This window comes from Lontra canadensis, unplaced genomic scaffold, assembly GCF_010015895.1.
Source record: "Lontra canadensis isolate GAN:19392208 unplaced genomic scaffold, GSC_riverotter_1.0 scaffold1, whole genome shotgun sequence".
NCBI lineage: Eukaryota > Metazoa > Chordata > Mammalia > Carnivora > Mustelidae > Lontra > Lontra canadensis.
In genome coordinates, this window is record NW_022630995.1 from 11,739,497 (window position 1) to 11,809,327 (window position 69,831).

The window sequence follows — 69,831 nt, forward strand, 5'->3', positions numbered from 1 at the left end:
TGTCATTAACCATTCATAATGATGAAAGTTTAGAATATGTTTCTGTACACAAATTACTCAACATACTTTGCCTCTCTTGCTGCAGAGAAATTTGCTTAAGATGTGTGACAATGGGGCACCTGAGTGGCTCAATTGATGAAGCATCTGTCTTCAGCTCAGGTCATGATCTCAGGGTCCTAAAGACCCAGTCCTGCATCATCTCCCTGCTCAGTGGGGAGCCTGCTTCTCCCTGTCCCTCAGGCTCTCCTCCCGCTGGTGCTCTCTCTTTCTCTCTCTATGGTACTCAACTCTCCCTCTCTCTCTCAAATAAATAAATAAAATCTTTAAAAAAAAAGATGTGTGACTGATCTCTTGTTTTCATTCCATGATAATTCACTTATATTTATTTGTTGCTACTGTTGTTTGAATACTCATTTTCAAGCTGTATAAAGATTATACTATGCTCTTACATTGTTTTTATCTCTAACTTTAGTGCCATATGGTTCCTGGTATAAACATGCAAAATCTTGGTGGGAAAAGAGAAATAATCCACAAGTGCTATTCCTTTTCTATGAAGACATGAAGGAGGTGAGAAATTGAAAACATATGGGATATTGTACACCTGAGACTAATACAACACTTTATGTTATTAAAATAAATACTTTAGAAAAAGAAAACATATGGGCAACTTAGTAATTTCTAAAATATTAGCATTTGACAACAATGTAGTTACAAAAATCTGCCTTTAAATAGATGATGCAGCTACCTCCCAAAATCACAATAATCCAGATACTTTAGCATAGATTTGAAGCTAATAAATAGAACTCTTCTGTGAATATGTCGAAACCCAAATCTCAAAAAATTACCAAATACAAAATTTGAAAGAACTTGAGTTCATAAAATAAAGAAAAACAGACAAGTGAATAAAATTATGAGAATAAAGATTTTTATATGGGAATTTACAGGAGAGAAAATAGGGTCATCTCACTCAAACTGAAGTAGTCAAGGAAATTATGCCAAAGAAGGTGATACTTAAGCGGAAGTTTGATAGGCAAGTTGTAATTTGCAGGACAGAGAATTTGAGAATAACATTCTTTGTAAAGAGAACTATATGACAAAATAAGCATTATAGTATTGTGAATATTTGTATGAGTGGTTTATCTGGATAATAGGGTACACTACAGAAATGACGTGTAGGGCTGGGGATGCTTGAGCTATGGTTCATATACATCTGATGTTCCATGTTGGATATTTGAGTTTTTATACCTTTTCTTAATCTTTTTGGTTACTTTGTTTCTTGGTATGTACATCAATAAATTAGAAGAGAAAAGTAAAACTATGTACATATTTTCAACCCCCAAACTTAATCTTTCACGGAGGACTCTAGTCTTTGAGAGTGTCTATTCATACTCGTAGATAATAGTTATTGAGCATGTACTAAGCATCAAAGTCTACAACAAATATTTTATAAACATCATCTCATTTAGTATTATAACAATCTTTGAAGCAACTTTTATGTCCATTTTATGGATAAGGACAATTATGCTTAGAGAAGTTAAAAAAATACTTCTCCAGGAAGTATTTTTCTTCATTAAAAGTCTAATTCCAATACCAGTGGGGACAAAAGGGAAAGAATTTCTCTCTCTCTCTCTCTCTTAATCTAAATAGTAATGAATTTAACTTTAGTAATTGAGTCCTCAAAATATTTTCTCTTCCTAGGATATCAGAAAGGAGGTGATAAAAGTGATACAATTTCTGGGAAGACAGCCGTCAGAGGAGCTTGTGGACAAGATTGTACAACACACTTCATTCCAGGAGATGAAGAACAATCCATCTACCAATTATACAACACTACCAGATGAAGTCATGAACCAAAAAATTTCTCCCTTCATGAGAAAGGGTGAGAGAATCATGTAATTTGCCTCGATTGCTCTACAAAGTGGCAAGTTGAATGAGTTATAGGCAAATACCTATTGAAGTCTATTCTTGCCTGTGGACCCAGCTTGTTTTCTTCAAAGCTGTTTCACATTTGAGCAATACTTTTTCTGAGTTACCAGTTCTGTAGTGAGATTAAAATAGTAGTGTTACTACTACTACTACTACTACTACTACTGCTGCTGCTGCTAAATTGCTATTATTTGCTGATAACTTAGTATATGGAGCATACTAAGAATTGTCAACAGCCACCCAAGCCTCACTATCAGCACTAACAGCACACACTACTGTCATTTATAAAGCCTGTGTGCCTTGGTGTTATACCATGTATGTTATATATAATTTTAAAATTCGTATTCTCTTCAAATTCAAGTAAGAAACTCAAAAGAAAACTTCTATAATTATCTCACCTTGAGATGAGGATAAAAGTCTAGAACAATTATCTTTTCCTTGACCAAGCAGCAAACAGTTTTCAAAACTAAGTGCCAAATACCCAAACTCACCAAGCTATACAAATATGTACGGTTCTTTGTAGATCAGTTAACCTCATTAAAGCTGTTTGAAAAGATTAAGTTTCAAAGCACTTACTGCCAAATATAGCCTTGTTTGGCAAAATATCAAAATACAATGAGGTGACATTTTATTGGGAAGAGGAATGATCTGAGGAGCTGTGATCATTTTATAAATCCAAAGGCATGTAGAATATGTAGACTATTGGGACATCAGTCTACTAATATGTGAAGCAGAAACAGAATAGAGAAAATCTTGCCCTTTGAACTGAACTTTCAGTGACAGGGCCAGGAATTTTTAAGATGATAAGAATAACAAACCTGCTACTGACACCACCAGAAAGCCCCAAAAAGCGAGTTAATGTATGGATTATATTTTAATTGTCTAGTTCTCAGATGATCTCAGTCTTCTTTTTCATAAGGTCCACATGTATTTTTAAGACTAATGGACTTAAAATAGTTGTCATGCTTATAAAGGGCTGCTTAGTGCTATACCCTTAGACCCTACCTAATTCTGAAGACACAGATTTTCTCTCTTTTGGGGTTACTTCACTGGGAAAGTTTAGAGCTCCTTTAACTAAGGGGGTAAGGAAACTACTAACTTAAGATACTCCTTCTGCTGGGGGAACGTTGGATGTGTTGGAATTCAAAAGAAAAGGACCTGCTAGTCTTGCAGTAACATAAGGTAGGAGATGCTGAGAAGCTTACCTGTCAGTGGCAGCAAAAATGGAATGGAAGAAATGGATATGAAGAGAGTCTGAATATGAGTATAAAATCAAATATTGTGGTTGAGGGAGAACTTCCAAATTTATGCTTTGGATACCTGGTGCTGCTATAAATCAGGTTATGGGAAAGTACACACGAAAAACCCACAATTTGGTGGAGAAGAAAATGGATTTAATTTTGAACTAGTTGAATCTGAGATACTCTTATGGAATCCAGGAGGCAACGGGCTATGGATACATAAGCCTGGATTTGAGTGTTAGTATGAAGATATTTAATATCTTGGAAGTGTGGCAAAAATGGATCTCATCTTAAGAACTCCAACATTTCAGGGGGAATTGGGGAAGAAAAATTAAATAAAGTAGCAAAAGAGGAAAGGGTCAGAGAAAGAAATTTGCCGGGTTTTGTTTATTTGTTAATAATCAGGACACATCTTTCTTTATAAGCTCAAATATATATATGTGTGTATACACACAAACACTCACACACTATTTATAGTATATATTTTATTTTTATAATTGAAAATTATAAGAATAAAATTTGATTAGGTGTTAATGAAAGTATGAATATTAGAAAACATCATGATTCTGGCTGAAAAACGTAATATTTACTGTTTTCCCTTTTGTTATAGGGATTGCAGGAGACTGGAAGAATCACTTTACGGTAGCTCTGAATGAGAAATTTGATATACATTATGAGCAGCAAATGAAGGGGTCTACACTGAAGTTAAGAACTGAAATCTAAGAAGAGTTTCTTAATATATATGAGATTAAAGCTTTCTTTTCATCATTCTTCACTTTTTTCAAAGTTTAGGTTGGTAGAGGGGTGCCTGGGTGGCTCAGTTGGTTAAGTGTCTGACTTGATTTTGGCTCAAGTTGTCATCTCAGGGTTGTCAGATCAAGCCCAACATCAAGGTCTGTGATGAGTGTGGGACTTGCTTAAGAGTCTCTCTCATTCTTCCTCTGAGCCTCCCCCAACTCGTGCTGGCTCTCTCTCTTAAAAAAAAAAAAAAAAAATTAGATTGGTAAAGAAGTCATATGAAAGGGGCACCTGGATGGCTCAGTGGGTTAAAGCCTCTGCCTTCGGCTCAGGTCATGATCTCAGGGTCCTGGGATCGAGCCCCACATAGGGCTCTCTGCTCAGCAGGGAGTCTGCTTCCTCCTCTCTCTCTCTGCCTGCCTCTCTGCTTCCTGTGATCTCTGTCTGTCAAATAAATAAATAAAATCTTAAAAAAAAAAAAAGAAGTCATATGAAGGATCATGATCCGATTCACACGATTATTGAGATATTCATATAAAAAGAAGATTTTTTTCCCCATTACAATCTTTTTTCTTTCTTCTTCTCTTTTACAAATATTACACAAATCTATAATCTATAAATTATTACAAATCTATGATCTATGTGTATGATGTAGGAACACACATACAGTTTGAATTGTCAGAGTCTCATTTAAAACAGCAAAGCATTCCAAATTATTTTTGTGATTACTTTTTTCCATTTAGTAGTACCTTTAGTATATGAATATATTTATATACACATATATGCATAAATATGTATATTAATAACTCTGCAGGGACTTTGAAGACCATGGGAGAAAAACTAAAGAATAAATACATTTGGAGGCATAATTATAATATTATTTCCTTCTTGATTTTCTTTCATCTTCTGCAAAATCACTTAGGAATTTACCTTAGTCTAATATAAATTTTGGGCAGAACAGAACTGATTTCCAGTTGTATAAATAATCCTAATGAGTACTATTTATGCTTGAATGTCTTCAGCTAATCTGAAACATGCTGTAGAGGTCCTTCTGTCCAATATGCAATGTATGGAATGTAAGCTCTGTAAACTAAAGTATTAAAGAATGTGATATTTGCCAGTAAAACAAAACAAAAACAAAAGTAAGAGAAGAATAATTATTATTTTCTATTTAAGCAATGTTGTTTTGGCTTATGTCTCCTATTTTTCTATATCTTATTGGTGATTTTCTTTTCTATACTATGCTTATCATAACACTAAATGCTTCCTTTCTCTAAATCAGAAGACACACAAGGTCATGAAAAATTCACTATGTGCCTTTCGTAGAATATTGTATCTTTAATTAGTAAGCTAAAAAGCCAAATCCAGGGATAAATTGATATGATTTGTATTCTTACACCTTGGAGAAAAGTCTTGGGATTTTTCAGCACTCTGTTCAGTAATTATGATTTTTCAGAATCAGAGTTATTTTTAAAAAATGTGTAACATAGTTATACATCATGTAAAAATTGGAAAGTCTCAAAAACAGTTAAGATTTGTTTGGGGTGGGATGAGAAGTAGAATTTCAATCTCTGAAGGGAATAATTTTTAATTTAAAAAAATACCCATTTTCTGATTATTTTTTCATTTAACATTATAGTTTATAATAACAGAAGCTTTTTAATTTTGTAGTTTGTAGAACTGACAGTGGCTGTTGCCTAATGTATAACTAAACAAGAATAAACTCATGTATCTCTCTGACTTTAGTTTTTTAGTGAACCAGTGTATCCCAAGTTGGCCTGACTGAAATTTAGATCAATCACATTTCCCGATAGCTTGTCCAGAAATCTTTGTAACTTTTTTGGAGAAAGAAAGAGACTAGGATCTAGTTTGAAATTCAGATAGGAACTTCAAACCCTCTGAGATTTTTTGTCATCTTCCCTGAGCCGGGCTTCATGTCTGTGTGAGCTGGAGACAACTGAGCCTTGGATAGCATCATGTAGCGGGGCCGCAGGTGTAACCACTGCAGCTTTGGTTCTGTGCATCCTGGAAAGTTAGAAATTTCTGGTTACCTTAGTGTTTAAGGTTTCCCAATAATTAAATCTCTAGAATGATGACTTCAGGACAAGTGCTAGATGTTTAAAAGCACTAATGCTTGTTGACTGACTAACTGATTGATACCATGTTAAGACCAGAAAGTTCTTAGTAAGCATTTATTTATGACAGTTGTAACTGCACATAACTTGAACCATGGCAGAGAGTTCCTTTATATGGCTAAAACACCTGAGAATTCAATCTGGGCAACAAAATAAATAAAATAGTACTAGATTAAAACCCACTGATAAAATAAATATCCACAAATTCATGCTGATATAAATTAATTGAATAAATAGTTATGTGTGGGAACATATATAAATATCCAATACAGAAGAATTCTAGCTATGTATAACTCCCATTCCATCCCTTAAGTATAGGATTCAATAATGACTTCAAAAGAGTATGGAAAGGGTCAAGGCTAGAGTGGGAAGGGGAGAGTGACTTTACAGTGGAGAAACCTGGCAAATACTAGCTCAACTAGTTGATCAGGGTTAACATCTTCAATGATAAGACACATTCATAGAAAATACCTCTGGCACATGATGAAAATAAACTTGCTGATCTTTTCCCCCCAAATGTATAACCATTGTATAACCACAGAAAAACCATCAGATAGGGATGCCTGGATGGCTCAGTTGGTTAATCATCTGCCTTTGACTCAAGTCATGATGCCAGGGTCCTGGGATTGAGTCCTACATCAGGATCCCTGCTCAGTGGGAAACCTGCTTCTCCCTCTACCTGCTGCTCTCCCTGCTTATGCTCTCTCTTTCTCAACCTCTCTCTCTCTCTCTCTATGATGAATAAATAAGTAAAATCTTAAAAAAAATCAGTGATGCCTGGGTGGCTCAGTGGGTTAAGCCTCTGCCTTCGGCTCAGGTCATGGTCTCAGGGTCCTGGGATCGAGCCCCACATTGGGCTCTCTGCTCAGCAGGGAGCCAACTTCCCCCTCTGTCTCTGCCTGCCTCTCTGCCTACTTGTGATCTCTCTCTCTCTGTCATATAAATAAATAAATAAAATCTTTAAAAAATAAAAAAAAATTGTAAAAATCAGATAAAACCAAATTGAAGGAAGAACAATACAAAAATACCTGACCAAGGCTCCAGTTTTATCAAGATCATCAAGAACAGAGAAAATCTGAGAATCTTGTCACAGTTAAGAGGAGTCTAAAGACACATGACTCCTAAGTATAATGTGGTACCCTAGATGTGAATTTGACTAACATCTACAGGATTCTAATAAAGAATAACCACATAACCTACATAACCTTTAGCGAATAATAATTTATCAACTTCAATTCATTTAATATGTAGTGAAAATACCATTGAAGTATAAGAGGTTAATAATAGGGGGAAATGGATGCTGATCGTACAGAAACTCTTTGAAGTTCTTTCTTTCCTGCAACTCTTGTGTTTTGTTTTTTTTCTGTAAAAGTACAGATAGTAAATATTTCCAACTTGCAAGCTATATGGTCATCATTGCAACTATTCAGCTTTGTCACTGTAGCTTGAAGGGAGACAGAGACAACAACACGCAAGTGAATAAGTGTGTCACTTTGTTAAAATAAAACTTATTTACAAAAACAAATAGAAATGCAGATTTGGTCTGAAGGCTGTAATTTGCCAGCCTCTCTAATTTTTTCTTTCTTCCATTTTTGGAAGTGTAGAGACACCTTCCATTTTTAGAAAGCCTAGGAATGCACCAAATGGTATATTTTATCCATAACTTACTTGCTCCTTGTTGACTGTCTTTCAAAATATCTACATAACCACATTGCTAGAATCAAGTGTCTTTTAGCTTATATTAAATATACAAGTATATTAAGACAAGTGTTGGAAGTTAAAATCTTTATCTAGGGTTAATCTGTACCAAAATTAAACAACACATTTTTAAAAAATATGAGTACTGGAATTAGAAAGAGTACTTTAAGGATTTTTGCTATTTCTTTTAATTGCAAATAAAAAAAAATAGCTTCTCCACCATCAACAACAAAAATGTCTCTCCTTAAAATCTGAATTTTCCTTTACTGCAGAGGAACAGTTCTTGGTATCGGAGTAATGCCAGCCTCTCTACTTGTGCACTAAATTCTTCAACTGTCATCTAGTTTAGCAATTGATATTTCTCTCTGTATCCTCATTATTTTCTCTTCTTGCATGATCAGTTCCCATCAGCAAAAATGTTGGAATATCTTACAATTTAAAACACAACAAATATTTGCATCAAACATCCTCCAGATAGTCCTATATTTTTCTGTTCTTCTTTATGTCAGAAGCATTTGAGAATTGTCTATAACTACTGCAACCAGTTTTTCACTTTACCCTTCTCCTGTGTCTTTTTCTGAATGTTTCATTAAATTTCACTACGCATTCACAAATACAAAGAACATAGATATTCATACACACATGTGCATTTTTATAAATACATATACATTTATTTCTAAGTCTGACTATACTAATTATAAAAAAATACAAGTTTATATTAATACCTACAAATCCAAAACCTCAAGGGATTGTCTAGCCTTCTTATTTTCCAAAATTGTAAATTTGTTCCCACTATCTCTAATGTACTTATTTGTTTGCTCAGTTCCCCCAACCCTATGATCATCTTGGCCACCTTCTCTGTCCTTCCCCCTACTTGACCCTTGGCCTCATTGCCACTTTCTCATTCTCCAAGCATGCTTTTGCCTGCCAGACCCCAGTAGCTTCTCAGCCCTTAGCAATGCTTCCACTTGCAAGGGAAAGAAATAAAAAGAGGAATTTGCATACTTTTGTGGCCTAAAGTTTTCAGGACTAATTTAAAACACAGGTTATATAAGCCTTCCTAATAATAATAATAATAATAATAATAATTCTGTCCTAAATATTTGAAAGTTGCTAAGAGAGTACATCTTAAAAATTCTCATCACAAGAAAGAATTTTGTACCTATGTATGGCGACAGATGTTAAGTAGATTTATTGTGGTAATTTTTGCAATATATACAAATATCGATTTATGTTGTATACTTGAAATTAATCTAATATTATATGTCAATTTCATTTCAACTAAAAAAATTATCCCTTTAACATCTGGAAATAAAAAAAAAATAAATAAATCTGTCCTGTCATAAGTACACTTAGCTCTGTAGACAGACCCTCATGGCACATAAATGAGGTCATCTGTCATTGACCAGAATGGAGCTGAGGCTTCTTGCCAACAACGATGCAAGTCAAGCATCCTAAAATTGAATTCTTGAATTCAAATTGAGCCTTTAGATTATTGGAGCACCCACATTTTGACTATAAACTTGTGAGAGCTCTAAGACCAAACCATTCTGCTAAATCATTTCTAGCTTCCTAACCTTCAGAAACTGTGCAAGATAATAAATGTTTGTTGTTTTAAGCCACTGTATTTTAGGGTAATTTGTTACACTACAATATGTAACTAACCCAGTGTGGAACAGGATATTGCACATACTAAGTGTATCTTTCCAGAAAATACTAATCAATTACAAAGAAAGAGAAATGGTAAAATTAAGATGTAATTATGGTAAAATGGTAAAATTAAGACTCCAGTTTGACCAAGGAACCAAGGATAACATTTTTTTTTTTTTTTGTCTCTCTCTAACCCAAATCAAATTAAACTCCGTGGAGACAGGGAGTTTGTGTTATTCACTGATCAAAACAAAGGGCATGGAAAGGAGACTTATTCACTGTAGTAATCATGTGTATTTGATGAATGAATGAATGTCTATCCAGGTACATATGTATATCTGTTATCAAAAGAATTAAAAAAATCCTTACTGATTTACCAATGAAAATGCTATTTTTTTTATTTATGTCAACTCATGAAACTGTTGAACATTAATTTTAATTGAATTATTTAGTAATTTTGTCCAAATCTCCAAATATCAAAACCAAAGTTGTCTCTAAAGGGCCAGATTTATTTATTTTTCTTTTTTTCCCAAGTTTTTATTTAAATTCCAGTTAGTTAATATACAGTATAATATTAGTTGCAGATGTAGAATATAGTGAAACATTACATACATACCATAAACACCCAGTGCTCATCATAAGTGCCCTTCTTAATCCTACTCACCCATTTAACCCATCTCCCCACCTATCTCTCCTCCTGTAACCCTCAGTTCGTTTTCTACAGTTAAGAGTCTGTGTTCTGGTTAGTCCCTTTCTCCTCCACTCCATGTTCACCTGTTTTGTTTCTTAAATTCCACGTATGAGTTAAATCATATGGTATTTGTCTTTCTCTGACTGATTTATTTCACTTAACCTAATACTCACTAGCTCCATCCACATCATTGCAAATGGGAAGATTTCATTCTGTTTAATGGTTGTGTAACCTCCCATCATTCATATAGATGATAGATAGATAGATAGATAGATAGATGATAGATAGACAGATGATAGATAGATAGATGATAGATATAGATACAGATATAGATCACTTCTTCTTCTCCATTTGACTCTCCATAGTTTGGCTATTACTGCTAATGCTGCTAGAAACATTGGGGTGCATGTATCCCTTCAAATCAGTACTTTTGTATCCTTTGGATAAACATGTAGTAGTGCAATTGCTGGGTCATAGAGTAGTTCTATTTTTTCAACTTTTTGAGAAATCTCCATACTGTTTTCCAGAGTGGCTGCACCAGTTTGCATTCTCACCAACAGTGTAAGAACATTCTCCTTTCTCTGCATCCTTGCCAACCACTGTTGATGCCTGTGTTGTTAATTTTAGCCATTCTGACTGGTGTGAGGTGATATCTCATTGTGGTTTTGATTTGTATTTCCCTGATGATGAGTGATGTCGAGCATCTTTTCAGGTGCCTTTTAGCCATCTGTATGTCTTCTTTGGAAAGATGTCTATTCATGTCTTCTGCCTAATTTTTAACTGGATTATTTGTTTTTGGGTGTTCAGTTTTATACGTTCTTTATATATTTTGGTTACTAACCATTTATCAGATATGATTAAATTTCTTTGCTGATTGTGTCTTTTCAATTTTCTATTTCTTCCTGTTTCAGCTTTGGTAGTTCACATGTTTCTAGGAATTTATCAATTTCCTTCAGACTGTCTGATTTGTTGGCGTATAGTTTTTCATATATTCTCTTATAATTGCTTCTGTTTCTCTGTTTTTGGTTGTTATTTCTCCTTTCTCATTTGTGATTTTATTTATTTGGGTCCTTTCTCTCTCTCTCCCTTTATCAGTTTGGCTGTGGTTTTCAATTTTATTAAGTTTTTTCAAAGAATCATCTCCTAGTTTCTTTCTTCTTCTTCTTCTTTTTTTTTTTTTGTATTTCTTTTCAGCGTAACAGAATTCATTGTTTTTGCACCACACCCAGTGCTCCATGCAATACGTGCCCTCCCTAATACCCACCACCTGGCTCCCCCAACCTCCCACCCCCTGCCCCTTCAAAACCCTCAGATTGTTTTTCAGAGTCCATAGTCTCTCATGGTTTACCATCTGGAGTCTTTTTTAGTCTCTATATAATTTATTTCTGCTCTCATCTTTATTACTTCCCTTTTTGGCTGGCTTCATGTTCCTTTCTTAGCTCCTTTATGTGTAAGGGTAGGTGACATGCTTGAGACTTTTCTTGCTTCTTGAGGTAAGCCTATATTGCTATATACCTCCCTCCCTTGACCTCTTTTCCTGCATCTCAAAGATTTTGGATTGGCATATTTTCATTTTCATGTGCTTCTATCTATTTTTGTTATTTATTCTTTAATTTCCAGTTTGAGCCATTCATTCTTTAGTAAACTGTTCTTTAACTTCCACATATTTGTGATCTTTCCAAATTTTTTCTTGTGGTTGACTTCAAGTTCCATAGCATTGTGGTCAGAAAAGATGCATGGTATTTTAATCTTTTGTACTTGTTGAGGCCTGATTTGTTACCCAATATGTGATCTATTCTGGAGAGTGTCCTGTGTGCACTTGGAAAGAATGTGCATTCTGCTGCTTTAGGATGAAATGTTCTGAATATATCTGTTAAGTACATCTGGTCCAGTGTGTTACTCAAAGCCATTATTTCCTTGTTGATTTTCTGCTTAGATGATTTGTCCATTGATGCAAGTGGGGCATTAAAGTCCCTTACTATGATTGTATTATTATCAATGAGTTCCTTTTTATTTGTTAATTGTTTTATATATTTGGATGTTCTCAAGCTGGAGGCATATATGTTTACAATTGTTAGATCTTCTTGTTGGTTAGTTCCTTTATTATGATACAGTGAATGGCCATATTTATTGCAGATATTTTAGAGCAACTGCTCATAGGAAGAATATTAAACTAGTCTCCAACTTAGCAATGATTTAGGGAAGTTCTGTCAAAAGAGATCGTATTAGCTTTACTAAAGAAATGTAATAATCTCAAACTTCTTGTTAACTACAACAAAGGGTTATTCTTGTTGATGTTCCTTTTGGTCGGCCATGGTTCCAGAATTTAGACAGGCTAAGATTCTGACACATGTATTTTCATTTTGTGTCTCAGGGTGAAGGAGCAGCCCTTTTATGAGACATGCTCATTTGCACGGTAGACAAAAAACAAGAGATCCATGGTAAAATGCAATGCTTCTCATAGCATCATTGGCATGTTCTTCCTTCTCACATTTAATTGGTCAAAGAGATCATGGCCTAAATTCAAATTTGCTGGGGAGGATAATATACGTCTTTCAGAGGTAAAGTGGAGAATAATGAATATTTGCCTACATTAATATCAGCTCTCATGGTCTTCTCTCACCTTTTTCAACCTTTTATTACCAAAAATGTTGACATTGATTTTATATCCTACAGAAAGAATTTCATAATGAAGAGTTCAAGCATTTCCCAGTTTTGCTCTTAACCCCCTGCCACACTACAGCTCAGTCAGTTATTCATTTTCTTCTGGTGAAAATGCTGAATTCATCACACAATGCTGGGTTCATCACATAAAGGCTTGTGAAATGCACAATACCATACTTTACTATAACATACCTTACCATATGATAGCTTCTCATACCATAACTTATTATACCATGCCTTGCTCCATACCTTAAAGATCACCCAGACAATGTACTACATACACACTAACATAGGCATAAGAAACCAGAGATTTAAACTTCGAAATATCTTGCCTTAAGTTTCAGTCATGTCCAAGAGGGTAGGGTAGGATGAAATCCACCAATGTGTTACCACCATTCTGGTTACGCGTAGTCAGGTATATATGTATGTATATATATGATATGTATGTATATATGTATATACATATGTGTGTATATGTATATACACATAATGTTCTGCAAATTTGTAACATTTATTCTTAAATAATATTTATTTATGAAATGTAACACTACAGAAAAGAATTTTTAAAATATTGTTTCAGAAATCAAATTGACAATGCTTTTTAGACAAATAATAATCAGAATTTGGGAAAATAGACCCTCTGAAAAGTGGGGCAATTTTACTATGTGGGATATCTTTAGTTTATCCCTCCAGATTTCATCCTGTTTTCTGCCCTATGAGGCTGATGTGTATGGATTACATCAACAAGATGCAGGGGTCTCTGGTTTCTATCTGACAGAAGATCTGAGAGAAGGAGGAGAATGAAGTCAAGTTGATTATTTCCCTGGGTCTTTCCTATGAGATCAAATTAAATGGGCTGCATCCTTCTTATAAAACTAACTTGAAGTTCTTATCACTTAATTCCCTTCTTTTCATTAATGACACATTTTCTTCAGCAGCATCTAGTGACCCTAAATCCTGAATCCCTAAATTGCAATTTTTCTAGAACATAAATCTCCAATCTCTTTTAAGGGACATAACTGGAGACATGATAAGAGCTTGAGGATCATTTTCTAGCTGTAAAGCCTGGGGGAAGGCAAACTAGAAATATTTTCCCCCGTTTTTCAGACTAATCTGTGAAAAGTATCTAATTGTCTCCAGTTGTTTTGCCTTCCTGTAATTCCATAACAGTGTGACATTCAGGTTGTTTCTTAGTTTCTTCCCTGAAGCAGACTACAAGATAAAATTTTAAGATTTTTCCAGTACGGTCAAAGACACTGGGATGTTCACAAAGGATAATGATATATCTTTATACTTTAGATCTTCATACTTAATTACATCTTTATACTTTGTTGATGAGAGGTTTCAACTTCAAATTCCATTTTTGTATAGACTGATAAATTCACAGATTGAAATAATTTTGCCTTTTGTCAGCAGCACATTATAAAGATCTAGAAACAAAAGAAACCACATCATAGATAATATTTTGATCATATGGAAAATGGCAATAGTTTCATTTTTTTTTTCGATTTTGAAACAGAATTTTTACCACACAGTCATCACTATTACCAGCAGCTTAAAAAAGTGATACACAGATCTGCCTCTGGATAGTACAGGCATCATTTAAGGAAAAGAATATATTACAACCTTCCTGGGTTTCCCATCCTTTTCCCCGTTTCTACCCAAGGAACATGTTCTTGCTGGTCTGACTTGCCCATGCAGTTCTAGAGGTACAGATAAAGCACCTTTAAATAAGGGTTACTAATGAGAGCACAGGAGCCATGAAATAGCATGTGGCTGTTTTGTATGGCTTTTACAGTTGGAGTCAGAAGCAAAAGTAAAAATAAAGGCTTCTATTTACTACACATAATTATTGGATAGGAGTTAATTCTGAATGCCAGGCTTAGGAGATTTCCATGGGCTCTTTGTTTCTATCTACTACCACAAGTAATAATAAAGAGCCTTACTTAAGCATTTAATACTTAAACCAGTAATAGATTTTCTACAGTTAATCATTAACCCCATAAAGCTCTACAGACTTTAATGTTTGCTTTCCTAATGCTTAGATGAATTGTCTTGGTTGCCTAAAAAATATACAGAGGGAAATTTCTAGTACTCAATTTCTGTAGAAACAAAATCTGGACTTCCAGTTCCTCAAGACAGGCATCTGGTAAGTAACTTGTCAGCTCTCTCCTAAAGTGCCCATATTTTGTATACGACTAATTTAACAACTGAAAACCTAGAAAGTGAAAAATGGAAAATTCTAGTATGGATGTTTTATTACAAGAAGGGAAATATTTGGAGTTCTTAGGTCCAGATTTTCTGTCAGAAACTTACAGGATTATTTTCCATATTTAAAATTGTGTTGCGTAGTCTACACTACTAACTTTAGCTTTGTAAAGCTAAAAAACAGTTTTAAAGGTTATTAGTCATCCACCTTCTCAGTTTCTGTTTAGTTCAAAGGAATATTCTTGTATGATCCACTGCTAGGCAAAGATACAAGTCAGCTTTTGTATACTTCTTGAGATTCCCAAAGAATTGTATTGTACAGATGTTAGATAAATGCATTTTCCATTGATGACTGCTTTATTTCTTTTTTTTTCAAATATAATTTGACTATATGGCATATTTTTCATTACAATACATGTATGACCTTCTTTTAATTTTTAAATTAGAGAACCACTAGAGCGATGTGTTCTTCAATTTCCATAAATTTTTGATAAGAGTTGAGCTATGTTGTATTTTTTTTTCACATGTACACTTCTATTGTCACTTTAATGAATAGTTACTTCAGAATGGTCTCTTCTATAGCTCTTTGACTTTTCCCCTGGATTTATTATCAAAGTAATAGTCTAAGAACCCCATGTCAGTAGAGAAAGTCTTAATGAAGACTTACTTGATATCATTAAATTCTTATTGTAGTAATGAGAATATAAAGCATTACATTTAAAAAAAAATATTTTATTTATTTATTTGACAGACAGAGATCACAAGTAGGCAGAGAGGCAGGCAGAGAGAGAGGAAGGGAAGCAGGCTCCCCGCTGAGCAGAGAGCTGGACGCAGGGCTCGATCCCAGGACCCTGGGATCATGACCTGAGCAGAAAGGAGACACTTAAGCGACTAAGCCACCCAGGTGAAGAAGGAAATATTTTAAAGGAGAATGATGAAATACTTCTGTTAAGAAAAGTGCTCAAGGTGCGCCTGGGTGGCTCAGTGGGTTAAAGCCTCCGCTTTCGGCTCAGGTCATGGTCCCAGGGTCCTGGGATCCAGCCCCGCATCAGGCTCTCTGCTCAGCAGGGAGCCTGCTTCCTCCTCTCTCTCTCTGCCTGCCTCTCTGTCTATTTGTGATCTCTGTCTGTCAAATAAATAAATAAAATCTTAAAAAGAAAAAAAAAAGAAAAGTGCTCAAGTTGGTTTAAACATTAAAACAGAAAAAACATACATACATACATGTATATGCACATACATACACACACATATCTATACAGCAGTATTTCAGTACTCACACACATATATATCAATTTTTTAAAGGGTGAGTAAAAAACATAACAAATATAGACCAAGAAGACAAAAGTAACAATGCTTTTGTCTCATAAGATAGGAATCAAAAGGATTAAGTGTTAGGTGAATCTATGATAATAAATATTATATTCCATAATAAACACAATCACAATTTTATATTTTAGGAAGCATATGTCCAAAGTAAAAAGAAAAACTCATATACTGCATATGTTAAAAGTTTGAAAGAAATTGATAGAAACATGTAAAGAGGGAAATCTTATACAATATTAATCTTCTAATAGATTAAATTTAAAAAAGATTTTGGAGATTTAAAAATATATTGATACTGAATCCATTTGTACATATGCATATATATATGCACATATTTATGCTTATACTATCAATAGACAACATAACTTGCAGCAAATTGGTCATTTATGGACACAGAATCACAATCAGATATAAAATACAAAAGTTATGGTGTTTACATTCTTTAGACCAGCAGATTAACATAGAGAATCTCATTAAAAATTATTGTAATATGCAACAAATTAAATTAGCAAATCAAATACATTTTCTTTAAAATAATCTATAGGTTAGCAGTCATCATATAATTAAATACAAATTATGTTGTAAATGTATATAAAACCTGGAGATATTAAAGTCTCTGGGATTTGGCCAAAACTAACCAGGGACAAATCCAAAACTTTAAATACTTTCCTATCAAATTAAAGAAGAAAAACCTAATTATTCAACTGAAAAACAAAAAAACAAAAAAGGAACAAGATGGTCTTCAGAATCCATGAAACTGGTTATGATTTTTTTCTGAGTATAGATGACACACAGTGTTATATTAATTTCAGGTGTACATCTCCATGATTTGACAAGTTTATACATTATGTTAGGTTCACCACAAGTGTAGCTATCATCTGTCCTGTTACACCATTATTAAAATATCATTGCCTGTTTCTTATGCTGGGCCTTTAACTCCCCTGATATATTCATTCCATATCTAGAAGCCTGTATTATCCCTCTCCCTTTCAGTATTTTGCCCAAACCCATACCCCTCTCTCTGGCAACTATCAGTTTGTTGTCTCTATTTATAGTTCTGATTCTGCTTTTTGTTTGTTTATTCTTCTCCTTTTCTTTTCTTTTTTTTTTTTTTAGAATCCACTTTTGAGTGGAATAATACAGTATTCTCTGACTTATTTCACTTAGCATAATGCATACTAGCTTTGCCCATGATGCCTCAAATAGCAGAATCCCATCTTTTTTTTATGGCTGATAAGTAGTCCATATCTTCTTTATCCATTTGTCTATTGATAAACACTTAGGTGGCTTTCATATCTAGGGTATTATAAATAATGTTGCAATAAACATAGGATAAGCATATATCTTTTTGAACTGGTGTTTTTTTTCCTTTGGGAAAGTACCCAGTATTAGAATTATTGGATGATATGGTATTTCTATTTTTAAATTTTTGAGGAAACTGAGTATAATATTCCACACTGGTTGTACCAATATATATTCCCACCAACAATGCACAAGGCTTCCTTTTTCTCCACATCTACATCAACACCTGTTTCTTGTCATTTTGATTTTAGCTATTCTAACTGGTGTAAAGTGATAGCTCATTGTGGTTTTGATTTGAATTTGCCTGATGATTAGTGAGGTTGAGCATCTTTTCATGTGTCTGTTAGCTATCTGTATGTTCTCTGGAAAAATGTTTATTCAGGTCCTCTGCCCATTTTTTAATCAGTTGGTTTGTTTTTTGGTATTAAGTTTATCAATTAGTTATATATTTTAGATATTAACCCTTTATTGGATATATCATTTACAAATATCTACTCCCATTTAGTAGGTTGTCTTTCTGTTTTTTTGATGGTTTTCATTGCTGTGCAAGAGCTTTTTGTTTTGATGTAGTCCCAATAGTTTGGTTTTGGTTTTGTTTCCCTTGCCTTAGGAGACATATCTAGAAAAATGTTGCTATAGCTGATGTCAGAGAAATTACTGCCTGTGGTTATGATCCTTTACTTCACTATGTACATGTTGTTTGATATTGGGAATTGCTTATAACGTCTCCAAGCTTCAGTTTCCTTTTCTGAAAGACAAGGATAAATAATATCTATCTCAAATATTGTTATAAATGTAAATTATTATTAAAGTTATTTTTATTGTTAATATTCTATTGATCTTTACTCTGTGTCAAACCTTGTTCCAAATACTTCCTTCCTTCTTTTTTTAAAGATTTTATTTATTTGAGAGAGAGAGAGTATGTGCATGTACACATAAGCGCACATGAGCAGGAACAAGAGGAGAGGCAGCAGAGAGAAGAAGAAATAGGTTCCCCGCTGAGCTGGGGCCACAGGGCTCAATCCCAGGACACTGGAATCATGACCTGGGCCAAAGGCAGATGCTTAATCAACTGAGCCACCCAGGCATCCCTACTTATTTAATTCTTACAGCTATTCAATGTGATATGACATAAAATAATTCCCATTTTACAGATGAGAATAATCTGGCAAAGAAAATTTACATAAATTATTCAAAATCACATTTGAAAGGTCCTTTTGAAAACTGGCTCCAATCCATTGTAGGTGCTGTGAAATGTTTATTTCTCTACCTTCTCCCATCTACCCCTGCCCCTTTTGATCTTATAAAACAGAAACTTTTGTTCAACTTTCTTCCAACTCTGTAGAGTCTATCTCTCTTCAGGAGAAATCCAAATCTCCTACTTTTCAGGTAAAATCATACAGCACTATGGTGACAGAAAAACCAAATGTTAAAGAAAGAAACAAAGACAAAATAGACATAAAGAAAAAAACAACCCATACACAAGCACACATGACACAATTATATTTTTAAGGAAGATACATGTTTGTTACCCTATTCCTAACATTTCATTTAGGCTTACAAACAAGCTGACCCAATTTAAAGCAGAGTTGTTTATGCTTCAGGAACTGAAATGATGACCTCACCATTCTCTTCCATTGCTATGGTACTGGAGAGCTGTTTTCTAGATTTTATTAAGCCCTGGGGATTGCAGATGGAGAAGAGTATAATTAACTCTTCACCATCAAATTCTTATATAAAAGATTTTGGTGATAAAAGAGCAGATGGCATCCAGTACTTCCTGCCTATGTACAAAGAGGGCCTGAGGATATCAAGTAATAGGGTCCATCTAACTTGGGAATGTCTGTATGAGATGGAGAAGACAGGCAGATGCAATTATCTCCACTTAAAGGCTAAAGTTGCCAAGCACTTTTAGGGTTAATTACTTGCTCAAGACTGATTACAAAGCGTAGATTAAGTATAAAAACCTTGACCCATAATCTCTTTTCATGGGACTGAATCAGGCATGGAGAATAGTTCTCCAGGTGGAAGAGAATTTTTTTTTTTCCTGATTTGAGTCAGGGTTGAAATTTAAAAAGAGGATGAATTTTGAGATTATGATGGTATAAATGGCGATAATATGATAACTCTTTTAGAAATATATGTTAGTGTAAAGTTTTTTCCGGCAAGATAAACACGACACCAGGCAAAGTGGTGCAAGGCAAGATTTATTAAAGGCATCTCCGGGGAAGTTTCAGGGCTCAGAAGAAGGGGATCCAGGAAAGTTGTCCCGGGAGGAGGTGGTCACCCTCAGGCGAGGTTCCGCAACTCTGGAAAGCAGAGTGGTGGAAGTCGCGCCCAAGGCAGGGAGAAGGGGGCTTTTAAGGGGCCTCGAGGGGAGTTCAGGGGTCTTTTGGCAAGTTTCCCTTATTCGGATATTTCGCCTGCTTGTCAGGGTCCCATTGGTCCACTGGAGCCCGGGGCGGGGGAGTGTTTTCAGATTCCTGCTTGGGTCTTTGTGCTCCTGTCCTAGCTCAGGTTTTGTGGTGGGAACTTTCGCCATCTTAAGTAGCCCTTTCTTTCTGCCAGCCCAACATTCCAACATTTTGCTTTATATAATGGTGCCAGGGGCGTTGACTCAGTTCTGGCTCCTTCCTGCTGACGGGGGTGGGGGGGGGTCGTCATAGGGGTAGTCGGAAGTGGGCAGTCTAGAGTAGGGATGGAGATGGAGTTGATTGACGGACACTCGGGCAAGTTCTTGTAGGCGACCCTGCAAGCATCGGAAAAGACAGGGAGCAACTGAGACTAGAAGGAGGATTATGCATACAGGTCCCGCCAAAGGGAGCAGCCAGGTTACCCAGGTGTAGGGATCCAGGCCCCAGAAAGACGTGTCTCGCCGCCGTGCTTGAATCCGATCCCTGAGTTCTTTGATCCTGGCGGTAACTATACCTGATTGGTTAACAAAGTAACAACATTCTTCATTTTAGTATAGGCAGGTCCCCCCTTCGAAGCATGGTTGCTTAGGGCTGGGATGACAGTTTTGGCGTGGGCCCTTAAGAGAGCTCGGAGAGTGAGGTAAGGTAGATAGGATAAAAGAGGTGGGGAAATGGCTGGAAGGCTATGATTTATAAGAAAGGGCCGGCCTTATAGTAATTCAAATGGGCTTAAGCCCAAAGGCCCGCGGGGCGTAGTCCAGAGTCTGGTGAGAGCCAGGGGCAGAAGTGTGGGCCAGGAAAGGCAGGTCTCTAGGTAAGTTTGGTGAGTTGGGCTTTGAGCAGCCCGTTGGCCTTTTCTACCTTACCCGATGACTGTGGGTGGTATGGGATGTGAAGTTTCCAGGTTATGTTGAGGCTCTCAGCTACCTGTTGGGTTACACTAGAGATTAAGGCGGGTCAGTTGTCTGATTGTAGGGTTCGAGGGAGTCCAAACCTCGGGATGATGTGCTCAATGAGAACGGCGGCGACCCTGTCTGCTGTTTCCCTAGTGGTGGGGAATGCCTCGATCCAGCCTGTGAAGGTGTCCACAAGAGTTAGCAGGTATCTGAAGGTTTTGTGTCGAGGCATGTGAATGAAGTCAAGTTGCCAGTCCTAGCCTGGCTGATGCCCATGGAGCTGGTGGGTGGGTCCCGGTCTGCGGAGGCCGCCCTGGGCATTGACCGCAAAACAGGTTCTGCAGGCCTGGTGAACCTCCTTAGTGGTCTTTTGGAGGAGGGGGTGGTGAAAGGGAGGTTGGAGAAATTGGTATAGGACCTTTGGACCGATGTGGAGAGACTGGTGGATGTCAGTAATGAGGGTGTGGATTAGGCTGTTCAGGAGGGCAATTTTGTCCTGGACAAAATACCATCCCTTGTCACCCAACCTGCCACCTAATGTTTTGAGGGCCCGAGTCTCCTCATCAGTGTACGAGGGACTGTGAGGAGTGTTGAGAAACAGGAGAGGGGCTAGGGAGGAGTCTAAGGCCATCTGTCAGGCAATAGAGTCGGCCTTGTTGTTCCCCAAAGAGATGGGGTCCTTGGAGGCCTGATGGCCATGGCAGTGGACAATAACCACCTCAGTAGGGCACTTGAGAGCCTCAAGGAGTTTGGCAATAAGAGGCCCATTGACTATGGGAGTTCCCTTGGTTGTGAGAAATCCCCTTTCTCGCCAGGGGACAGAGTGAGTGTGGGTAATAAGGAAGCATATTTGGAGTCAGTATAAATAGTGACCCGTTGGCCTTAAAGATAAGTGAAGGGCCCTGGTGAGAGCCATGAGTTCTGCCTTTTGAGAAGTAGTCCCAATGGGAAGGGGGGCCGCTTCTATGACTGCATCCAGGGTGACCACTGCATAGGCCGTGTGTGGCCATCCATCTGGAGCTATGAGGGAGCTCCCATCCACGAACAGAGTGCGATCGGGGTCAGGCAGTGGCCGGTCCAAAAGTCCTGGATGGGAGGAAAGAGTTCTTCCAGGAGTTGAGAGCAGGAGTGGGAAGGAGTGGGGGTAGACGAAGGTGTCGGCAAGAGTGGCGGGATTTAGGCGAGGAGAGACAGAGAGTGTAACCTGGGGGTTTTCTATGAACAGCAGGTGGTAGAGTTGGAGACTGGAAGGAGTGAGTTGTGCCAAGGATTTGTGGCTGACTAAGTCCATCAGTCAATTGGGGGAGAAGACCCTGATGGGCTGTTCTAAGGTAAGTTTGAGGGCCTCTTTTGTCAGAGAGGCAACTGCCTCTAGGGCCATGAGGCAGGGCTGCCATCCCTAGGCGGTGACATCTAGTTGCTTGGACAGTTAATGGGGATAAGGAGACCCTGCTGTCCAGGCGGTTGCTGATGATCTTAAGTCCTCACTGGTGGGTTGCTACTACAGGTCTGGGAATGTCCCATACCTGCGGGTCTATAGAGGGGAAACAGCTCGGGATAGAGGACGAGTCATAGGGAAGTAGAGGAAGGACGAGGTGAGCGTAAGTCGAGGGAGAGGGAGCAAGATGAATGGTGGCCTGAAGTTTGTGGAGGATGTTCCTGCCTAGTAGGGGAATGGGGCAGGAAGGGATAATGAGGAAGGAGTGTGAGAAGGGGAACCCCTGCAGGCTGCATGTAAGGGGTGGGCTGGCCTTTGGAGTGGAGCAAGTACCATCAATTCCCATAACTGCAACTGGGGAAGGAGGAGTAGGACCCGAGTAGGAAGGCAGGACAGAATGTCCAGTGTCCAGCAGAAAGGAATTGGACTTACCTGCTACCTGGAGCGTGACCCTGGGCTCGGCATGGGTGAGAGGGGTGTCTGAGTCTGGGCTCCATCAGTCATCCTCCAATCCGAGAAGTTGGAAGGCAGGACTTACCGTCTCAGGGTCTCCCCCACGTGGAGGCGCCGGGAATCCCCCGAGGCTGGGGCAGTCCGATTTCCAGTGGCCCATCATGCAGCATTGAGGGCACAGCCTAGTAGGCGCTTTTGGATTGGGGCATTGACGGGCCCAGTGTCCCTCGGCTCCGCACTTGAAACAGGCCCCAGGAGGGACGCAGATAGGTGCTCCCTTCTGTTGACCCCTAGAACCTGCCGGCCTCAGGGCTGCTACCAGGGCTTGGGTCTGTAGTTGGACCTTCTGTTGGAGTCTGGCTTGACACTTAAGTTCTGCTGCCTCCTCTTGGGAGTTAAAGACTTTAAATGCCATTTTCACCAGATCAGAAATGGGAGTTTGAGGGCCCTCCTCCACTTTCTTTAATTTTTCCAAATGTCGGCAGCTGACTGAGAAAGTCGGTAGCTTAAACAGTCGCCCCTGCCGGAGAGGCCTGGTCTAGGCGAGTGTATTGAGTCAGCGCCTCAGTAAGTCGGTTAAGAAACATGGCCGGGTTTTCATTGGGTTCCTGAATGATTTCCCTTCACAAACCTTCTACAGCTTTCCTTTGCATTCAGGTTTTGTCCTAAACAACCATCTCATTTAGGACAAAATTACCTCCTTTTACATTCAACAAAATGTACTCTCATTCCTTAAATCTTTCTTACATATCTTCTACTTTCCTCCATACAGAGTTGCTTCCTTTATTTCCATCTGTCTTACAGTTAGCAGAATTTTGTACTCTTAGAAACACCTTAACCTCTAGTCAGTTATTAATCAATTGTGAACAGTTATAGCGGAATTCTTTAGATGCCAATTTATGAATCAGTTAAGCACAAACCAAGCTTACTAACAGATTTAAATATTCTTATTTTCTTTGCTGTAAGAAGTCAAAAGCACAAACCTATGTTCAGTATTCAATGACTTGGCATTTTATCCTCTTTGGAAAAGACCTAAATGTTTAACAAATTTAATTCCATTTGTCATCCAAGCAAAACTTTAAACTTTCAGTTTACCAAAGACTTTGAAAGCTATCTCAGCAATTACCCATTAAAACTTTGAGACAGACAATTAACCATCAGTTTAGTCATTTCTTTGCTAACAGATTTTAACAAATAACACGAGCTTATTTGACCTTCAGTAAACTTTGGAGTTTCACATTTACTGTGGATAACTTTGTCAGGAGTTTGGATAGGAGTGGGGAGGGGGAGGGGTAGACGAGGGCGCCGGTTCAGGGATCTTGAACATAAGGGACCTTGGCCCATCTGCCTTGGTGTCTGCTGGGGTTATTTAGGTCCATGAGAATCCGATAATTAAACGTGCCTTCCGGAGGCCATTGGGACTGATTTAAATTGGCCAACAGGCCTAAAACACCCCCGGGATGTTTTAGGGTCGAATTTGGATTGGGAGGTCCCCACAATTCGTTGCCAGGCAACCCGAGGGCTGGAGGATAGGCGTCCCCTCGTCCACCACTGGGCTGCGGAAAAACTGTGTCGTAGAGGTTAGGACGACTCCCAGCCTCTCGGAGTCACGGAGGCCACCTGGTGACCGGCGGGGTCTGCCCTGACGCGACTGCGATTAGGGAAGGGCTTTCCAGAAGGAGGCGCGGAATCGGGGGAAACTCAACACGGCTTCAGAAGTGTCGTTCAGAAAGGCAGGTCTGGGTCCGGCTAGGGAAAGGAGAGAGCCTCCCCACTGGCATGGGGGCTCAATCTCCTTCCTGGGTTTTGGCACCAAATGTAAAGTTTTTTTCGGCGAGATAAACACGACACCAGGCAAATTGGGTGCAAGGCAAGATTTATTAAAGGCGTCTCTGGGGAAGTTTCAGGGCTCAGGAGAAGGGGAGCCAGGAAAGTTGTGCCGGGAGGAGGTGGGCACCCTCGGGCGAGGTTCCAGGACTCTGGAAAGCAGAGTGGCGGAAGTCGTGCCCAAGGCAGGGAGGAGGGGGCTCTTAAGGGGTCTCGAGGGGAGCTCAGGGGTCTTTTGGCAAGTTTCCCTTATTTGGATATTTCGCCTGCTCATCGGGGTCCCATTGGTCCACAGGAGCCCGGGGTGGGGGTGGGGGTTTCAGATTCCTGCTTGGGTCTTTGTTCTCCTGTCCGAGCTCAGGTTTTGTGGTGGGAACTTTTGCCATCTTAAGTAGCCCTTTCTTTCTGCCAGCCGAACAGTTAGCATGTGACATTTTCATACACATTAAAATATTTCATTTATGAGATTTTTTTCAAGTTTTATTTAAATTCTAGTTAGTTTCATTCATGAGATTATAACAATGACCATGACACAATGACAATGATTCTATGAAATGGATACTATCTGGTCAGATAAAGTGTTCTATGCTCAAAAAATGTTCACTTGCCCAAAACTGCATATTTGGTAAGTTCTAGATTTTTCTAACAGTGGCCTTTCCAGCAACAAAGTGAGTGATTTCACCATTAGATGTGTTAATATCCAGGATTTGAAATCTGACTTTACCATATTTACATTTTGTGTCATAGGGCAAGTTTCTTACACTCTGAAAATTTCCAGTGATAATACGAATTTCAAAGCTATTAAGTTGAAAAGAAAAAAAAAATGTGGAAATTATAATGACTATAAGTGTTCATAAATCTTAATATTCTTCATTTATTACGCCTTAATGTTAAACCATATTATCTTAGCCATTTAATTTGACAACATAAGCTACAATCATTTATAAGATACAATGTGTGGGAAAAGAACATGGTCTCATTTCTATGTATACAGCAAATAAACAAAAAACAACAATCGAAAGGCAACTAATTGGATAATTTATTACGGAGATAAATTGCCAAGGTCATGTGAGAAATATAGAATATTCTGTATTATTGGAGATTTCATGAGTGGGAAGCTTTTATAAATGTGCACTTTGAATTTTGATAGAAGTGAAGCAGTGTTTTAATTATTGGCTCCTAACAGAATTTTTTAGCAATAGAGTGTTCTGTTAAACATCTTCCTCCTTTCTTGTTTCTATTTTTGTGACTTAAAGCATATATTCATTTTAGTTAGAATTATGTAATGTTAGAGGTGAAATAAATAGGAGTGACAATTTCGTGCATTTCCCACATTTTTTAGACAGGTAAAATATGGCTCAGAAATATGAGGTGAGTAGCTCAGGGCTCTACTGCTGATATAGAGAGGGTCGTGAGAGAGCTGTGTGTGCCCAAATGTCTCTCTTCAGGTTCCTTGTATTGTTGAAACAGTTGAGTTTTTACACATTTAAAAAGGAGTTAATAAAATCTGTCTCATTTAGGCCAAGAATCTGTTGAATATCAAAATATTGTCACTTTCCAGGAGAATAACGTATTGATTATTGTGATCTTAATATTAATATTTTTATGATTAAGGCACATCATATCCTCAGGTTCAAGATTTCATTATTTTAACTCATTAATGGGCATGAAAGCCAATTGTTTTGTTCAATTAACATGGTCTAACATTGACTTTTATCAGTGCAAAGAATATTAAGTAGTTTCCAAGGGCTTATAATGATCTTCCAGAGGAAGTTATATTTCAAGGGACATTTTCAGAGAAGTAAACAAAAGAGACCCAAGGGAAACAATCATCTTCTTTTAACATATCCTGAGCTCTTATCAACTCAATTTCTCTCACATAGTGAGTTCTATGCAACTCAAATATACCATTCTTTTAATGATTTTTTGGCTCTGATTCTTAACTTGAGGATATTCATTTAAAGCTCTCAGGAGTTTAAAGGTAAGTTAAATATGACTGCATGTTTTACACAAATACTTTTGCTTAGAACTTTTTAGGAGTCATGATGCTAATTTAGAATATTAAGCTCATGCAAAATCTGAATCAGATTGAGGAAATATTAAAATACACCCACTTATCACCTTTAATGTATACTTTATAATAACCAAATATTATTAAAAACAGAAATATTCCAAAAGTTACAAAAAACTGTATATAAATTAAAATATTTCATTATACAGTTTTCACACATGAAACAAAGTTAAAAATGTACAGTTTCTCCCTTTAGAAATTGTTCCAAATAAAATTTTAGGTGAAACATATGAATAAATGAGGATAAATATTATTAAAACAAATCATTAGCATGACTGTTTTTCTAAAAATCATTTCATACGCATTTTAGTAGATGATATCTTTATGTAGTTATAAAGTACTTTATTGTGTGTGAGACATTGGGTAAAAAGGAATACTGTTTTTTTCCTCTCTTCTACTGGAATAGTCTTCTGTATCTATTATTAGCCAAACCTCATGGTCAAAATCAAATCACACCTTTTGTTCTATAGATTAGGTGACTACCTCCACATAATTTGGCACTTTTTAAATGTCACCTTGCATTAGGAATTAAGTCTTCAGTGTTTAGACTTAGAAGGTAGTACAAGATAGTGATTAAGATCACTGGCCTTGAAATCAAGACTATCAGGGTTCAAACCCAGTCCTGCTACTTACTGACCTGTGTGATCTGGGCAAATTCCTCTATGTTAATTTCCCCCTTGATAAATGGGTATAATAGGACTAAACTTAGAGCATTTTTATGAGGAATTAAATAACAAAATGCTTCATTAAAGCAGGGCTGTGTATGTGTGTGTCCATGTGTGTGTCTGTGTACATCGGTGTAAATGTGTGTAAATGTGTGTGCATTTTGAATGCAAGCTCCTTCTTAATCGGATGTATGACTTACTGATACTTTTCAGGACATCCCAAAGTGCTGGCTTAATAATTATAATTACAGTGGTAAGATAAAATAATTTAATCCCTGATTATCCCACCTAGAAAATTGCATAAGCTCCATTTCATTTCAATATGCTTATCTGTATAAAGTAAAGGCTTTGGGATTACAAAATCAAATATTTGTTGCAATATTGGGACAATGAATCTAAATTCTAATCAAGGAAACAGACATTGTAAACAGATAATAACAACACACTGAAATATGTGAAGTAGTATCAGTCTATTCAGGATATGAAAATGGAGAAAGGACGGTAATTGATTTTGTCTTTAGGTCACTAGGAACTCTTCTCAGAGGATGTGACATTTGTGTTAGATTTTGAGGAGTGAATAGGAGTTTTCCAGATACACAAGAGAGGAGTATCAGCTCCAAGACAGAAAATGCTGGTGCCATAACTGGATGTGAGGCGTGGAGCTATCTATACAGATGGAGATATAGATAAAGAGATAGAGATGTTTTTTTTCATTGCCTTGTTGCTGGAGGCTAACGTCCAAGTGAGGAAGACATAAACAGGGTGGCAGAGATTAAATGTGAAAACCAGGGAAATGTTCTTTACACTTTATCCTTTTGACTTTGGGGTTGTGATCAGGTTTTAAAGATCATACTGGTAGTTGGCAGGTGGAGGGAGAGGAACTGAGCTTGGAGATAAGAAACTAAAACTAATTTTAAGACCATTGTCACAGTATAAGGTGGATGACTAAAAGGACATAAAGCAAGGCAAATTTAGGGGCACTCATAATAATGATATATATATATATAATGATATATATTATGATAATAATAATGGCTACCTCTTACCAAATATACCCTATGTTTTATCAGTATAATGCATCATCTTGTTTCACCAAGATCGCTCTATAAATTAAATAAATAATTAACTCTGTTTTAAGATTAAGAAATTGAAATTTGTGTTTATGCTATGTCTAGAGTCCCACTGATAGTAGATGAGGGATCCGGCATATGAACTCTAAATCTACAGACCTTACAGTCTAAACCATTAATTTAGTTCATAAAGAAAAGCTGTTTTCCCAGGAATACTTGAAAGATAAAAATAATCAGATTTATGAGCCATCTGGATTAAGGAGATTCGAGAAGGAGGAATCTAAGATGACTCACAGATTTCTGACTTGAGTAGTGGAATGAATGTGGTATCACCAGAATATGAGATACACAAAGAATCCAGGACAAGAACTAGTTCAGTGGTGAGCAAAGCTAATGAGTTAAACTGTGGTTACTGAATTTGAGAAGTTGAGGAACTTCTGGGGAACTAAGAGAGCCAAATATGGGACTCCAAAGAAAAATGACACTTCTGGCCTAAATAGATAGAAATATTCCTTTGGGGAATTGAGAATTAACAAAGAGATAGGAGATCAGTCAGAATGTGATAACATGGAAATCAAGAGAGGAGAAATTCAGAATATATGGATTTAATCACTTACATTGTATTTGATCATTGCAAGGGCAACAGAAAGTTATAAGGAGAATTATATAAATTTCCTTATTTACATTCATCACTTCTTAACTCTTCCTCACATTTCCATATTAGTTCAATTACATGATTCCTCTGTTCAAAATCTTAAGTGGCCCTTTGTCTCTTTATTAATTGAGTACAAACTGGGCAGTCCAACATTCACAGCTGTCCACAATAAGGACAACTTTTCAGTCATGTCTTTCATTATCCACTAGATAGCAAATTTTATAGAAGGAAAAATCTTTACTGTCTTTTTCCTGGCCAATTGTTGGCACATGGATGGCACTTACCGGGTATCATTAAAGGAGTCAATGAATGCATGAGACACCTTCCTAAACCTATAGCAACTTTCAGTCAACATGACCCACTCATCCTTTCCTGAACATATCTTATACTTCTCTTCTCCTTTATCATTGTTCATGCTTGCACACTGTCATGAATAATCCTAATGTCTATGCTCATTAAAATACAATCAACCCCTCATATATTATCTCAAATGTTATTATCCTTTTCCAGGTCTTTCCTAATGTCCCCATTTGCTTTCTTTTTTGAATCTTTATAAAAACTATTTTTTGCTACTTATATTCATTCAGATTTGACATATAAATGTTTTTTTCTTTTTTTCAATGGTTACCCCCATCCCTCCTTCCCTGACTTAGCATTGACCTGGGAGATACAGATGAGGGCATTATTTTTCCAGGGTAATGTCAGAATAAAGGAAAGGAAAAGGAGAAAGAGTTTCATTTTTAAAGTATGAAGTCCTTATGGACATTGGGGAGGGTATGTGCTATGGTGAGTGCTATGAAGTGTGTAAACCTGGCAATTCACAGACCTATACCCCTGGGGCTAATAATACATTATATGTTTATTTAAAAAATTAAAAAAAAAAAAAGTATGGAGTCCCGACTTTTTTTGTCTTGGGTAGAAGCAGTCTATCTCAATGTCAGCTACTTCTCTTCCTCATCAATTTGTTGTAGAGGTCTTCAGCATCTCTACAGGACCAGGTGTCATACGGAACCTTCTTCAGCTATGTGATGTGTACCCAAGGCTTAATACCTTTTAGTTTTATAGCAGTGTCAGTGGTCAGGAGCACTCAGTAAGGTCCTTTTTGATGGGGCTTGAGGGCTGTTTTCCTCTGATGATGTTCTACAACACCCAGTCATTGAGATCCAAACTATGACCAGCAGGACCCCATGAATTTAGATCCAAAAGCCTTCTTTAACCTGCTGGTAACAGGCTTGAGCGTAAGATATTAGAGATTTACAGTCATTGGTCATACTAGCATAAGATGAAAAGGGACCAGCAGAAGGTTTTATACTGAAAGAATTTTAAGAACTTTGTAAGTTTTTTGTTAAGGCTCTTAACATTTATCTAGTGAAATGGGCGCCTCCATCACTGGAGATCATGCACAGTATACTCCAAGTGGGGAACACACTTTCCAACAGTTTCTTTGCTAGGGTGGGGCCATTAGCCTTGCAGCAGGGGAAAATTTCAGCCCATCTGGGAAACACTCATCCAATAACTAGAGCATATTGATAACCCACACTAAGAGGTAGTTGAATGAAGTCCAGCTGTGGGTGTTCAAAGGGTCCAGAGGGAGGAGTCTGAGGCCTCTGAAGACAAAAATTATTTTTCCAAAATTAAGGACCTGAAAAGTCAGACATTGCTAATAGACTGCTTTTACAAGTTTTGCAGAAGACTCTCCACCAATGTCTGTTCATAATTTCATAATTTGAGTCATCTTAAATGCATTATGGAAAAAACTGCAAAAACTGAAAAATGGGGTTTGTCAGGGAGCTGGGAAGAACCAAACAAGTGTCTTGGTTTTCCCAGAGTCCTAACATTCTTTAATTTAAAACCATTATTTATTCATTTTACTTTCTGATTTTGAAACAGACCATTGCCATGTTTCAAGGCCATCAGGATGGCAAAAGTCAGAAAACGAGGGGTCAGTTTTTGCAGAACCAGAATGAGCTTTATCTACATGTGCCACAATCTTACAAATACAGTATAAAGAAGGCTTAGTTTTACTTATTTGACAATGCTTCTCATGTAAATTACATATCAAATAAGCTTGATTAATTTAAAAACCCTTTGAAACATTCCAGTGAAAAAGACTTCATTTAGAATTTGATTTGAAGAAGTTTGTCAAAAATATTATAAACAACCTTATAGCACTTCACTAAATGAGATCACAAATTATTATGATCATGACCTGAGCCAAAGAAAGATGCTTAACTGACTGACTCAACTAGGTGCCCCCTAGACATTAATTAAACTTAACTCATCATTTAATTTAGCATAACTTTAAGGTTTTAGCTTACCAAAAGGATCTAGGAAAACTAAGCAGACATAAATACTGCTGAAAAGAATAGCCTGTAGAACTGACTTTTGTTTTATAAGAGGGTATGTAAGATAAGGATAGTTTTTTCTCAAGTCCTCAAAGAATTGGGTGGTAACTTAATTGACATTATAGGTTGGTCTACCTATCCAACTACGTTATCCTTAATTTGCTTCTTTCACTCTGCATACATATTTTTAATTTTAAATATTTCTGGCAATATTAAATAACCCCACTCAGGTGTAAGATGGGTTCCCAAAAATGGTTAAAAATATTACCTTCTCAAAAGCCAGAGTCACTTACAAAAATAGCAAACAAAACAAAACCCACCAAAAATAAAACACCAAAAACCAAAAACAAAACAAACAAACAAGCAAAAAACAAAAACAAAAACAAAAAACCCCCCAACAGCCTACATGTTCTAGGCAGGCAGAAAGCCAAGCACAATTATAAAAATGAGACAAGCAAGAAGGCCATTGCTATCTCTGGGAGAGAAAAATTCAATTAACAATGGGCTTTGAATTTGGAAAGGAAAGGTCAATTTGACATTTTATTTTATAATCTCTACTGAGCACTACAAACAGAGATTAGGAAAAATTGATTCTAAGAGAAATAAGAGTCAGAGAAAGACAAATGCCATATGATTTTACTCACATGTGGAATTTAAGAAACAAAACAGAAGAACATAGGATAAGGGGGACAAAGAGAGGGAGGCAAACCATAAGGAACTCTTAACTGTAGAGAACAAACTGAGGGTTGATGGAGGGGAGGTAGGCAGGGGGATTGGCTAAATGGGTGATGGGTATTAAGAAGGGCACTTGTTACAATGAGCACTGGGTATTATATATAAGTAATGAATCACTAAATTCTACTCCTCTGAAACCATTATTGCACTATATGTTAACTATTTATTTAAATAAAAACCTGAAACCAAAACCAACCAACCAACCAAATAAATAAATAAATAATAAATTACAGGGATTGCAATATTAATATTAGCTTATTTTATGACATGCTGACTTTTGAGTAAGATTATTATACTACTGCCAAGTAGAAGATATTTGAATTTAGGGTATTTAATAGTAATGTATAAAAATACCATATATGCAATTCATTATGATAAATTATGCACATTTCTCCTTTGTCTTTCTTATTTTTGTATTCAATGTATTGTCATAGAAATTTGGAATCCATTTTTAGTAAATTTATATGCAAATATAAAAAAAGGAAAAGGAAGAACTCATTCTAATAAGAATATTTATCTTTTGCCAAATGCAGAAGAATGAAAATGGACCATTTCCTTATACCATACACAAAAAATAGACTCAAAATGGATGAAAGACCTAAATGTGAGACAGGAATCCATCAAAATCCTTGAAGGGAACACAGGCAGCAACCTTTTTGACCTTGGCTGCAGCAACTTCTTGCTACACATGTCTCCAAGGACAAGGGAAACAAAGGCAGAAATGAACATTTGGGACTTCATCAAGTTAAAAAGCTTTTGCACAGCAAAAGAAATAATCAACAAAACCAAAAGACAACCAAGAGATATATGCAAATGTCTTATTAGATAAAGGGCTAGTATCCAAAATCTATAAAGAACTTGTCAAACTCAACACCAAAAGAACAAATAAACCAGTCAAGAAATGGGCAGAAAACATGAACAGAAATTTTTCCAAAGAAGACATCCAAATGGCCAACAAACATATGAAAAATGCTCAACATCACTTGGCATCGGGGAAATACAAATCAAAACCACAATGAGATACCACCTCACACTAATTAGAATGGCTAAAATTAACAAGTCAGGAAGTGGATGTTGACAAGAATGTGGAAAAAGGAGAACCCTCTTACACTTGGTGGGAATGCAAGCTAGTGCAGTCACTCTGGAAAACAGATGGAGATTCCTCAAAAAGTTGAAAACAGAGCTACTCCACCATCCAACAATTGCACTACTGGGTATTTACCCCAAAGATACAAATGTAGTGATCTGAAGAGGCACCTGCAACTCAATGTTTATAGCAGCAATGCTCACAATAACCAAACTGTGTAAAGAGCCAAGATATCTGTTGACAGATGAAAGGATAAAGAAGATGGGGTATGTATATGTAATAGAATATTATTCAGCCATTACAAAGGATGAATACTTACAATTTACATCAACGTGGATGGAACTAGAGGGTATTATGCTAAGCAAATTAAGTCAATCAGAGAAAGACAATTATATGGTCTTACTCCTATGTAGAATTTAAGAAACAAAACAGAGGATCATAGGGGAAGGGAGGGAAGAATAATTTCTAAGATGAAGTTAGAGAGGGAGGTAAACCATAAGAGACTCTTACTCATGGGAAATAAACTGAGGATTGCTGGAAGGCCAGGAGAATGGGGAATGGGGTAACTGGTGATGGGCCTTAAGGAAGGCACATGATGTAAGGAGCACTGGTATTATAAAAGACTGATGAATCACTAAACTCTACCTCTGAAACTAATAATACACTATATGTTAATTAGTTAATTTTATTTAAATTTTTAAAAATGAGAAAAAAAAGAATTTTTACCTTTTGCTGACTTCTACTTTAACCTGTGCCCACTAAGTTTTGCAGATTTTGGCCTCCAAGATTCCTTTAGCAATAGCCTTTATTTATATAAAGTAAGACAAACTAGCATGTGCACCTTAACACACCTGCAGTAATCAAAACATGTCACTATGGACTGGCCAAGAGAAGTCCCTATGCACGCCACCAGCAATCCCCAATGTGGACTAAACCAGCAGACTCCATTCAGGGAGACTTTGGACAAGAAATGGGGAACGAGTTTCCAACATGGAATTGTGGACTAAAACAAGGGCTAAGGAGGTGCTCCATTAGAGCCTCCTGTGAGTCTAGACTGATTCGCTAACCTGGACTGAAAAGCCAATTAGATCAGTAGCTTGAATGCAACAGAGCTGAAACCAAGGGGACTTACCAATAGCCTTCCAAAAGGGCAAGAAAAACAATGGACTCAAAAGGGCTTGAGAGTGCCACACCCATGTTTCTTGTTGTCCCTGAATATCATTTACTTTGGATCTCAAATGTGGTAACAAAATTCAACTGAGCAAGTCTTAAGATCTAATTTATTAAATGATTCATAATTTGGGTAGCCTCCCATCTGGCAAGTAAAGAGGAGCTCCCTTCTGTTGTTACTGGTGAGTTTCTAAAGAGATTTACAGTTAAGGTAGGGCCTAGATAACATAGTAAGAAAAACATATTTGGGAGGAAAGAAATGACCTCGGATTTAAATGTTTTAAATTTGTGGAACAGTTGCGACGCTCATGGAAATGTTTAGATATGTAAGTCTTTGTCAGGCTGGTGATATATATGTGTAGATCAGCATGTGGAGTGTGTTTACAGAGTAGATGAGAAGGCAGAAGCTACATTTGAGGCTTGTCACCTTAAAGGTGTGGACACTCACTTATCTGTCCTTTCTGCATGTATTCTAGTTATTATTCTTCTCTTACTACTTAGCTCTTCATTCTTTATCACTTCACCATGTTCTATTTTTCTTCATTGTACTTATCCCCATATATTGTCTATTCTTCATTTATCTAACTGCACATTGACTGTAAGCTCCATAAAAGTAGATATTTCATCTGTAAATTTTCCTGTAGGTTCCACAGTATGTTGGATAATACAGTATGGACTGTATACTACAGGTAAAAAAAAAAAAAGGAAAACACCAAAATACCGATGGCTTAACATAATGAAGAATTTATTTTCACTGTCGCAGTCTGAAGCAGGGTGGGAATATCACCTCAGTCTTGAATCTGGGCATCTGAACACACAGACTAGAAGGGCTCTGTGACCATGGAAGAGAGGACTGGAGGTCAAGGAAAGGATTTACATCACCCACAGCTCAGGGACCAGAACTTAGTCACATGCTCCCAATCCAGCTGTAAGGGAGACTGAAAAATATACTTTCTGTACTTAGAAAAAAATTTAAAAAAAGGTGTTGTAAATGCATGGCATTTCCTCTATTCCAGTCCTTGCCTGCATACAGCATTTGGTACCTAGTACTTCCCAGCAAATAGTATTAAAAAAAAAATCAGAATTTGTTATTTACGAACTGAGGGGAAGAAGGGGGAGATAATATCTATGAGCTTTTAAAACTTTGTTTCTTATATTTTTTATGCTTTCTTTTCACAGACAGATATCCATGAAAATTAGCAAGTATTAATAGGAAATATGGTAGTAGCAATACCATTAAATCATAACCCAATGCTGCCATAAATTTACTTTAGAAGTATAGCAAACCCAAGAAACAACTTAATATTTATTACCTATTGTATTGGAATGCTATGGCATTTATAAATCCCAAGACTTTTGGTAAAAGCAAAATAGTAATATTTAAATATATGCACCTCCCCAGTGATGCTCTTGAACATCCAGAAGTACAGTGTGTCACTACCCTTCCATATCAGGACAGAACTATTGCTGGAACGGTGCGTCATGGTGGGTCAGTGGACTTCCTTGTTTGGGTGCAGAATGCCTGAGACCCCAGTGTATTTCGGACACACTTAATTACACAGAAAAAATCCTGAAGTCTCTAGTTCTTACCACATAACTTGGCAAAGTATTTAGAAACTCCTCATCAGCACTCTATGCTCGTATGCCTTATTTCTCTCTCCCATTTTAGGGTCTATGCACGTGCTTTTTCCTGGCTGGAAAGTTTGCCTCTTCTCCAAATTAACACCTACTTATTTCCCAGGGGAAATATTTCTAAGCAGCTTGATTCTGTCAACTTCCCTCTATTTATGGATATATCTCTGCTTCAGAGACCTTATCACCAATGAAAATTTCAGTTTATTGGTATGATTGTTTGGTTGGTATCTATCTTTCCTCCTTACTTCTAAGCACCATGAACATAGCCACAAGTTTTTATATTCATTAGATTCCCTTATGAAAAGAGTCTGCCAGAAACTCAATAAATATTTTTGAATTAATTAATTAATTTTGCCTTCATGACATTATCCGTTATGTTAGTATGTACAAGTGTATTGAAAAACAAAATAAAACAAGTAACAAAATCAATAGCAACAACACCTTGTTCTAGAAAACAAACAGAAACCTGGTAGCTAGCCAAGCAAGGACTTGTACATTTTGTCTTTTGTTCTATGATACACTTTTTTTTTTTTAAGATTGTATTTATTCATTTGACAGAGATCACAAGTAGGCAGAGAGGCAGGCAGTGAGAGAGAGAGAGAGAGAGAGAGAGAGAAGCAGGCTCCCTGCTGAGCAGAGAGCCCAATGGGGTCTCGATCCCAGGACCCTGGGATCATAACCTGAGCGGAAGGCAGCCGGTTAACCAACTGAGCCACCCAGGCACCCCAGTGATATACTATGTTACACTTTGACATAATGGAGAACATAACTGGGATTATTCTGGGTAGTATGAACATTTTAACAATATTAATTTTTATAATCTGTGAACATGGAATATCTTTCCATTTATTTGTGCCTTCTTCAATTTATTTCATTAATATCTTAGAGTTTTCAGTGTACAGTTCTTTCAGCTCTTTGGTTAAATTTATTCTGAGGTATTTTATTATTTTTGATGCATATGGATTTGTAAATGGACTGTCTTCTTTATTTTTCTGATTGTTAGCATATAGAAACACAAAAGATTTTTGTACATTGATTTAGTATTCTGCAACTATTTTATAACCTTTTAAAATAAAAATTATTTGCATGGGGCAGGGTAGAGGTGGAGTTGGGAGGTCATAAAAAAAAAAATGGTAAGAAATTGCATATCCGAAAAGGTTCAAGAGAAGTTCAGCAAGTGCCAGAGGACCTCATGAAGCCTTATAAACTTAAGCTTGTTAGATAAACTCTGTTTTTCTAGAACTTCAGAGGAAGAAAAATAACCACTCCGGCACCTGCAAAATTAGGAAAACAACAACACGTTTTGAAGTAGGATTTAGGATATCTAGTTCAATGTCGTATGTCGTATGTCTTACATACGACAGCAAAAGAGACATAAAAGTACCTTTATTAGAGTCATGCTCAGAATAGAAAATGACACATCACCAATGTTAAAAAGTTCATCAGAGCAATCTATCTCCGATGCTATACCTACCTCCAGTTTGTTTCTTTTACCCAGCCTTTTTGGTCATTTAGTTTCTCTTTCCCACCCTCCCTCTATCCATACTCTCCTTCTTGTGGACTGTTGCATATAATTTAGATGGAATAATTGACCAGTCCCTCCTAGAAATTTAAAGGAAGGAAGTACTATGTTAGGCTACTCTTCAGTTTTCAGTTAAAAAGGCCCACTGCAGTTATAAGGCTTATTTACATTTCCCTGCAATGAATGGGCAGTTCGGTGGTTCTTACACTCCCCTTACTCCAAAATCCAATACTTTTATTAGCTATCCCAGCACTCTTTGCCCAAAGCAATGCTGTGTACAATTCAAAATACCAGTGGAAGGTGTTGATATTTAACATATAAGCAGCGTATATAAAATAAGTCCTGCAAGACCATATTAGTTTGTGTACTCATTCTTTGCCCGCTGATTCATAATGTACAGGAAGGTGATCTAGTGCTGTTGGATCTATAGTAATCAAATACTAATTTATTTAATAAAATATCAATTTATTTTTATTTTTTAATATTTTATTTATTTACTTGAGAGAGAGAGAGAGGAGAGAGAGCAGGGGCAGGGGAGAGGGGCAGAGGGAGAGGGAGAAGCAGACTGTCTGCTGAGCAAGGAGCCTGACTTGGGGCTCAATCCCAGGATGCTGGGATCATGACCTGAGCTGAAGGCAGATGCTTAACCAACTGAGCCACCCAGGAGCCCCATTATTAATACTATTAAAACAAAGACTCCTTAACATGCTTCCCTTTGTTTAAAATCTAGTTTCTGAAAAATGGACAAGAAGCTGGATATCTATAGGAGGGAGTTAGTGGATGTTCAGGGTGTCCCACTCTTCTGGAGCATTGCTGAGGAGTGGTCCCAGGTAGAGACCTTTGAGAGTCGACCAGATGACCTTCTGATCGCCACCTACCCTAAATCTGGTAAGATCTTTTAATGTATTTGCACGCATTGATTGCTTATAGATCCATATGTATAAGCCCACTGATCTTCTGATCATTGGTCTAGGGTACACAGTAGCAGTTGCTGGGACAGTTTTGTCACAAATCAGATAAACTCACTTTCTATTCTAAAACGCCTTCATTTGAATGGGGGATAACCTGAGGGAAAATTAATGTTGTTGTTTTATTTTCCTTTGTAAATTCAAATAAAAATTATTAAAACTGCGTATCTAAAATGATTTAGATTCTTTAGGAGCTTTACATATCTATATTCCTTCTATGCCTTTTAATGTTTACATATTTTGTTCATTGTATTTTAAATATAATGGGTAAATATTAATATTTTATTATTTTAAACACTTTATAAATGCGTTTAGGAATATTTTGTTATACTGTTAAACAGCTACTGACTTCGGTATGTGATCTCAGAAAGGAGAATTTAAGATGCCTCAATAAGAATCAATTTTTATTTCTCCAGATCTTTTTATGACAGAGTCTTCCATTTACTCAGTGATAGATGTACAGAGAGATATCAGAGAATGGGTTTTCTCCTGCCTTTTATCCACTTAATTAACTTAAGCCTGTAGCCAATCAACTGTTCCAGTTGTTAAATTCCCTAAAGTCAACTTTCTTTTGTATTTCTGCTTCATTTCTTAAAGGACTTAAGGACAAGAAGTTTTTAATAAGTACATTGACTACTAATCTTTTCATATGATAAGTATTAAAATTCCTTCATAGGGATATGTAACAAAGCCTGGGAGGAAACACCTGAATTTTTGGAGATTCTAATATCAAGATAACAACACTGTTATGAAAACAAAGAGATCCTCTCAGGAAGGAAACAAATGTACAATACAGACCTTTGAAGAAATAGAAAACAAGCTCTTCCTTTTTTTTTTTTTTTAAGATTTTATTTATTTATTTTTCAGAGAGAGAGAGAGAGAGAGAGAGGGAGCACAGGCAGGCAGAGTGGCAGCAGAGGCAGAGGGAGAAGCAGGCTCCCTGCCCAGCAAGGAACCTGATGTGGGACCCGATCCCAGGACGCTGGGATCATGACCTGAGGCTTAACCAACTGAGTCACCCAGGCGTCCCGCAAGCTTGTTTTTGTAAACGCTTATTTTTTCTTTCGTTTCTTACTATACACATTGTTCTCTGAGCCATCCACCAATCCCAAATTGTTTGGAGCCAAAACTGCTCTGCATCTCCTTGTTGAGATACAAATTTAGAAAATGTAGGGCAGTTACTGAAAATGTACATGCTCTTTTGTTTTCACTATTTTAAAAAACATATTCACAGGCAGAAAACCATTAAGATCATCTTTGGAAGGTATAATATAATCATACAAACAGTTTATATACAAAAGTGCTCTTTGAAGCTGGATTTCTTCTAAAAAGGCTGATGGCTAGATGGCTACACATAAAGTAATTATATACTCTTGGTCATTTTTGTCTTTGATTTTTTTTTCCCTTTACAAACTGTTGAGAACATGTTTTAAAGTTATTAATATATCAGTTCCCTGTTAATTTTGTTATAAAAGATTAAAGCTAATTTACTCCATATATGAGGTAAATCATGTGTTTTCCCCCCCAAAATGATGGAAAATAAACATTTCTAATTTGAAGCATAGCTAAAGTGGCATTTCTTTCCATCAGATTTCAGTGACCATAATTAATTTACTGACAGGAAATGAAATGTGTTCTGTTGTACTTTGGAATTTAGGAATTTTGGAATTTAGGTCTCTCTCTCTTTTTTTTAAAGATTATTTATTTATTTATTTGACAGAGAGAGACAGAGGGAGAGAGAGTGAGAGAGGGAGGGAACACAAGCAGGGGTAGTGGAGAGGCAGAAGCAGGCTTCCTGCAGAGCAGGGATCCTGATGCAGGGCTGGATCTCAGGACCCTGGGATCATGAGCTGAGCTAAAGGCAGAAGCTTAATGACTGAGCCACCCAGGTGCCCCACTCTTCTTCTTTTTTTTTTTTTAAGATTTTATTTATTTATTTGACAGAGACATAGTAGGAAAGGGGACACAAGCAGGGGGAGTGGAGAGGGAGAAGCAGGCCTCCTGCAGAGCAGGGAGCCCGATGGGGGGCTGGATCCCAGGACCCTGAGATCATGACCAGAGCCAAGGCAGACACTTAATGACTGAGCCACCAAGGTGCCCCAGAATTTAGGTCTCTTTTTCCCAAGGCATCATTGCTTAAGACTAAGCAAGATGAGGCAACAAACTCTTCAAGGATAGTATTAATTTCACTCACCTTTTTCTTAGTACTGTAATTGTCTCTGTTAGAGGGATGAGAGAGATAGTCTCACATTCACGATTTAGGGATGAAAAGAAGGAAGAATTGTCCACAAGAAAGGACTAAAAAGGAGGCCTAAAGTACTCTAATTTGTGGAACTAATCAAAGGTACATCTTTGTGAGGTCATTGGCCAAAAATCTATGCAGTACATAGATTAATTACTTAAGTTAATTTGGAGTTTCCACCCATGATTATTCACTTTACAGACTATCATTCCTTACATGTTTGATAAAGGGGAAGAGAATGGGAACAGTTAAAAAGATATTTTTCTCCAATCTTAAAATTGCTTTGTCCGCCTATCCTCAGTAACCTGATCATTGAATACTGTAGATAATTAAAGAGGCCATATCCTTAAATACAGACTTATGATGATGTTACCTCCCTATAAACTCATCATAATCTGAAAATGTATTTGATACCGAACCATCATAGCTTAGCCTAGCCTACCTTAAATGTGTTCAGCACAATTATACTAGCCTGTAATTGGGCAAAACTAATGCAAAGCCTGTTTTTTAATAAAGTGCTGAATAGCTCATGTAATCTATTGAATACTGTACTGTAAGTGAAAAACAGAATGGTTGTGTGGGTATAGACCAGTTATAAGTGAATCAGTGTTTATCTTGTTGACTGGGAGCTGCAGCTAGCTGCCTCTGCCCAGCGTCATGAGAGAAAGCTTCATCTTGCTTATCACTAGCCCAGGAGAAGATCAAAATTTAAAATTCAAAGTTCAGTTTCTACTGAACGCCTATGAGTTTCACACCACCGTAAAGTCAAAAAATCCTAAGTTGAACCGTTGTCGGTAGGTGATCAACTGTACTTTGGATCCATTTCTCAAGGTTAATGAGACACAATCTCAGAAAAACCAGAGTGACTCCATCCACTCGGCTCACTTAGGATCAATGTTCTTTTGTTTGTGAGTAGCACCTGGTCACCACAGATGCAAAGTTCTCTTTGTATCTTTCTTCACACCTCCACCGAATGTTTTTCCTCAGAAACTCTTCAGCCCCCAAAGCCTGATCATATTTGTGATATTAATAAAAACTGTACAAGTTTCTAGTCAGACTACTTGAAATTGGCTGCTTCCCTCTGCATTCCACTCAGAAGGGTGTGCTACATGACTTACAAACTGTCTCTTAGATTACCCACATCTTACTTTCCTTTTAAGACTTACTTTATGATTATTTTAATCAGGCTTCCTGTCACTCTCTCACAAACACACATGTTCAAGATAGATAAAGATCTTTATTCAGAAAAGTGGTAAGAGAAAAGGGGGATGGAAAGGAAGAGCACCTTTTTGTTTTTGATATTGTACAACTTCTCTACCTATATTGACCTTCTTATATCCTTTTTGATGGAGAAGTTTATAGTTGTTCCATTTTTTTTTTCCCTTAGGAACAACCTGGGTCAGTGAAATATTGGATTTGATCTATAACAATGGGGATGTGGAGAAATGTAAGCGGGACGTAATATACAAACGAGTGCCGTTCATGGAATTGATTGTTCCTGGAATCGAGAATGGTATTTTCCCTGAATTTTCCTTTTTACCATAGGAATAAATCCCCCTATCATTTTGTGGTGTTTGGAGGAGTCATGATGGACTGCTATAGACAGAGCTTGGACAGTTAAATCCTGAGTGTTTCTAATAGAAGAGTAAGAATTCGGTTGTACTTACAACCATATTATATGCCTCTTGCACCCAAAGATAATATCTGCATAAGAGGAGATTTTGACGAGTATATATGTTTTCTTAATTGCACAGATGGAGCTTTTCAACATTTAAATGTACACTCGTTATATACAGAAAATTGTCTGATCCAATATAAAATCATGTCTACTGCTCGTTAGCTGATGTTCACAGACTCAAGAAACAGAATTATGGATGATCTTGTATTATTAAAATTTTAAAAATTAGTTATGAGCTTTATGGCTTAATTCAATCTTACAATTTGAGTATAAGAAAGCTGGAAAGGGGTTTTGAAATCTTCTAGTTCAGCTTCCTCATATAGTAAATGAGAAAAGAAAGATAAATGAAGGAAAAATTTGGATGTCTTGACATTTTCCTATTGTTTCTGCCTCAGCAAGGTATTATACCTGAAGATTTTATGGACTGTTATTGTCTGTTCTACATAGGAAATAAAACGACATAACTAACAAGAATTTATCATTTTTGATACCATGGTAGATTTTATATGTATCTGAAGCCAAAAAGTTATTTCAAGCCATATGGTGGAGTTAATGTTTACAAAGTCTTAGAGTTTATTGCAATTGACCTTTATGATTCCACATTTATAATGTAGCTTAACTTCTGTGCTTATAGGTGTGGAGGACTTGAAAAACATGAAGCCTCCTCGATTAGTGAAAACACACCTGCCTGTTCAACTTCTCCCTTCTTCATTTTGGAAAAATAACTGCAAGGTAGCAACATTTAAAGAAAAAAAAAATCCTTATTTGTGTTGAAATTTCTTTTACTCATCATGCAGAAATTACAGTGGGATATTACAACCCTTGGGTAAATCATTGCAAAAATAATATTGTGGTCCCTACATCCAAGGGTTAAAATAACACCAGTGGACACAAGTGCTATAGCTATATAGATACAGACTTAGTGCCCAAACACGGAGAGTCTCAGGTTTTCTGTTCTCTAAAATGCCTGTCTTTCTATCTAACTCCCTTTACTCGGTATCTACTTTTAAATAACATCTAAGTATTTAAATAATGCTAGAACTGCTTCTTCAAGAATTTAATATAATTATAATTTACAAATATGGGTTTATAATTATATATTTTATATTATTTATATATTTAATGGGTTCATTTTTGGCTTTGTTTTAAAATAACTATTTTAATTCAACTATAACATATATGGAGAAAAGTATGTAAATCTTAAGCATAGAGCTTGATGAATTCTTACAAAGTGAAAATTCCCATGAAACCTGTACCCAGATCAAGAAATTGAACATTTCCAGCACCCCAAAAGCTCTGTTTCTTCACACTCTGGGCAGTAATCCCTATCTTCAGAGATAACCACTATACTGAATGTTTTTATTATAAATTAGTTTGTCTGTAAAAGGAGAGTATATAATCTTGAATATTGAACTTATTTCATTTAAAAGAATATTTATGAAATCAATTCTTATCATACTGTCACCTTGTTTTTGTTTTGTTTTCTTTAATGTAGCCTGCTGGATCACAAACTGTGGTACCCTGAGCAAAAGTAGCATGTGAGAGGAGCAAATCTCAGGCCCAATTCAGACCTATTCAATCAAAGATTATGGGGATGAGGTCTAGAAATCTGAGTTTTAATAAAACCTCCAGATGAATTTGAATCATGCTAATGTTTGAGAACCACTGATATAAGGAATTCCATTGTCTTTGTGAATATTTCCAACCAACTTACCCACTGTACTATTAATGACAGTTGGATGGATACTATTTGTTGATAATTAAAATAGTACTTCCAACGCACATTCTATCTTTACTGAGGCAAGTAGAAACAGTCCTCCCTAAAGAACTTAGAGGAGATGATCACAGAAGAAGACAGTTGGCTCATTAACATAGTCTCTTGGTATCAAAATAGGAAGTTATTAGACATGTTTATCTCAAAAAATTACATCAGCAGCAGTCTCAAATCTTAGAACTCTACACTCACAATCTTTCTACCCACTTCTCTTTTATCCCAGAATATGAGAACTACTATCAGGAACTCAGGGATATAAAATTTCCCATTTCCTTTTCCCATCAACTAAAAGAAAAGAAGAAAGCTGTTTCTAATTAGATGAAAGGAGATTTCTTCCTGAATACTATTTCCCTTAAGGTTTTATTTACTGCATGGATGCCTGGGGCCTCAGTATTATTATTAGATGTACTTCAGGGGAGAAGTTAAGCTTAATGGATTTCAGTGGACTTGCCTGAAAACCAAATTATCACCGAGACATAACAATGTCATTTCTCTTGGAAAATATGCTCAAAATTTCTGTTTCCAAGCAGATTTTAGGGCTCTATACATAAATGAAATTTTAATCTCACACCAAATCATTATAAACAGCAATGATCATTATGTGATCGTGAGTAGAATGAAGAATGTTTATTCATTATTGATTAAATGTACCCAAATAATAACTTATTTTCAGTTCAAAATAGGACATTTTTTCAGTTTTAAAAATTTTACTTTAGGGGTGCCTGCATGGCTCAGTTAGGTGTCCAACTCTTGATTTCAGCTCAGGTCATGATCTCAGGACTGTGAAACGGAGTCCCCCATTGGGCTCAGCACTGAGTGTGGAGCCTGCTTTAAATTGTCTCCCTCCGTCTCTCTCAGAACTTCCCCCCAACTCAAACAAGTATGCTCTCTCTCAAAAAAACTAATAGTAAAAAAAATTTCTTAAAAAGCTTATCTTTTTAAGTTTTGTAACTTTTATTTTCCTTTTTGTATGTTTTAATGAGTGACACAGAAAAATATTGTAAATTTAAGAACAATATTATCTCATTTTTGTTAATATTTTCTGTTATTCCTATGATACTTGTTTTTTTGTGTTTTTGGAGATGTTCTTTTCAAAGGCTAAAGAGGAAATAGAAAAGAGAAAGTAAGTATTCTTGCAAGATAAGTAAAAGTTTACAAACTATTAAATAATATAAATGAAATCATGATTTCCCATATCTCCCCACAGATGGTCTATGTGGCACGAAATGCTAAGGATGTGGCTGTGTCTTACTATTATTTCTACCAGATGGCAAAATTACACCCAGAGCCTGGCACCTGGGAGGAGTTCCTGGATAAATTCATGACTGGGAAGGGTGGGTTCAACTCTTACTTTAATCAAGGAGTTCTATAGAGAAAAGTCTTTTTTCAAAGAGATAGAAAGGTCAAATATAAATCTGTATTTATTATAAACCTAATATGTGCCCAGGACTCTACTAATGTTTTAAGAAGACTATAGAGGAAGCAGAATACATAGTTGTCTCTTCCCTTTGAGAACTTTTGGGGAGTATGTAATACAGATATTTCAGTCCTTTGCCTTATTGTTTCATTAGTGCTTAGTGACAATTGTTTTCTTCTCTTGCTGTGCATCCATTGCATTGTTTTGATTTTACATATATTTCATCGACTCTCTTTTCTTTACCATTCCCTAATTTTTATTATATAAACTGAAAATTGTTGGGTAAAGATTTTATCTTCAAGGATCTCTTTCTCTACCTATGCATTCTCTCCTTCAGGGAGACATATTTATGCCAATAGTAGTAGCTCTACTTAAAGTTCTCATATAAACATTCTTCTATCAAGGCAAGAACAGCTCAATGATTTCTTGCAAACTTTTACTACCCCTGCTACTTGGACTATTCTGTGTCCATAGAATATCTACTCATTCTTATCATTATCAAACCCCAATTCTTCTTCTTACATCCAAATATACTCTTCTTCCTTCACAGCCCTTTCCTAACCTCTCCATCCCTAAGATTTTCTCTCCCTTTCTCCTTCTTCTATGAACTTTCCTGCCACTTTTTTCCAAGTAGATTGCAAATTCAGTGAGAACAGGGAGAATTATCCTACCATCCCTCTTCCTTGAACTAATAAGTGTGTTTGTGTTGATAATGAGGACATGGAATAATATTTAACAATTCTTTATGTAAATTTCTCTAATTTTGCAAACATTAATCTTTCAATCTAGTGGTGTTTGGTTCTTGGTATGACCATGTGAAGGGCTGGTGGGAGAAGAGGAATGATTATCGTATCCATTACCTATTCTATGAAGACATGAAAGAGGTAAAAGGCAATTATAATTTTTATTTTTTAAGGAAACCTAAGTTTCATCTTTTTTTTGTATCACATTTTCCTTTCTTCTTGATCTATAAATATTACTAATCCCCTACCCTGGTAACGCTGCCTTGAAAATTGATCTTTTACTCAATTTACTTATTTTTACCACTACTGCCTCCTGCTGTAGTTCAGGCACCTATCTTAACTTATTTGGAGTATCTCATGTTGCCTTTATTGTCCACTCAGAGAAAATGATCTTGAAATCTAAATAAGAGTATGCCTGCTGCCTTCTTCAAATACGTCAATGATTTCTGTCTACTGCAAATTTCTGAACTATAAAATCATTAAGATAATTTAGAGCTCAGCATTATTTAGTCCCTATCTCTCCAAACACTTCTGGTTTCACTTTTCCTCTTCTTACTAAGTGAGCCTGCCTGAAAAGTTTTTTCTCCACTATTTTCAAATTAACATTTTCTCTTCCTTCATGTCTTAATTTATTTTTTAAAAGATTTTATTTATTTATTTGACAGACAGAGATCACAAGTAGGCAGAGAGGCAGACAGAGAGAGAGAGGGGGAAGCAGGCTCTCCGTGGAGCAGAGAGCCCAATGTGGGACTCGATCCCAGGACTCTGGGATCATGACCTGAGCCGAAGGCAGAGGCTTTAAGCCACTGAGCCACCCAGGAGCCCCATGTCTTAATTTAAATGTTAACTCTCCACAGAGTTCTTTCATATCCATAGTGTCAAATAATTCACTTTATATTATCTATTAAAATCCCTTTTCTTAATGTTTTTTTCATAATATCCACCCCACTTCTAATTATTTTACATATATGTTTCTTACATTGTCTTGGTCTCCTTTAGTATAATGGAAGTTCCTTGAATGTAGGGATTAAAATTATCTTATTTGTGATTGTTTCCCCAAAGGGACAGCACAGTGGAGAAAACATGTAATTTAATTTATAAAACATCTAGTTTTTATTTTTTCATCTTCTATCTGGTTATTAGCATGAAAATTAATTCGCTCTCCATTTTGATCAAGAACTTATTCTGATCTGATTAAATAGTCCATTTAAGAAGTGTTCCATATCTCTTAGATTGAATGTGTTTCCGGAAGCTTGTCCACACCTAAATTCCTTTAGATAACTATGACTACCTTTCATCTCTTATTTGAGAAATCTGTTCTACAGCCTCTAGGGAAACCACCTTACTCAGCTAAGGGGACCCCCTCTGGGAGATTCATTAGTTAAATCCCCAGCTTCTTCTACATCCTGTTTAAAGCATTTTTTTTCCTGTTACTCTAGGTTAAGGGGTGACATGTTACCCTAATTATGTGTCTAGAAACAACAAGTAGGTGTTGTTGGGGATCTTGAAGAGGATAGGTGTTATCTGGAAAGAAAACTTCCCACATTAAATATAATAAGGTCTTTAAGCAAAAGAAGTTTAGTCTCCTCAAGTATGGGAGGAGAATCTACATCTGCTGGTGGAAAAGGCTCAAAATTACTGAAGGGTTCCAGAGTGGCAGTGCCATCAAATCCACACCAAATATTCCCATTCCAAGCTTAAGCAGTGAACCTTTTCCCCATCACTCTTCCATTTAACTTTCACAGCATAGACCTGATACAACTGGGACTTCTCTGTGGTTCTTCCCCTTGAATAATCAAGATGTGTGTCTGATTTCCACCAAGTTCATTTCTGTTTCTACAAGAAATAGATTATTTTAGAGCCACTATAGAAACTCTGGTTCTATTTCCATGAATTGAGATGGGCACCTCAATAAAGCTAAATGGATTGCCTTTCTGCCTGACTGCACCAGGTCACTAAGATTATGGCTCTCAGTCTCACCTTGGTTTGGACTACCAAGAAGATCACCTCTCCAGTGGGTAACAAGGCCCATACTATTTGGCCTGAGTGCTGCTCTTACCCTGTTCTTACATGCTATCCTAAGGAGTCTGAAGCATTGAGGAGGGAAATCATGAGAAATACATCAAATATATCTCACCTCTTCGTCATTGCCTCTTTCTCTTCTCCACCACTCTTTGGCTAGAAATGGATAGGATTTTATCTACTTTCCTCCTCTTATATTCATACTATCAAAAAATCTATAAAGGAGTGAGGTAGAAAGAGTATCTTCTTTTCCACTATAACTCTTGGGAATAGGTAAAGTTTTTTTCTTCTCTTGTGACATAATTAACATATAACATAATATTACCAATGTAATGATTCAATATATGTATATGTTATGAAAGGATCACAGTAAGTCTAGCTGACATAGTTATTTTTTTCTTGTGATGAGAAGAAGAGATTTTCTTGTGATGAGAAGATCTACTCTTTAGCAACTTTCAAATATACAATGCAGTATTGTTAACTATAGTTATTGCTGACTACAGTTCCTGATCTTGGAAAGCTTTCAGCTTTTCATCATCAAATTCATCATTGAGTATATTAGCTATGGCCTTGTCATATATGGCCTTTACTGTTTTACTTTTGTCAAATGCTTTTTCTGCATGTTTTGAAATGCTCATATGATTTTCATCCTTCATTTTGTTAATGTGGTATATTGTATTGGTTTGCTGATATTGAAACGCTTTTGTATCACTAGAATTAATCCCATTTGATCAAGGCATACAAACCTTTTACTGTGCTGTTAAATTTTGTTTGGTAGTATTTTATTGAGGACTTTTACATTGATGTTCATCAGATATGTTAGACTTTAATTTTCTTGTATTGTTCTTATCTGGTTTTTTATAATGCTGGTCTTGTAAATGTTTTTGGAATTGTTACTCCCTCTTCTACTCTTTGGAAGAGTTTGAGAAGAAAAGGAATGGGTATTAATTCTTCTTTCAGTGTTTGGTAGGTGGGGATTCCCTGGGTGGTCCAGTCAATTAAGCATCTGACTTCCACTCAGGTCATGATCCCGGGGTCCTGGGATTGAGGCCTGCATCTGACTCCCTGCTCAGCTTGGAGCCTGCTTCTCCTGCTCCCTTTGTACCTCTCCCTGCCCCAGCCCATTCATGTTCTTTCTTTCTCTATCTCTCTATCTCAAATAAAGAAATAAAATCTTTAAACAATATTTGGTAAATAATCTATTCTTTATATTAGATATGATTTAAAAAAGGAGATCAAGGATTTTAAAAATTATACCTTATGATAATACTAGCTTGCACTATTACCATTTGTTATTCTACAGGTTAAGTCTATTTTTGAGTGTGAAAGATTGAATATTAACCTGGTTAATTTTTTTTTGTACCTTTTGAACAAAATTATGGGTATTAAAGAAGGCACTTGCTATGATGAGCACTGGGTATATATATAACAGATGCATGGCTAAATTCTACTCCTGAAACCAATATTACATTATATGTTAACTAACTAGAATTTAAATAAAAATTTGAAAAACAGACAAACAATCAAAATTTACTCTTCCTTTTAGCGGATGGTGGCCTGGCCAAGAATAGGACATGTACTTCGGAAAGCAAAATGAAAAGGGCACAAAAATATAAAATAATTTCTTTCACCACATTGACATATGTAGAACCATATTAAATGCAGTGTCTATTTTATGACTAAATCTACCTGAAATAATTCTTTTTCTTTGTAATTTTTTTTAGGATCCAAAGCATGAAATTCAGAAGTTGTTAAAGTTTCTAGACAAAGAACTGTCAGAAGAAACCATGGATAAAATCCTCTATCATAGCTCCTTTGATGTGATGAAGCAGAATCCAAGTACAAATTATAGCACTGTACCAGATTTTGATATGGATCATTCTGTATCTCCCTTCATGAGAAAGGGTGAGAAATCGTATACCAGTTTCTATACAGCTTGCTAATTACAGTCATGGAGGGTGTAGGTAGGAAATAAAGAACAATATTATAGGAAATGGAAAAAGGTTGAGTATGCTGGCAAGAAAAAAAAGAAATAGGAACAAAAAAAATCTTAGGTGAAATAATTTGTGGCAAATAAACTATAATTTCTGTAAGCACAACATGTATGGCAAACCTTCTAATGAGAAATGTTTAGTCAAGAGCCTATGCACTGATAAGCAAGAGTCTTGGCATTCTTGGCAAAGAGTTTATTTGTCTGAACTCTCTAGATATTCTTCATATTCCTTAAAATTTTTACTGTGATGGGTAGCCAGCTTAAATGATGTTAAGCATATCAAATGAATAATGAAAAGTGGCAATTCCTAGAGGTTCTTGTTATGATAAGTTATTGATAAATCATATGGTAAATCATTGTATCTCAGTGTATAGTTAGGATCTTGCAAAAAATAGTTCCTTAATAAAGATGTGTTGAATTGAATTGTGTGTGTGTGTAAGAGAGAGAGAAAAAGAGAAAGAAAGGAGAGATTCTGTTAGTTGTGTATGTATTAGTTTTGCTATAAAACAAACAACTCCAAGGGGCACCTGGGTGGCTCAGTCAGTTAAGAGTCTGCCTTCAACTCAGGTCCTGATCCCAGGGGTTGTGGGCTTTCTGCATGGCGGGGAGCTTGCTTCTCCCTCTCCCTGTAACCCTCCCTCTACTTATGCTCTCTCATTCTCTCTCTCACTCAAATAAATAAATGAAATATTTGAAAAACAGAAACAAAAACACAGTAACTCCAAGAATCTCAGTGGCTCACAACCATAAGTTTTATTTTTTGATTAATGTTGTTGAATTCTGGCCACCAGCAGCTGCTGGAGTTTTGCTAATTCTTTTTGATTCTGATCAGTTTTACTTGACTTTCATGGTCTCAGCCTCGTATGTCTTCTCTTCCTGAAACATAGGCTGAAAAAGCTACCCATTTGTGGGACATGCCCAAGATCATAGTAGACAAGAAGAGCAGGAGAGATGTTGGAAACTTGCAATGTCTTTAGAGTTTCTGTTTAGATGTGATGAATATTGCACATATTCAAATTCCATTAGTCAAACATATTCAAAATCCAAGCCAAAGTTAACGAGGGGAAGAGGAATCACACAACACATGTCAGTGGTGTAAAATCTTACAGTTCAGAGTAAATAATTATTAATATAATCTAAGACAGCTTTGGAGAAACAATTATTTTGGTGACAGCTTATATAGGGACAATTAAGGGTAATTTCATGAATTATGATGTGTCTTCATGAATCCCAGAGATTTTTTTTTTTTTTATAATTTTTAGAAAGTTAGAAAGTAGGCCGTGGGTAAGTCTTTCTAGGAATATCTAGATCTCAAATAGGTATGATTTTGCTTCCCAGGGAATGTCTGGCAACATCCAAAGACATTTTTGAAAGTCATGACTGAGGCTGTGCTATAAGCAGCTAATGTGACTAGGCCTAGGATACTGCTAAACACACTATAATGCACAGGGCAATCTCACATCTGCCCAGCCAGTGGTCTAGCTTTGAATGTCAATCGTGGAAAAATTTATAAATAAATAAATAAATAAATAAATAAATAATAAAATGCCAAAGTTGAGAAATCCTGGAGTGGATTAATAAAGCTATTTTGGCATGTTTTCTTCACTGCCCTTTTTTCTCCCTCCTAAAACTTGGCTTGCAAATGTCTTCTTCAATACCTGTGAGAAAAGGCATTGTTTTTTGTCTGTTTGTTTAAATTATTTTTATTAACATATAATATATTATTTGCCCTAGAGATACAGGTCTGTGAATTATCAGATATTCTTTGCAAATGCTATGCTCTCTGTCTTTCCTTCAAGGTTTTAAGATACGGTTAGTCTTTTGAAAATTGAGCAATCCTGAGTGGCTCAGTTGTTAAGTGTCTGCCTTTGGTTCAGGTCATGATCCCAGGGTCCCGGGATCAAGCCCTACATAAGGTTCCCTCCTCTTCTGGAAGCATGGAAGCCTGCTTCTCCCTCTCCCACTCCCCTTGCTTGTGTTCCCTCTCTTGCTATGTATCCCTCTGTCAAATAAATTTTTAAAATCCTTAAGAAAATTGAACAATCCTGTAATAATACATATGTTTAATTATATTTAACCCAGTGATTTTTAAATCTTACTTGATCATAGAAATTTTTTTCATAAATTACCACTTGATATTGGAAAAATACAGTCTTAAAAGGACTGAAAAATTCTCTATTTTTTGTTAACAATGCTATTAAGGCCAAAGAATAAAGATTTTGGAACACTGGATTTTCTCCCAGTGATATTTCTTGAAATATTGAAAGAATTACTTATTTATATAAGATACTGGACAAATCCTTGTTTGTTTGTGTGTTTTTTTGTTTTTGTTTTGTTTTTGTTTTTTTTGAAAACTAAGAAGGACCAGGAGTTTGGGAGTGAGAATGGAGTTATGGAGCAGATACGAAAAAGTTAAAGGATTAAAAATACACGTGTGGCAATTCAAACAAAAACTGATCTAAGAAGGAAATTTGATAGTAGTCTCAAATGTACCATTTTATCTTTCTTTTCAGGCATTTCAGGAGATTGGAAAAATCAGTTCACTGTAGCCCAATATGAAAGATTTGAAGAAGATTATGAAAAGAAAATGAAAGGGTCTACACTACGGTTTCGTTCGGAAATTTAAGAAATCCTGTTCTTTCTCCAACTCCTTTAGCAGGCACTTAAATTACAAAAAAAAAAAAAAAATTCCTTTGAACATCTAATGACAAAAATTCTATATGTTAATATTCTGTACTTACTAATATTCGTGCTTTGTAATAGAATATTCAAAGAATTTCAAAAGCTGCATATGAAAAACCAACACTGTCTGTACAATTTTAATCACTTTCCACAATGTTCTTACTATTCTTAAAGACAAAATAATAAACTGAAGTTTAAAATCTTGACTATGATATGTACACACAGTAGAGATTTAATAATAAAAGAATCTGTATTAAATGCTACAAACCGAGTTTTCAAACTTTTTTTATCCATATTTATTTCCTATTTTGACTTACTTAGATCTTGAAGTGTCCTCACTTTTCTTCACCTTATAGATATTCTTAATAATTATGACTGGCACACCTTTTTATTCATAACTATTATAATCTCTTATGATTTTATCAACCAGGTCTTTTACAACTTTCAACTATTCTAGTTTTATAATAACCATCAATACTTCTAATTTGAAGAGAGGAGATCTCAATTTACTGAGATTAGTAGTTGAATGATTGAACTTGGAATGTTCATAAGCTCTATTAGGAAATATGATAATTATACCTTGAGAACCTTATATTCACCTAAAACAATTGAGACAGTTGCTGTGATACTACTCTAGACAGAACTATGTGACAACTTTTCAAAATAAAATGAAAAAGAGCAGATATTTAAGATTAAAATTGTAGGTTGTTGCTTTTATGTTGCAGTGAATGATGTGTAATCACTTTTCTTATGATATTAATTTAGCAAACTAATAACCTACTGATACATAATTATGAATAGACCTATCCTGGCTGATTACATAATTTTAAAAAGTGTGAAAAGTATTTCATAAATTCATTATATTATAATAAAGTAATTATATAATATTATAAGATTATGTTATAATATGTTAATTATTATATTAATTATAACATTATGATACCATATTATTATTTTATATAATGTTATAATAATGTGTGTGGGGGGGGTACCAACCTAGGTAATATCTTAGAAGCTTTATTGCTTATAGAAAGCCTGAAGAAAGAATGGAAGAAATTGGAGTTCTCCTAGGGAAGAAGAATATGAATAAAAATATGTATGATTCGAATTCATGCATATTCTATTCAGAACATCAACATTTAGGGGCAACTACGTGGCTCAGAGGGTTAAGCCTCTGCCTTCAGCTCAGGTCATGGTCTCAGGGTCCTGTGATCGAGCCCCGCATTGGGTTCTCTTTCAGCGGGGAGCCTGCTTCCCTGTCTTTCTGCCTGCCTCTCTGCCTACTTGTGATCTCTCTCTGTCAAATAAATAAATAAAATATTTTTTAAAAATCTTAAAAAAAAAAAGAACATCAACATTTTGAAAAATTAAAACTATAAAAATAAAGAGAATTCTTGGGGTACCTGGGGGGCTCAGTGGGTTAAAGCCTCTGCCTTCGGCTCAGGTCATGATCCTGAGGTCCTGGGATCAAGCCCCTCATGGGGCTCTCTGCTCAGCGGGGAGCCTGCTTCCCTTCCTCTCTCTCTGCCTGATTCTCTGCCTACTTGTGATCTCTGTCAAATAAATAAACTCTTTAAAAAAAATAAAGAGAATTCTTAAGGGATCATTAAAAGGGACTGTTTCTCTAATCCACACTTTCTTATACTTCGTTTTCACTGGTTTCCATCAACCAAGTAATGAACATATGAATCTATGTTTCTATCACTACACTAATCAATGTTAGAAACAAACAAAAAAACAAAAAAAAAAAATACAGAGCACATGGCTTTTTTCTTTGTGGAGCTTACAAATGAATAGGTCAAAGAGAGATATGAGACTACATATTAAGTGTCTAATTATCTTGTTCAGACATGAAATATCTCAGAAATTCTGATATGGTATTTCTTTCAGCTGTGAGAGACAGAGTATACATTGCCTGCCAACATTGTTTTTGTCTCTAGGGAGAAAGAGGGGACATTTTTCTTAGAATTTTATAAATTAGAACTTTCTAAACATTAACTATCACTGGTCTATATGCCAAAAGATAGGGACCAGGAAGATGTGGAGAGAATTATTAGAATCTCTAATCAAAACAATAATAGATATGGACCAGAGCTTTCATATTAAATGTTAAAGAAAACAAAGGAAGAAGTCATTAAAATAGTTTTAAAGATAGTAAGACAGGGAGAGAAGGAGGAGGAAAAGAGGAAGGAGAGAGAGAGAGAATGAGAGAATAAAAGAGAGAATTCTATTTTATACATGTGGTCTCTTTACTACAAGGCCACTGCATCCAAAGAGGTAAAGAAACTTAACCTTCCATTGCTTCCAATTCCAAGATAAACATTTTTAATATGAAAAATCGGTATTTCTCTCTAAATCTTTTTAGCAAGAGAATTACATGTGATTCCTTGAACAGTTTAAGCCAAAATCAACTAGACTAATGAATCCTGTCCATTAGTATTTTTATTTTTCAAAGTGGAAAAAAAAAACCATAAATACCATGCCAAAGAAAGAGGAAAAACATTAAAATTTTTTTAAAGATTTTATTTATTTATTTGACAGAGATGACAAGTAGGCAGACAGGCAGGCAGAGAGAGAGAGGAGGAAGCAGGCTCCCTGCTGAGCAGAGAGCCCTCTGTGGGGCTCCATCCCAGGACCCCGAGATCATGACCTGAGCTGAAGGCAGAGGCTTTAACCCACTGAGCCACCCAGGCACCCCAAACATTAATTTTTTTTTTTTTAATCTCAAGCAAGGACTTTAAGAAAGTCTTTGTGAAAATATAAGAGTTTATAACTTTAACCAAAATGTATGGGGGAATCCCTGAAAAATTTTAACCAATATTGTCACAGCCAGATTTATTTTTAACCTAACAAAAATGGATATTTTATATATAAGCTTGGTATAATATTTACATATAAAATATATGAAACATGTATATAATTTGTGTCTGTAATTATACATAAACATATTAATTATCTACCATTCTCACACAGAATAGTTTTACTGTCCTAAAAATCCCATTTTGCCTATTCATCCCCTCTTCCCTACTAAGCTCTGCCAAAAATCAATCTTTTTACAGTCTCAATAATTTTGCCATCTTCAGAATGTCATAAAATCCGAATCATAGAGTAGATAGCCTTTTCCCGTTACCTTCCTTCACTTAGTAGTAAGCAATTAGTTTTCCTCCATGTCTTGTTATGGCTTGCTAGTCCATTTCTTTTGAGTGCTGAATAATACTTCATTGTCTGGAGTTTAATTATCCATTCACCTACCATAAGATATCTTAGCTGTTTCCAACTTTTGGTCATTATGAATAAAGCTGTGATAAACATCCCTGCGCACATTTTCATGTGGATATAAATATTCAGCTTTTTTTTGGAAAATGCCACAGAGTGTGATTGTTGGATCAGATGATAAGAGTGTGTTTAGTTTTAGAAGTAAATGCCCATGGGGCGCCTGGGTGGCTCAGTGGGTTAAAGCCTCTGCCTTCGGCTCACGTCATGATCTCAGGGTCCTGGGATCAAGCCCCACATCGGGTTCTCTGCTCAGTGGGGAGCCTAGCCTGCTTCCTCCTCTCTCTCTGCCTGCTTCTCTGCTTACTTGTGATCTCTTTCTGTCAAATAAATAAATAAAATCTTAAAAAAAAAAAAAAAGAAGTAACTGCCAAATTGCCTTCTGCAGATGATGTGCCATTTTGCATTCTCACCAGCAATGAATGAGAATTCCTTTTGCCAGGGTTTGATGTTGTCAGGATTCCAGATTTTGGTCATTCTACTAGGTTTTTTTAGTGGTATCTCACTGATATTTTAATTTGCGTTTCCATGATGACATATGATGTGGAGAGTCTTTTCATATGCTTATTTGCCATCTGTGTAATTTCTTTGCTGACGTGCATGCTAAGGTCTTTGGACCCTTTTAATTGGGTTGTTTGTTTACTTATTTTTAAGAGTTTTTTTGGTTCATTTTGGAAATTAGTCCTTAATCAGATATGTCTTTTGCAGATATCTTCTTCCACTTTGTGGCTTGTCTCTTCATTCTTTTGACAGTGTATTTCAAAGACCAAAAAATCTTTTAGTTCTAATGAATTCTAGTTTATCAATTCTTTCTTGCATGGACTGTGCCTTTGGTGTCATACCTAAATAATTGTCACCATACCTAAGGTCATCTAGATTTTATTCCTATGTTATGTTCTAGGAAGTTATAGCTTTTCATTTTACATTTAGGTCTGTGATCCGTTTTGAGTTAATTTTTGTAAAAGGTGTAAGGTCTGTGTCCAGTAGCTTGCAGTTTTAGAACAAAATTTATATCACTTTTCAATGACTTGCTTTTCTTAAGAATTGGTTTGTGGCTTCAAGTCTGTTGTAATTGATCTTAATGTGCCTAATAATTTTTTTTCTGATTAGTATTTTGCAGGTCTATCTTTAATATCCTTTTATTTTTAGTCTTACTCTTCTTTATGCTTTATATATTTTCTTGTAAAAAAAAACTTTTGCTGCAATTTTTTTCCTGATCTAGTCATCTGTATCTTGATGGTAAATTTAACCCCTTGTTTATTACAATTGCAGATATCTTTGGATTTATTTCTGCCATTTTATTTTATACTTAAATTTATTCTCTTTCTCATTTTCCTTCTGTCCACTTTCACCTTTTTTCTGACTTCTTCTTTCTTTTGGATTGATTTTTACCTATTCATGCTTCCACTTCTACTTGTTTGGAAGTTATATGCTTTATTATCATTATTATTAGTTTAGTAACTCCTCTCAAAATTTTTCATGGATAATTAACAAGATTTAAAAATAATCAAAATCTTGACATTTCCCTTCTAATTAATAAAAGGAACTTAGAATCCTATGTAACAATCCATGCATCTCTTCAACTAATATGCTGATTTTGTCATATATTTAAGGTTTTTTTTTTAAGATTTTTTTATTTATTTGACAGATAGAGATCACAAGTTGGCAGAGAGGCAGGCGGGAGAGGTGGTGGAAAGCAGGCACCTTGATGAGCAGAGAGCCCGGTGCCAGGCTCGATCCCAGGACTCTGGGATCAGGACCTGAGCTGAAGGCAGAGGCTTTAATCCACTGAGCCACCCAGGCGCCCCTCTTATATATATGTAAGTTTTGCCATATATTATTAATCCTATAATTCCCAGGTTGTTTTAGTTTTATACAATTATAATTTGTTCATAATTACCATCATGCTTTCTCAGCATTTTTTTTAAAAGATTTTTATTTATTTGTTTGTCAGAGAGAGAGAGAGCACAAGCAGGGGGAGCAGCAGGAAGAGGGGAAAGCACGCTCTCTGTTGACCAGTGAGCCCCATGGGGAGCTCCATCCAAGAAACCTGGGATCATGACCAAGCAGAAGCCAGACGCTTAACTAACTGAACCGCCAGGCATCCCTCACCATTCCATCTTGATCCTCAGAACTTCCTACCAGGATTGCTTTCTTTCTTCTTGAATTTTATTTTTTAACTTTTCTTGTAGTGAAGTTCCACTGGTGGTAAACTCTTAGCTTTTCATTAAAGGCATAAAATGTCTTTAATTTAGCCTTGCTGTTAAAATATATATAGATATTTTGCTACACACAACTCAAATTGCACAGATATTTTTCCACAACACATCAGTACGTTATTTTATTGACCCTGAATCACTGCTTGTGAATTTGATCAGCAGTCCAATTGTTATTCCTTTATGGTTCATGTTTTTCCTTGTTTTTAAGATAGTTCCTTCATTTTGATTTTGCAGCTTCATAACTGGATTTTTAAAAAATATGTATCGTGTTTGCAACATGTTGTATATCTTGAGCCCAGAATGCCACATATTTCATACGTTCTGGAAATTCTCAGCCATCGTTTCTTTTTTTTTTTTTTTAAGATTTTATTTTTTATTTATTTGACAGACGGAGATCACAAGTAGGTAGAGAGGCAGGCAGAGAGAGAGAAGGGGAAGCAGGCTCCCTGCTGAGCAGAGAGCCCGATGCGGGGCTCGATCCCAGGACTCTGGGATCATGATCTGAGCCGAAGGCAGCCGGTTAACCAACTGAGCCACCCAGGCGCCACTCATCCATCATTTCTTTAAATAACTTAACTTCCCTATTCTTTCTATTCTCTCCTGCTGGAACTTTAATTACACATATGTTAGAATTTCCTATCTTATCTTGTTTTCTACATCTCTATCTTCTTACTCCTTTCATATTCTCTCTTGCTGTCTTTCTTTTTAAGGACTAATTCAGTTTTTTAGTATTGTTCAGTTGTACTGTTTTGTTGTATGACCATCTACTGAATTTTTTATTTCTATGATTTTAATTTTTAAAATTGTCTTTCAGTGTTTTCTTGCAGCTGTATAGTCATTTTAATAGTTTAATTTTTATTGATATCTTATTTCTTAAAATATTTTATCATAACTAATTTAAACTATCTGATAAAACCAATACTTCACATGTTAAAAGACTTAAATCCATCATCTTTGTTTCTACAATCTCTTTTTTTGTAGTGGATTATTTCCTCCTAAACTATGCAGTTTTATTGTGAGGTAATAATTGGGTGAGCTTCACATATTAGACTCCTGTCCGATATGAGAGACCTATATTTAAGACAGTATTCTTTAGAGAATATTTGTATTTGCATTAATATTTGCATTAGGCATCAGTGGCTACTACTAACCTGGAATCATTTTATTGCAGCTTTAATAGCCAGGCTTTATTTTGCAGGTCTATGGAAATAATGCACATTTGATCACAGACTCACATGAAGGCAGGCTTATGGTAACAAATTCTAATGCAGTATTATAATATCATCAATTCACAGTCTTACCAGAAAGAGGCATCTTTCACTGTGGGGTTTCCCTAATCTCATTAGTTGTTCAATATTTGTTGTGATAAATTCTATTTTATCCTGGAGAGATCTTTTTTTGAATATTTGTTTGCTACTGCTAAAAATTCTGTTTTGTGTTTTCATTCTTTCCTTCTGATTTCTAACAACTCCTGGTGACCAGAGCTTACTACATAATGGCACAAAATAAAAGATTTTATGCATTCTTTGCCAAAAAAACCTTCTTTTTTTTTAAAGGACCACATAAAAATTAAAAAATGCAATTTGAAGCAGCATTGGCTTTGGCACTGTGGGGTTTAGTGATAGAGTGTGGCGGTTTTAATTGAAAGCAGCACTCCCAAAAATGTGCCCATGAGGGGCACCTGGATGGCTCAGTTGGTTAAACATGTACCTTTGGCTCAGGTCATGAGTCCTGAGGCCCTGGGATTGGATCCAGCCCCAAGTGGGGCTCCCTGCCCAATAGGAAGTCTCCTTCTCCTCCTCTTTCTGTCCCTCCCCTCCACTCCTGTGCTTGCTTGCCCTCAAATAAATAAATAAATAATATATATAAATATATTTTAAATGTGCCCATGAAACCGGACTCTATTAGTATTTAGCTGGAGTGAAATTGGGAAAAGAAAAGAAACTGTTTTGTATTAAGCAAACTTTATTATGAATTCTTGCTGATAAATATGAAGCCATATGTTCTGTTTCACTCTCAGACTGTAAACACTCTGGCAATGTCAAAAAAGGCAACGTCAAAAAAGAGTAACATCTGTGCCAGTATGGTTCTGACAGTCAAATAATTTGCACGAATATGCATTCTCCACTTACATTACCTTTGTAGAAATCTGCTAAAGATTTGAATATAAGACCTGAGAAATCAAAACCTTATTTTAATTGAGCAATCCATGGTGTGCTTTGCTTTGGAAAGCAAGTTCTGAATGAAACAGAAGTTACAATTTTTTGACTGTGTCTGTAGTACGTGTTTCTATGTCCAAAGCACTATGTGGGCTTTGAAATTCCTGAGAGCAAATGTGGTTAGAGCAAATGTGAACAGTGTAGAGAGGAGTGGATGCATATAGTGTCTGAGTTTTGGGGGTTGGGCTATTCAAAGAAGACTAGGTAGAGAGGGGAAAGAATGCAGACATGCACTGACACTGTAATGGCACATATCAGTTCATAGTAGCAATGCTGAGTATCCTGATGGACTCCTGAAACAATGAAATGGAAAACCCCAAACATAATTTCTAGGGACTACCCTCTAAAGCAAAGTAGATTTAACAGAGTTGAGAGGGAAGCCAGCTGTGGATGGCAATTCCATGGGAATGAAATTATTCCGGTTGTGGACAAAACTCTGAGCAGAACTGCCTCTAGCTTATTAAAAATCCAGTGAAAGAGCTCATTCCACTCTAGTCACTGCTCATAAGTCATATCCATTGCTCCGGCCCATCCTGCTATTGAATTGAAAAGTGAATGCAGGAAGAATGATGATACAAGTTCATACTTGCTTAGTGGAGCCTACCATTGGAACATGGTATGAAGCACTTCACACTTTTTGAAATTTGCACATTGTCTTTATGAATTTAGTACAGTATTGTCCCCTTTTTATATAAGACAGGACTGAAATATAGCAATAGTATGTAGCTTCCCTAATGCCCAACAGTAGAAATGGTATTTGAACCTAGGCAATTCTGTTTTGCTACACAATCCTACTTCATTCTGACCAAAGTTAGTGCTTTATAACTTAAAAAATTGGCACTAGACAAATTAAGGAATATTTCTCAGGCCATCCTGATAACAAAGTGACAAAGACCAGGTTAAACCTTTAGTTCTGACCTTCAGCTTTAAATATCTATCTTAACTGGCTGAAAATGGTGCAGACCAGATAGTGAACGGGATTTTTTTTTTTAAATTTTTTAAGATTTATTTTATTTATTTGTGACAGAGAGCAGGGGAAGAGGCAGAGGGGGAGAAATCTCAAGCAGACTCCCCACTGAACATGGAGCCTGACATGGGGCCCAAGCCCACAACCCTGAGATCATGACCTGACCTGAAATCAAGAGTCCAAAGCTTAACCAACTGTGCCACCCAGGTGCACCAGTGAAGTGGATTTAAAAATGCAGTCAGGGGCACTTGGGGGTGGTTCAGTGGGTCAAAGCCTCTGCCTTCAGCTCAGGTCATGATTCCAGAGTCCTGGAATTGAGCCCTACATTGGGCTCTCTGCTCAGCAGGGAGCCTGCCTCCTCCTCTCTCTCTGCCTGTCTCTCTGCCTACTTGTGATCTCTATCTGTCACATAAATAAATAAAATCTTAAAAAAAAAAATGCAGTCATGACACAACAAAACAGATTATATCCCAGACAAAAGACACACAGACAATGTGAGTGAGGTGAGGGTGTGAGTTATAATACACATTCTATACTTTCTTCACCTTTACCCCTTATAGATTTTCAGTATAGTCAGTCTGTCTCAGAGAGTTACAGTTCTTTAGGAAAAGTTAAAAATAATACCAGGAATATCAAATACATGAGTCATATATATTTATAGAAGTTTGAATCACTATTTTGTTTACTTCCTGGTTAAATTTCTTTATTATTTTCTAACAGTGAGATATTTATAGGGTGTATATTCAAACTGCTACATCAATTCATATACTGTAGTCAAGTGACATGACATTAAGTTCTTTCTTTATTTAGAAATATACAAAACCATAAAAGTCCTCACAGTTAACAAATGAATCTGAACTTTGGAAAGGCCAATAACTATAAGATATAGTAACACCTTGAGTTTACCAAAAGCAAAATGAAAATTTTATTATTACACTTTTTTAAAGAAAAAACACATCTTATTTCATGAAGGTAAAATAAAAACAACCATTTGTTTTATATTTCAAATAGTCATAAAGAAAACATCTTAGACTAGTTACTCTTTGATATGTTTACCTCATTGAGTTATGAGCTAAAATTCCTAAAAGCATTAAGAATACAACTTTTTCTAAAGCAGTAAATGATGGCAATTATTTGCAAAAGCAATTTGACTAAAAAATCTAGAATGTAGGTGATTAAGAGATAGCAGAAAACTATTCTAAGAACTTGTTCAGCGATGAGATTATAATTTCTGAAAATATCTTTAAAAATTGGTTATATAGTACTTTTGACTCAGTTGTTGATGTATGTCCAAAAACCTACTTAATCAGAAACACAAGTTATTAAATACCCATTTTTTTAAAAACTTATACCAAGCAACATCTTCAGTAGGAAATCTTGCCCAACCACACATTTTCTGAGGCCTTGGATAGACGGAATTCTGATATGGGGCAGGTGTCTACAAAGTTTTAGAGATCAGAGAGGGAGAAGTCATGGGGCAAAGGTTGAGATATTAAAGTGCAAATTAAATGTTAACATAACATATCATTTCCATGTTTTGCTGAGCTAGCTATAAGGTCTCAGGCCAAAAACTCACTTCCTTCAGGGACCTTTTGTTGTTTCTTTCCCAGGAAATGGAAACCACAGGCAGAAGTATGGACAGTGGAGGCAGCTGCTCATCTTTCCCAGGTCTGCTAAAGGAAAGAAAGAGTCAACCTGTATTTTTACTTGCTTCTTCATTTACTTGGGATAAGAGGAGGGAAGGTCTTTGAATCAAGCCCTTTAACATTAGGACGAACAAGAGCAGGATTACGCTCCTTGCGTGTTTGTGAGTCAGACTGTGTGTGTGTTGGCCTTGTTCCTAGGAAAGCATCTGTTTTATCCTCCCTTTCTGCCCAGAAAGGGAGTGTGTGTGTTGGGGTCGGGGAGGAGTGTGGGGGTTTTGGTTAAATGGGAAGAAGACCAGACATCAGTTAGGAAGTTTTCTTATTTCCCTCTCAGGGGGCAAGAGAAGGCCAGGGTGATATACAAAAATCACAGCTGTCAAACTGGGATTTTCTCTGGCAACTAAAAAAGTCAATACTGCTGTAACACCCAAGATTGCAACTTTTGGTGCTGAGATATTCACACTCTATTGTTCTGTAAAATCACTTTTACTAACAATGAGAAAGAAACAAGAAAAAATAAAGGATACATATCCACACACACAGCCCCAAGAACCTTGTCTTGCCTAACCAGAAAACATCCCTTCTTGAGGAAGAATACAATATATATGATTGGTAGCAGTTATATATGAGAATTTACTTCCGTGCTCATTTTGGTTTTAGTAGAGTTTAGCCAATAAGCGACAAGTAAGTGGAAGAATTTGAACTCGTTTACCTTTCAGATACAGAAGTTCATGATCTCATCACTGTACTATGTTCTCATTGAAGGCTAATCACTTGGACTTTGGGCCAAATTAACAATTAGAGGTAAAAATAATTGTGAGATTAATTATATGCTAGTATTTACTAAACACAATTGTCTAAAAAATATTAATCTACTTCCTGTATTTAGGACTAAAAATTTCTATTAATATATCATCAAACTATGGTTATTAACATAAATATAAAAGCCTTTCATTCATCAAGACATTTAACAAGTCCATTCTAAAGGTTGGGATTAGTGCTAGTGTATAGCACCAGCAAGTACAGTTGTGTATGCTGTGCACTCTACAGTTCCAGGTCATTCATACTGCATTTCTCAACCTGGTGTCCCTAAGTACGACCTTGAAAGACAATTAGTTTAAGAAGAGGAATAACTCCAGGTTTTGCTATCATCAAAGAACTTTGAACTGGTGTTAGACAAGTGGATGCCCTTGCTTTTGAAGACATCTAAAGAAAGAAGATTCAGATTCTGTCAACCTACTTTTGGATATTTCCACTTAGTTTGCAATGTTAATAATGTTTATTTCTTGTGGATATTTCTTATCCAATAATGACCCTTCACTGCTATCATTCTTCTTGTTCATTAAAGATGACTAAGGTATACAGGGATGTCAATATTCAGATGAGGGACTTCTCCAGTTCTGAAGAGGGAAGTGAGGAGAAAGCATTTTGGTGACACATGTCAGTGTAACCTGCCTTCAGAGAGGGAAGTAGATTCACCTCCATCCTAATACCTGCCTTCTCAGGCTTTTGACTATGATGACACAAGGAATTTTAAGGAAGTGACTCTTATAATTATTTCTATCATGGAAGGAAAACAATGGCTCTATGCCCAAGAATTTACAGGGAAGCATAAATTGCACAAAAGATTGGCTTCTTTTGATTCACGCATTTGTAAGAGGGGTAATTGAGAAAAATATATGTGTAGAAACCACTGGTATAAAAACAAAGAAATTGAGGAACATGGATAGATATTAGAATATTAAACTGCACTCATATCAGGAAAATAAAAACAAAAGTGGTCAAAATTTAAAAGGAAACTAGGAAAAACAACATAATCTGAGTTAAGGATCACAAAAATAGCATTTCCAATTCTTTTTTTTTTTTTTAAGATTTTATTTATTTCACAGAGAGAGAGAGAGAGAGATCACAAGTATGCAGGCAGAGAGAGAGAGGCAAGCAGGCTCCCCGCTGAGCAGAGAGCCCGATGCGGGGCTCGATTCCAGGACTCTGAGATTATGACCTGAGCTGAAAGCAGAGGCTTAACCCACTGAGCCACCCAGGTGCCCCAGCATTTCCAGTTCTAACATTTCCTCTCACTTCCCATTTTTGAGCTTGCTCCTTAAAAAATTTAGGACACCTAGGTGGCTCAGTCAGTTTAGCATCTGCTTTGGGCCCAAGTTATAAACTCAGGGTCCTGGATTTAAACCTATGACACCTGGGGGGCTTCCTGCTCAGCAGGGAGTCTGCTTCTCAACCGCTCCTTCTGCCCCTTCCCCTTGCTTATGCTTGGGCACTCTCTCTCTCAAATGAATAAATAAAATCTTCAAAAAAATTTAAAAATTTATGACAGTTATTCAGTATTACTAGGTTCACAATTTGAGAATATTATTTTTTTAAAAATATGCAGTAAAGAAAAACATCCACTGCAGTCATTATAAGCATGTGTGGCTACAAATTAGAGACTCTTTTCCATAAACAAACAAACAAACAAATAAATAATTTTTTAAAAAAGGTTTTTTTCCTTACCAATGGTGATATAAAAAGCATGCATGAATTCAACATTTCTTTGTAATCGCTTTGCATATGCAATTTTTAAAAGCATGACATATTCTTTGTCCTCAAGGCACTTACCTTCTTATATTATATGAGATTAAAAACTGCAATATATTAATAAACACTAAGGTATTATGCAAAGGTAAATTGCATGCCACAATTCCTGTCAAGAAAAGAAATAGAATTAAAATGACAAGTTTGGGAAATATTTGTTCTATTTATGGAAGAAAAATGATTACTGTCCTTAATATATAAAGAGATCTTAAAATGATTAGAATATATATATTTTAGTAGAAAAATAGGAAAAAATTAATAAGTTTGCTTACCCCCTTAAAAACAACATTAAATCAGGATAGCCTAAAAAAAGAAAGTCAACTCTGATATAAGTAAGGAAATGCCAACAAAACAACAAGATGACTTACGATTTTTGCCTACAAGATTATACAATCCTGTAAAGTTTTGCCATTTTAAATGTTGGTCACTAAGATGGACAAAAGGTGCATTGGTATTCTGCCAATGAGTATTTAAATTAGTATGAACTTTGCAAAGTACATACCTTTGATTTAATAATCCTGCCTCCAGGGGTGCGTGGGTGGCTCAGTGGGCACCTTCTGCCTTCTGAAGCCTCTGAAGCTTCTTCCAGAAGCCTCTGCCTTCAGGTCATGATCTCAGGGTACTGGGATCCCACATTGGGAAATCTCTGCTCAGCAGGGAGCCTGCTTCCCCCTCCATCCTCTGCCTACTTGTGATCTTTCTCTCTCTCTGCCAAATAAATAAAATCTTTAAAAAAAAAAACAAAACAAAACAAAACAAAAAAAACAATTCTGCTTCCAAAAATGTTTCTGAGGAAATAATTTTTCTTAATAGTAAAACTAGGGGCGCCTGGATGGCTCAGTTAAGAAACTCACTCTTGATTTCAGCTCAGGTCATGATCCTGAGATGGAGACCTGTGTCTCTCTTTCAAAAAAAAAAAAAAAAAAAATTAAATTCAGCTTAACCTGTTATGCATAAAATAATTTCATTTTTGGGGGGCCATTTAAAACTATTCTAAAATCCTTAGGTTTTTAGAATAGTCTTTAAATACCCCAATATTAATAGTGATTGTTTCTGTAAGTGAAATTTAGAACAAAGTTAAGACCATATTTTCTGTATCTTCTAGAATTCTTTTGCAATATGCAAATATTATTTCCATTAATAGAAAAAAGCAAATATTATACAATATTAAGTGCCTCTCAAATTTTTTTCTTTCCACCTGCCATAAACGAATTTCCTAATATTTATAACACCTCATAGAATTTACTTATTTACTTATTTTATTGGGCAGTGGCACTGAAAGAATCTAAACTCAAACACTTCTGTTTAGAATGGTTGATGTGCACACAGGACCAATTTCAAGGAAAAAGGAATACATTCATTGTGAATCTTTTCACAAACCTTTCTTAATCTCTCTACCATCTCTATTACTTAAGCCCACATGACTTGGATGTCATAAGTTGTTTTCTGAAGCTGATTTGTTTCCCAGTATTTGTAGCACCCTAGGCAAATGATTTATTTTATTCTATATTTAATCTGAAACTTCTCCTAGTTTCCACAGTTTCCTTCCAAATGAGTAATTTGATTTGTTTTGCAGTAATTTTTCTCATACAAAATAACCAAACAAAAAAATTTAGATTTGCATTGTAGCAGTTGATTGAGATTTTATTCTTTAAAAAATAAATAAAAATAAATAAAAGTTCAATAAACATGCTTTGTAAAGACAAATCAATGTACTGTTCTTTGTTGGAACATTATTTTTGTGTGTAGAAACAAAACCAAACAACTGAGAATTCAGCCCAAATACAGAAACCTTACCAGATGAACATCAGTGCCGTATAGTGTCAACGGTTTTGTCATTATAGAGCAACCATGAGAAGTAGGGCATGCAGTGGATGTTGGTGCTGTGTACATGTGTTTTTTTTTTTAATATTTATTTATTTATCTTGTTTGACAGAGAGAGATCACAAGTAGGCAGAGAGGCAGGCAGAGAGAGAGGGGAAAGCAGTCTCCCTGCTGAGCAGAGCACCCAATGCGGTGCTCGATCCCAGGACCCTGAGATCAAGACCTGAGCCAAAGGCAGAGGCTTAACCCACTGAGCCACCCAGGCACCCTGTGCATGTGGTTTTGATGAAAACTCCCACTCAGAGTCTGGTTTCTGTACAAAACCTCATTACATCAGGGTGAATGTACACACGCTTATTAGTTTGTACACTTTTAATGAAAACAAACATACAAACAAGAATAACAAAAGTCTAATTATTATATGGAAAGTTTCTTTACCGGTACTCTTTTCTTCTCATGTATTTGACACAACAGACTAAAGTAATTGACACACCTTTCTCTTTGCTGTGCCGACAGCATGGCCCATGTTTACAGCACGTAACATCACCATTCCCTTATAAACCTAGGATGTGTAAACTCACAAGATAATTCTAATGTGGACTTCAAGTAATACTTAAGCAACTTCTAATTTGTTCTTTTAGAATTTGTTTTTTCTTGTATTGATGCTAAGCCTGAATTCTCTTAAAATTACAAAAATTCAGGTGATTTTTTTTCCTTTAAGCTTCATATAATTGGATTTTATATGCTGCCGGTATTATGATTATATTAGGTATTATTTAGAAACTTCTGACAGGACAGATGCCAAGGTTATAACTCATTTGTATCTCTGTAATAATAAATGCTGAACTTTTAACAAGCATGTTAATAATAATAAAGTTTTTTGGAAAGATGCCATTGCCAGGATTGATTCTAAGCATGTTGTTTGTATTAACTCATTTAATAATCAGAAGAACTACATAGAGATATTAGAACCCTTGTGCATTGCTAGTGGAAATGTAAAATGGTACAGATATTACTGCAAATAGTCTGGTGGCTCCTCAAAAACTTTTAAATATTTATCATCATATGATCCAGCAATTCTACTTCTGGGTATATATCTGAAAGAATTGAAAACAGAATTTCAAAGAAAAATTTGCACCCCATATTTATTGTGACATTATTCATAACAAGCAAAAGACAAAAGCAGACCAAGTGTTCGTCAATGGATAATGCAATAAACAAAGTGGGATTTGTACATGTAATGGAATATCATTCAGCTTTAATAAGGAAGAGAATTCTGACACATGCTACAACATAAATGAACCTTGAGCACATTATACTAAGTAAATTAAGTCAATCACAAGAAAACAAGTATTGTATGATTCCATTCACATGAAATACCTAGAGTAGTCAAATTCATAGAAACAGAATGAAGAGTCATCCAGAGGTTTGGGGAAGGGAAACTGGAGAACTATATTTTTATGGGTATAGAGTTTCAGTATTGTAAGATTAAAAAAAATTCTAGACATTGGCTACATTGGAATGTGAATATACTTCGTACTACAGAACTGCACATTTAAAAATGGTTAAGGGGTGTCTCGGTGGCTCAGTCGGTTAGGTGTCAGAATCTTGGATTTGGCTCAGATCATGATTTCAGGGTCATGAGATCAAGCCCTGGGCATGAAGCCTGCTTGAGATTCTCTCTCTTGCTCTCCCTCTGCCCCTCCTCTCTTTCTCATTCTCTCTCTCATAAATAAATAAATAAATAAATACAGTTAAGAGAGTAAACTTTATGTGATATGTATCTTTCCATAATTAAAGCTAAATAAGATGGCGTTCTCCATCCCAATGGAACAATGGAAGCACAGAGTGTGGTTGAAAATTGTGGCCTTATTCGTAAAGCTGTGGATTACTGAGCTGGAGATTTAAAGCTCCGGTAGTCTGGTTCCGTAGACCACCCTCTTGGTCCTTCCACTGCTTTCAATGTACCTGATGTTGTTTTCCATAGCTTCACTAATAGCAGCTGGGATACCATAA

General features: G+C 36.1%; 2 protein-coding genes across 5 annotated transcripts in view; both read left to right on the forward strand.

Annotated features, from left to right (window-relative positions):
• LOC116859692 (sulfotransferase 1E1-like) overlaps positions 1-4,042 on the forward strand; it is a 23,315-nt gene extending 19,273 nt beyond the window's left edge. For all 4 annotated transcript variants that reach the window (XM_032845380.1, XM_032845307.1, XM_032845229.1 and 1 more), the window contains exons 7-9: positions 473-567; positions 1,699-1,879; positions 3,778-4,042. In XM_032845380.1, coding sequence (XP_032701271.1) covers positions 473-567; positions 1,699-1,879; positions 3,778-3,890 — 389 coding nt within the window. In that variant the 3' untranslated portion in view covers positions 3,891-4,042. The remainder of the gene's footprint in view (positions 1-472; positions 568-1,698; positions 1,880-3,777) is intronic.
• Positions 4,043-14,728: 10,686 nt separating this feature from the next.
• LOC116859864 (sulfotransferase 1 family member D1-like) lies at positions 14,729-53,084 on the forward strand. Its single transcript, XM_032845591.1, has 8 exons — positions 14,729-14,892; positions 38,290-38,447; positions 42,157-42,282; positions 43,082-43,179; positions 45,429-45,555; positions 46,428-46,522; positions 50,128-50,308; positions 52,910-53,084. The coding sequence occupies exons 2-8, from the start codon at positions 38,300-38,302 to the stop codon at positions 53,020-53,022; spliced, it is 888 nt and encodes a 295-aa protein (XP_032701482.1). The 5' UTR covers positions 14,729-14,892; positions 38,290-38,299; the 3' UTR covers positions 53,023-53,084.
• The last annotated feature ends 16,747 nt before the right edge of the window (positions 53,085-69,831 follow it).

Excerpts from the sequence above, each read along its gene's own strand:
- LOC116859864 (XM_032845591.1), top strand. The coding sequence starts at position 38,300 with ATGGACAAGAAGCTGGATATCTATAGGAGGGAGTTAGTGGATGTTCAG. Across the intron at positions 45,556-46,427 it reads TAAATTCATGACTGGGAAGG|TGGTGTTTGGTTCTTGGTAT; the intron begins GTGGGTTCAACT and ends CTTTCAATCTAG. Across the intron at positions 50,309-52,909 it reads ATCTCCCTTCATGAGAAAGG|GCATTTCAGGAGATTGGAAA; the intron begins GTGAGAAATCGT and ends CTTTCTTTTCAG.